Here is a 72,089-nt window from a genome sequence, read left to right on the forward strand (position 1 = left end):
AGACGCTGCATTATGATGCACATCCATGCACCGCTGAACTGGCTGGATGCTCCCATTGTCTAGAGTTGCCTCAGTTGGGACAGAGGTCTTTAATTAAGGAAGCTGCATCCGCTGACTGCAAGCTGGTATAAGCTTCCTCTTTGGCTTCCTGGCAGGGTGTTTTGCAAAGTAATCTCTGCAAGATTTACCGTCCCACCAGAAGGTGCTTCGGATGTTTGTGCTAACCATTTTGATCAACTAGATGAAACAGAGGAAAAACCATCATTCCTCTGATTAAAAAATAAATAATAAAATCAAAACAAGACTCCAAGTGGAGAATTAGCTAGTAGAGCCTTGACACCTCCACCTCAGCTGCTGCCCCCCTCTCTCCCTCTCCCTCCATCCCTCCCCCCATCTCTGAATATCTTTGGTTTCCAAAACTAACAGTGCAATCCTTTGCATGCTTATGGGGACACAGGTGGTGCTGTGGTCTAAACCACTGAGCCTCTTAGGCTTGCTGATCAGAAGGTCAGCTGTTCGAATCCCCGCAATGGGGTGAGCTCCCGTTGCTCTGTCCCAGCTCCTGCCAACCTAGCAGTTCGAAAGCATGCTAATGCAAGTAGATAAATAGGTACCACTGCAGCGGAAAGGTAAATGGTGTTTTTGTGCGCTCTGGCACTTGTCATGGTCCTCCATGCACCAGAAGTGGTTTAGTCATGCTGGCCACATGACCTGGAAAGCTGTCTGTGGACAAACGCCGGCTCCCTTGGCCTAAAAGCGAGATGAATCGCCTTTGACTGGACTTAACCATCCAGGGGTCCTTTACCTTTACCTTTTTACATTATATGACAAGGTCTTCTCCATTCACTTCTCCATGCAATGCTTTGCATGCTTATATTTGCAAGCAAGCTCCACTGTGTTTATTGGGACTTACTCCCAGTTAAATATGCATGGGATTACAGAATAAGCTTGGGGACTCTCTGGCCACATCTGCAGCATATATTTAAAGCACTATTATACCTCTTTTGCAATCATGGCCTTCCTGCAAAGAATTCTGGGAACTGTAGTTTGTTAAGGATGCAGAGAGTTGGTAGAGAACGCTATTCCCCTCACAGAGCTACAATTCCCAGGGTGGTTTAATGATCAAGCCCTCCTACCAGGGAACTGTAGCTCTGTGATCTACTAAAAACTCTCAGGACCCTCAGCCAACGATCGTTCCCAGGATTCTTTGGGGGAAACCATGGCTGCTTAAAATGGTATAATAGTGCTTTAGACATGTGGTGAGAATTTGGCCTCTATGCGTTTCCCACTCAGAGCAACGTGGAAGGCATCCCTTCCAAAATTTCTACTTAAGTCTGGCATTGCGAGAGCTGCAAACATAAGCACTGGCTGCCATATATTGCCTTTTTGCTTTAATAGCCTTTTAACCAACTTTCTTAATGGACTGAATACAATTTAGATATGGAACTTGGCTAAAACGTAGCTTCAATTGGCTATTAAAATTTAAGAGCCAACTAAGACAGCTAATTACAAAAAAAAAATAAGAGAGAGAAAGAAAAAGAGCTCCGGTGATAATGCTAAGCAGAATTAGTAATAGCAAATGACAGTCTGTCTAGTCTTATTCCCAAAGGGAAGCGGAATTCTTAACTGAGAAGTCAAGCAGACAATGTAAACCCCCCTCCCCACTACCACCACCACCAAAAAAACCCCAACCCTTAATTATATTACTGGTGTTATGGCATCCCAAATCTGGCAGCTTTTGGGGGCAAACCATGTTAGCATATCGGCAGGGGTGGGCTGCCAAAGCTATTCAATTCTGGGCTGTCAGATTCTTAAGAGATTATATATACACACACTCATTCAAGAATTATTACTGGGGGAATGGGAGCAAAGAGAGAGAGAAAATGAAACCATCAAACCAGCAGAGTATTTTGGGGGTGGGGGTGTTTTTTTAAGAGAGAGAGAGGGAAAGGACAGAACCCAACTCCTTATGCCTATAATTAAATCAAAGTCTCCCCTCCAGATATTTTAGATTAGAGAGGGAGGGGACCAAAGTACACAAGGATCTGCCTGCTGAATGTTTTGGCACCACGAAGTGTTGTACGATTCATTATCAATACCCTCATTACACCATCAGCTGAAGTGCATACTAGTTCTCCTGTGAAGATTTATCATGTATGGTGGCTACTTTGAAAGGGGTGGGGGAGAGAAGATGGGGGAGGGGGAACCCCACGTAGGTAGTGGAGTCTTTAACATTCCCGACTCAAGTGTCTCCCTGCTGTGCCTGTAAATGTCAGTCCGGTTTTTTCACGGCTGTGCGCACAGATTAGAAACAGCAGGAGAGCTCGGGAGTATGACTACAATACCGGTAAGGACTCTTGTCTTCATGGCAGTGCTCAAGTGATTCTTGGAATGCAGGACCCTGCTGTTTTCTAATATTTACACACAACTGGAGTCATCAAGAGCAGTAAATGCAGTCTATAAGGAAGCTTGCTTCCTTTGTGTAAGGGACTTTACATTCAAATCAGGACGCCCCAAGTGCTGCCACCCTCCTTCTGCTCCCTCCCACCCTACAGACAACAGGATAGGGCAATACTTTTTAACCATGTCGTCATAGCAATGCGCTTCCTATCTTCTCCCTGGTTCTTTAAAACACCAGGCAGCAGTTCCTAAGGAACGCCTCTCCTTAACGCCGTGGGGTTTTCGTTGGGCAAACAAACTTCTTGCTTTCCAACACCCCCCCCCCCCCCAATTGTCTTATCTCCCTCCATCTCTCCACTCTTGGATCTGAGGACATTTTTGGAAACTTGGTCAGTTCTGCCATCCTCAAGTCACTCCAAGCCCTGCTCCCGAATGTCAGTCCTCACTCTCTTGCTGCCCCTTTGGCCTGGAACTGCTTCCCAGAGACACTTTCATGCAAACAAGCTCCATTAATTCCTTCAGCTCCGTTCCTGGACTTCGGCCTTTCCAGGGACACATAGGAAGAACCAATACCAAAATGGACCAAACTAAAGTGCCTGGGATTAAAATGACTGCATATCCTTCCTGTTCATTCTGGCCTTGGTCTGCTCCCCACCCCACAAACTTCTTCTGTGGCTTAAACTGTAAACTCCTTCAGCACAGATTTGTCAAACCTGCTGCTAGTATAGCCCTAGCCATGTAAGTATGTACATCAGGCACAGGGAACCTTTCTGAGACTGTGCGCTGCATTCCCACCTGAGTATCTTCCAGGGGCCACATGCCAGTGTTGTGCAGGGCCAGAGGCAAAAATGGCAGAAGAGCTGAGAATTTTTTCTTTGCCCAGTAGGCTTGTTTAGACACACACACAGGAAATCCCGAGGCACCAACGGAGATCAAGGGCACATTCCAGCCAGGAGAAAACACCCAAGGAGAATAAGAGCTGGGGAAGGGTTAAAATCAGAGGGCCAGAATCAGAGTTCCCTTGCAAGAGGGATTGACTCCTAAACCACCTTGAGAACTGTTTCTCTGTGAGGGGAATAGGGGTCTGCTAACCACTCTCAGCCCCCATAACTGCAGTGTCCAGCGTCTTGTAGTGGCAGCCATAACCACTAAATGTGGTATGATACTGCTTTAAATGTATGGTGCAGATGGGGCCTTAGTGGGACGCTGTTGTTGTTGTTGTTGTTGTTGTTGTTGTTGTTGTTGTTGTACCACCCTTCATCAGAGGAACATGGGGCAGTTTACAATATAAAAACCACAAAACATAACAAGCCAAACAATAACTCCTCCTCCAAAAATAAATTTATCAGTTCTTCCAATTTATTTATTTTTTAGTTTGTTTTGGTTTTTTACCGTGCGTGGGAGGTGCTAGTTGGTGCTTCTGTTTGTTTTACGGGTTGCAGTTTTGACCTCTGTATTTTTGTTCTTGTTTTCTGTGAACAGCAGCACATAAGTTACCCTAAATAAATGCATATTGCCAGTCTTTTCTTGAGCCAGCAATTGCAATCGCACCCCAGTCGGAAGCACATTTATCTTGCATGTACAGCACCGGGATCCCAACACAGCTTGCACCCGAACACACTTCCACTTCAGCCTCAGGTTTCATTTAAACAGAGACCAGAATTGGGACTTTATTTTTATTCAAGTTTGACATAAACTAAACAGTTAAATGAGCAGGTGCAAAAACAGCCATTCAAGATTTTTGAAAACTTCTGTACTAGTATTAAAACTGTACATAAAAAACTTAAAATACCCCTTTTCCAGTTTCAGCTACATAATGCAGTGCCGCATTGTGACTGCCTATAGGCTAAACACATACAGAAAAAGGGAAAAGCCCATGATTACTGGAAAAAGAATAGTAACTAGTAAAAAGCAGCACGCACTCATCATTTAGACTTTCCTATTTCTGGGTCCTCTTCCTGGGGGTCAAGGTTTTCTTGGCTTTGGGAGCGGTCTTCAGTGCCTTGGGTTTCGTGGCTCCTGCCTCTACAGTTGTTAAAAACAAAAACAATTTAGAGGTTAGCAATAACGACTACGGTAAGGTGGTCAGGATACAATCAGAACGTTCCTTAACAAAGGAAAATCCACGTGAATTTGCTACTCATTTAGACCAGACATTTAAAAAAGAAAAAAGGAAAGGAAACCCAACCTGCTCACATCAGCTTTAGGACACTCTTGAACCCCACAAAATTAATTTATAGCAGTAAAAATCGTATAAGTAGTTTATAGTATTTTGAGCTATACAAACTAACTAGTCTGAAATGGCAGCCTATGGGCAGTACCTAGTCTTCTATGCGATTTCATCTGGCCCCTGTTAAGATTCCTGGATAGTGATCCCTGTGTGTCTACACTGCCAAAGGAGAGGACTATGTGAAGGCAGCTCTTAGGCACACAACGGGTCCTTTCCTCTATTCCTGAGTCCAGTGTTTGGGGAGCATTCACTTCCTACAGTCCTGACACCAAGAGCATTTCCCCAAGCATCCACAGGAGCTGCCAAGGCCCAGGGGTTAGGGAGGGGAAGGATAAAAAGGTGGGAAAGAAATATATTCCGGCTTCAAGTGAGGAGGGAGGTGCCTCAGGTTAGCCCCCTATCTTTGCATGAACCCCACCTCTAAAATGAATACTTTCCATGTATGCTCCTGCACTGTAATATTGGTGATAACACTGTAAATGCATGTAGAATGGTCTCACAGCAGATCCACAGCCACGGACCTGCAGCTGTATAGATAGGTGTTCACACACAGAGTTCTTTATTTGCTGTTGTTACAGCACCCCTTCCCTCCCAGCCGCTCGTCTTATGTCTTCAGAGATCAATAAAAATACCCCACGACTGTTTAGAAAACTGAGTTGCAGGTAGGGCAGGGAGAAAAGAGGTGTTTGGCTAACGACAATGAATCCTCAATATATATTTGCAAGCATGTAAGTCCCTCTCCTTGAGAAATTGATGCTCCAGTGCGGGAAATACATTTTGGGTAAAGCAAGGGCTGTTTTGGATAGTGGTGCCTTAGCAGGTAAAGAAGGAGCAGAGGTGATTCTTGCATTGGTTGTTTTCGCTGATATTCCATTGTCTAAATCACTTTGAAAACACAGAGATCTCTCACCTTGCCTGCTGTCAGATCTGATCTGTGTATTCCAAGACTTTTCAGGGCACAAATATGACTGCAAATGAGATCCATGTGCCAGTTAAGTAGAGTGCAGTCAGTTCTCCCTTCTGCTACTCCTATCATCCTCATATCCAAACTTGCTCGAAAATGAGCAAATCAGCTTCACATCCAACAGTGAAACTTAAACAAGGGAAATGAATTGGGGAGATTTTATATTTCTAAGGAGGACACAGAAGGCAAGGTCCAGAAACAACTAATGTTTCTCAGTACAAAAAAAAAAAGATAAAAGAAGCATACAAACACTCATGCAGCTTTAACTAGGGAGCAGTAGGCAAACATCTCTAGTATCTAGTAAGAGCTGGAACGGTCTGCCTCAGAAAGTTGTGGACTCTTCTTCCTTGGAGTTTTTTAAGCAAAGGTTGGACGGCCATCTGTCATGGATGCTTTAGCTGAGATTCTTGCATTGCAGGGGGTTGGATTAGATGACCCTTGGAATCTCTTCTAACTCTACAATTCTACAATCTCAGCTATTTATTATGTTTTTATATGTGTTGTAAGCCACCCAGAGTGGCTGGGGAAACTGAGCTAGATGGGTGGGGTATAAATAATAAAACTACAATGGTACCTCTGGTTACGAATGCTTCTGGTTGCATATGTCTCGGGTTATGAGCTCCGCTAACCTGGAAGTAGCTGCTCCTGGTTGCGACCTTTGCCCCAGGATGCAAGTGGAAATTGTGCGCCAGAGGCGAGCATGCAGCGGGACGCCCCATTGCTGAAAGCACGCCTCAGGTTAAGAACAGTTTCCGGTTACGAACGGACGTCCAGAACGGATTTAGTTCGTAACCGGAGGTGTTGTTGTTGTTGTTTAGTCGTTTAGTCATGTCCGACTCTTCGTGACCCCATGGACCACAGCACACCAGGCACTTCTGTCTTCCACTGCCTCCCGCAATTTGGTCAAACTCATGTTGGTAGCTTCGAGAACACTGTCCGACCATCTCGTCCTCTGTCGTCCCCTTCTCCTTGTGCCCTCCATCTTTCCCAACATCAGGGTCTTTTCCAGGGAGTCTTCTCTTCTCATGAGGTGGCCAAAGTATTGGAGCCTCAGCTTCAGGATCTGTCCTTCCAGTGAGCACTCAGGGCTGATTTCCTTCAGAATGGATAGGTTTGATCTTCTTGCAGTCCATGGGACTCTCAAGAGTCTCCTCCAGCACCATAATTCAAAAGCATCAATTATTTGGCCTTCTTTATGGTCCAAACCGGAGATACGACTGTATTATTATTATTATTACTATTATTATTATTATTTATTGACACATAAAACGTGCACTATGAAAAGTCAAAATCTTATACTTCCCACTAACAATTGCCTCCACCTCAATTGAAGGCCAAGCTCACATATATTAACAGCAAACTCCTTATCCTGATGATGGATCCTCATGTCGCCAAAAGGACACCATCCACACAAAATTACGAGACATCGGCAGGCTTGGAGTAACTCCAAGGTGTTCAGAAGTACAAAAAATAATAATAATCTGGGAGATCTCAAATGCAGTAGCCCAGTGATGACTGACTTTGCTTGGTAGACAAGGAATGCCAATTGGCTCTTGGGAGGGAGGGAATGGAAATTGAGGGGAAAGCGAAATGGAACACAGCATCCTGGAATAAGGATAGCTGGACCTGAGAAGGAGCACCACACACTTTTATGTTGAAATTCCCACTGCAACCTCAGACATCTGAAAAGGATACATGGGAGAAATGCCAGCCATATTTCAAGAAATTTAAAACAGGAGATGGGGTACCAAGACCAATTCTCAACACCACATGATTGGTTTGTTACTGGGAACAGAAAATAAAGAAATTGCAGCTGTGCAAAGTTGTATTGCTGGAGAAACACCATGGAAAATATACATCATACGGCTGGGAAATCCTACACTGAGAGATTAGCCAACAGCTTAACAGGAAAAAACAGACCAGATAGTGTGTGGGGTCTCTAACTGAAAAAGACTCATAATGGATTAGAGGCCCTGGACACTGAGGGCCCAATTCAGGCTTGAAAAGCGGAATGGTGCTGAAAGAACGTGCGCTCAGGGGCATAAAAATGGAACACTTGCAAGTTAAGACTTCAGTGCTGGGCAAACTGGATACAAGCCGCTGCATGTATGGATGAGCAGTATATGCGAACAAACAGGCTGCATCCGTTATGTAGAGAAGCAAGTTTCACATAGTTTCAAGTACTGTACATCGTGTGGACAAGGGTAATCTAGTGGAAGACATACTTGGAAATTCCCTCCCCATCTAAATTCTCCTCTCCCCTGCCCCATTACCACCACTCCAAAGTAGTAAAAGGAGGACGCCAGTCACTTTGAGAGACATCTTTACATTTACCAGCTCAAGAGGGCCATATCACTACACTAACCATGCAAAAGCATTTTTCTTTCACAAAGGTTTTCTGTGCGTTAGACCCCTTTTCTCTGCAACCTAGACCTTGTACTGTCTCTACCTTCTACACTGCTAAAGAACCTCTCTAAACCCCTCTCTGTTAATTCTCTCTCTACCCCAGAGCATACATATTCTTCTTTCTGCATGTCACCTCTCTGTTTCTCCTTTTTCCTCATTAATTCTCTTCCTTCTTGCTTACTTCTTGCAGGGTCCAGAGGCACAAGCTCATGAATCTTTCGCTCTGCTAGCAATTCACACACTTGCGGAACTTCAAGGCCAAGACATTGTTATTAATAGATTTATTTATACACCGCTTAATTGCAAAGGTGGAAAATGCTGAAGCCACACATTCTTCACACTGATTTCCCATAAAGCAGGACAAGTGGGGTGGCTGTTTAAAGCACAGCAGGAGCAGGGTGGAGAGGAATGTCAAATCCTTCCCTTGCCTATGTTTCACACCCTAAACAACTTCACTTCACACACTTGATGGCGCCCTCCCATCAGATGTCAAGGAAATAAACAACTACCTGACTTTTAGAAGGCATCTGAAGGCAGCCCTGTTTAGGGAAGTTTTTAATGTCTGATGTTTCATTGTGTTTTTAATATTCTGTTGGGAGCCGCCCAGAGTGGCTGAGGAAACCCTGCCAGATGGGCAGGCTATAAATAATATGATTTATTATTGTTGTTGTTGTTGTTGTTGTTGTTGTTGTTATTCCACCAACAGGGATCCATTGCAGAAAAGGCCCGTTCTCATGTTGCCACCCTCTGGACCTCTCATGGAGGAGGCACACGAGAAAGGACCTCAGACGACCATCACAGAGTCTGGGTCAGTTTATATGGGGATTGAGGAATTCCATTCCTCTGAAGTACCTCCGCCACCCCAAAAATAACCAAGCAGAAAGTTTTTGAAAGCTTTTTTTTAAAAAAAAAAAAAATCCACTTCTCTGACCCACCCACCCCCACCCCTAAATTAAGCTAAACAATCAACAACTTAATTATAACAGTTTCATGTTTAACAGAAGGTGACAGATTCATTTTAAAGCTGGGTTTTCCTCTTAACACGTTTCCACGTGTTAATAAAAGCTCAAAATAAATAAAAAGTTCCAAACAATTTTTTAAAAAACCAAACACACACAAAAACCAAGCAATGGATTTCATCCGTCCCAGAGCAGGCGATACCAGGCTGGATAAGAGTAACAGACTGGGTGGAAGTCGAGTCCATTGAGTTATGCATACACCATGCATCTTCACTTGGAAATAGTACCACCTGCACCGATGCCTGTCTCTTAGGGATAGGCTCAGTAGCGGAAGGTGTGTGGGCTCCAAAATCTAACCTCTGGCATTTCCTGCTAAAAAGATCTTGGTTGACAGGGCTGGCAAGTCTTGCTTTCAAAAGTTCTGCTGCTGCACATAGCCTGGGTCGTAAGCTACCAATTATGCCAAAGCAGCACCAAGGTTCTTTTTCAGTCTATCTGGATAACTCCCTTTTCTTAAAGTAGCTCCACTCACTGTTGAATACGGCGGCGGCTGCGGCGGCTGCTGCTAGCCTCTGGCTGTAACCTGCTGTGATGAATTGGTCCTGGGGAGCGAGCACTTCCTGACAGTGAATTGGACAAGATAGGGGAGGATGAAAATGAGAACAGAGAGGAAAATAAAAGGTGGGGAAAGGGGCTGGGGACTACAACCAACCACAACCATCCGTTTTATATGCTGGGCCAAAAGCATATTTCGCGTTTGCTGCAGATAGACAACTGACAACCTTACATTCCCCAGGTTGCCCAGTATAAAAGAGCGACATTTATTGCAAAACTTAATGCTTTTTTATTTTCAGCAAAATGAAAGATCTATGACAAATACCAATGGGGTACTTACTAGAGGTAGCACGTCTTCTTCTTTTGATGTTTTTCGCATCTTCTACAGCTGTTTCGTCGTTGTCTTCATCAGCAGAGGCTGGCCCTGATGCAGCAGCTGCTTTTCTTTTCGTCTGTCCCCGAACAAAACAAAACAAGAAACAAAGCCACACTTTATACAAAGCAGAAAAGTGCATGCAGACAAGTTAAATCACAAAATGATGGTGCACTGTAGTAAACTGTTTGGCATGTTTCTCCATCTTTGCCCTTGTGTGAGTAACCAGATCAAAAGCCCATAAGAGGGATAGTATTTTGTCATAATTAACACACCATGGTTTTCATTCCCTCATTTTGAAAGTTTTTGGGGTTTTTTAAATGAGGTTCCTATGCAAACCCATAGTCTGTTGGAGAACAAGGTTGTAGTCGCAATCATGAGGTATAATACATCAAATGCTATATCATTAAAATGCATGTGGATTGCATTCAGAGACAAAGGTATTCCGCCAGCCACAGACTAGAAAATGAACTTTGTGGAATTCCTGAGTAACTGAGCTCAAATGTTTATTTTAAAGTTTCTTGTCTTTGAGATCACAGGGGACAAACTACACAATTTTTACAATATGTGGACAGCATCAGCTAGGAATGCACAAGAACTCTGATTTTTGCAAACTGCTATACAAAATGAGCACCTCTTGGACCAATACAGTATGTGCATTGGAACTTTGCTATGCACCTGATTTCACATTTCTCCAAATGGCACGACACAGTTCTCAGCTAATTCAAAGTATGTGTTATGAACACGTTTTGAGAGAAAATGCATACATTTAATATTTGTAAGGATTTCTTTCTTTCTTTTCTTTTTAAATGCAAATTAATGCAGAAAGAGAACTTAATCGTGTGGGGAACATGTTCAAGTGACATGGATCAGAAAGAGACAGATTCCTTCCTTCCTCATCATGGGAACTGAGCCTGAAAAAATGTCTCTCCTTTATCTCTCCCCACCCCCTTGCCACATCACCCTATGGGAAGACCTGGTTCTCAACCAAAGATACATCAGGTTAGACATATTCTAAAAACAACAGAGCATGCAAAATACTTTAAAATAAAGCGGGTGTCTCTCTTTTCCCATCACCTCCTCCCCCCCCCCTTTTTGCAATGAATGTCGACAAGCCAGTACGTTTTGCCAGACACACAAACACATCTTCACCCATAAGCATAAAAATAACTGCGAAAGTTCAGCCTGCTTTTGGGGGGTAAGTTTGACAAACGTGTAGCTTTACTGAAATAGCTGCTGAAGTGGTTGCAACCTCACATAGCTGATGAGAGAAGGGGAGAGTGCATTACATCTTTCCAAAGTGTTGCTTCATGATTACCATCTAAACCCTGCTGGGCTGAACAGATTGGTTCGATAATTACATACAATAACTGCAGTGGGCAGGTAACCCTCAGCTGGCACAGGGCAGCTCCCCTGTGAGAACTTCCATATGCAAACTGCACTGATGGAGTGCATTAGGTACATCTTTCCTGCCGGTGCACAGGCCTGATTAACGCCAACCAAGACTCCAAGGTTAGCATGTCAGCAGATTTGTGATGCATTAGGCAGGAATAAACACAGACACTTTTGTTCGTTCTGACCAAAATTAAGGAGGAATATTTCACCACTGTATTGCTTTTATATTCAGGATATAAACGCATTCCTCCTGGTTGCACCGAGGAGAGATTTTTAAAAGGCTCATTGTGAAAACAGATATCCAATACTTCCCACACAAAAAGCAAAAGGACATTTATCTTGTTTCCAAGCTTATTTAATAAAAAAAGGGATTTCTTAATCTTGATGCAGGTGAGTTACATGGCAAGAGAAGTCAGGCATCATTCTCTGACAGAGGCAACACCCATGTTTGATGCAGAGTGCAAGGCAAACTATGAATCACTAATTCATATTTATTTCACTTCAAATGTTTCCTAACAGTTATCGAGTGCCATCAATGGGCCCATCACCGAGCATAAGACATGCCCCACGGCTTGAGTAGTTTACAGGAACAATAATGGATGCTTTCACTGCACCACAATGAGGATAACTTCTCTTTCAGCAGGAGCTAACGGAACCCATGCAAATATTAAAGTAACATCATCCATTACATATGAAAGTGAATTAGATTCAAGCCAAGTTGGAAACAATGGCTCATTAATAAATCGCAGAACTAGAATCATTTTAAAATTTATAGTAGAGGGAAAAATGTAGATCTCTTAGCGCGAAAGAATTTCAATTAAGGTAGGCAGCAGATGTTGCCGCTGTTTCACAATACTGGCCATTCTGATATGTCATATATACCCTAGCACAAACTGGATTAAAGTTCACCCAACAGTTTAACATTTGAGAAGCCTACCATGCTATATGCATACTTACTCAAGATGCATGTCCCACTGTGATCAGTGGAGCTTACTCCCTAATAAGTGTGTTTAGGATGCAAATTATGAAATAGCAGAAGAGGAGTCTACACATTTAAATATAGTTCTCAACTGAATTTCATTTTTAGGAAGGGATAACAACAGCTCATCTTAGAGTTGTCTGAGGTCCGATTAATATGCAAGACTGTCTCATCTTCTAACCAAAGTTAGATTGAAAGTGCTTATTAACTTCACACACTCCTCCCTCTTTCAATCTAGCAATAGGTCCAACTTTGGGTTTGGAGCCAACCATGCTTAGCATAAAATAGTGCCATGCAAGGAAGCCCGAGGTGATACTTTTAGAAGCCACTTTGACACTCAGGACTTGCATGCAATTCGACACCATGCTGAGGAGGCATACAAAGTACCATCTGGTCCAACTGAATTGGATCAATTTCAATTACTACAGCCCACGAATATCCTTGCAGGAGAGTCTGAGTGACCACACATGGCTCATCAGGGGGATTGATGGGACAAGAGGGATTAACATCAAGACTTTGGAAACTTAGCGTTATGCGATGTTAGCTGCTTCCAACACTTTCTCCTCTATTCCAAAAATAGTCATGCATTACCAAAGATTCCTGCATTGCAGGGGGTTGAACTAGTTGACTCTCAGGGTCCCTTCCAACTCTATAATTCTTCGATTGCTTTTTTTAAAAAGTGCTGTTAGATTTATCAATCCTTCCTTCCCCTGACGCGCATAACAGTCTGTCTCTTCTGAAAAGTAGTCTTATAACAATAAGCAAAGTGTATTTTTCCACCTATAAATGCTGTTTGACTTGATAATGACAAGTGTTTACTGGAAGTACTTCATAATTCAGAATACCATGATCATTTCTTCAGATTAACTAAAAGTTATTTTTTACCAGTCAGAAACAGGACAATTTTTCTTCTAGGAATTTTTCTTCTAGGAAACTAAGCTTCTGAGAGAGAGTTTATCCATGCTTATCTTTTGCCCTGCTCTTTCCAGCCACACTTCCGCACTTTAAAGCTCCCTGTCCGAGCACCCTTTTTCTTTGCTCTGGATCTTCCCCCATGAAAACACAGTATTTAAAGCTGAATTGGAACAAACGTTAATTTGGGTTTTTGTGGGGAGGGCTCCGGAGCAAAAAAAAAAAGTGGGGATGCTCAGACATGAAGCTATAAAATGCAGACTGTGCCTGGAAAGAGCAGAGCAAAGGTGTGTGTGGATAGACCCCATAATGGGAAGTGTAAAAATCAGTGCTGAGCTAGGAACAAAATCCAGATCAAGCTGCACTTTGAAATCCAGTCGAGACAACTGCTAAACGCTGAAAGTCCCTTCGTACACTGTCCTTTACAAGGATCATGTCGAACTCACACGCCAATCATAAGTAAACTAATAAATCAATTATGAAATGGCTAACACAGCCTGCAGGCATAATAGTGTGCTCATGTGATCAGCAGGCTCTTTGAGAATATGAGTTTTCACTCAGAAAAAGAGGTTCTAGTTCTTAGGATGGCAAGGCTGCGTGCCAAGATGTTGATCCTATAAATTCTCAAAAAGGAGAGCAAGGAAAGAAAAGGTGCAAAGCAAACTATGTTAATAACCAACTTTTTATTTATAGCTACGAGTCTTAGTTTTGTAATAAAGTTGGCAGCCTGGCAAAGCGTGAATGGAAAGTATTTTTTGCCTAACTTGTTACATCCTGTTGGTTCTTGACCTCTGAAATGGCATTCTTCTGGATAAGCTATCTGAGTTTGGGACAAGTTTATGGAGATGTAAGGCTAATAGTCATGATGGCTGTGTTCTACCTCCAGCACTATTAACTGGGACTGAGAGCTGTGATCACATTACAACTGTACTTTGCCAGCTACACAGTGGTGTCTTCCTGTTTTAGTTTTAATGTCATATGACCTTTCCGTAAGCCATCTTGGGAATTTGATGATCAGCACGGTACAAATCTCTAAAAGTGAATAAATATTCATCAGCTCTTCAAGAGATTATCTCTATTTTTTAACCCAGTGCTGCTGTGAAGCATGGCACATCTATTCTAAAAAGAGTTAGGAAGAAAAAAAAGTTTTGGATTTGTGTATATATTTATATTCATTCATTCATTACATTTAGATCCTGCATTATCTCCGTGAGTTTTTCCTCCTCCCCTCTTTTTCATCTTCACAACAATCTTGTGAGGTGGGTTAGGCTGGAAGACAGTCACTGGCAAGTGGGGATTTGAACCCTGATCGTCAAGATCCTAGTTCAAAACTAACCATTATACTTTGAACGGTCCTAGTCCAAAACTAACAGCTAGACTATGAATCCATTCAACTACATTATGTGCAATTCTCCCACCCACTTACGGATACGTTACCATACCAAACAAGTGAATGCTGATTGGATTCACGATTCCCACCAAGCTAAATGCCAAGATAAACCAATTGAACAATTCTAGAGAGAGTAGGGTTGAGTGCATTAATATATTAATTGGTTCAATTAACTAAAGTGTGGCTTTTTTACCTGAATTGTAAATCAGAGCACTTCCCTTTCAAAGATCCTCAGCACAGAGAACGCTTTTTAAATCTATATACAGCTCTCGATTCAGGCAAGGCATTTGAAGATTACAGAATACAATTTCCCAGTTTGGGGAAAGGAAAAGGAAACTTACAAATAGCATACAACCATCACCTGTATTTAAAGTCAACTTAGAGGGAAAGATCAACAACATGATCCCAAAGATATTTACTTGGAAGCAAGACCAATTATTTCAGTGCAACTTATAGCTTCAATTAACTAAACATCAATAGGCTAACAACCTGAATCATAGACAAAAATCAATTGCCAGGGTGGGGGTTGAGGGGGATGAGAAGAGAGTCACCAGCTAAGATTAATTCTTGTTTGATTGAGGCTTTATTCTCCAACTGCCTGTTTCAATGCAAGAGCAATCACATCAATTTACACTGAAGGAGACTCAAAAAGTGATGGGTCCCAGATATTTATTTAGGTAGATTTATATCCCACCCTTCTGTTGCAGGAAATTGGTAGTATCAGATGAAAAGGGTCTTACAGCACTGCTACATGATGGGCTATGCACAACTGCTGCACTAGTGCAGCAAAACATCCAGTGCAGTTAAGTCAGGCCCACGCAAATCCAAATGCAGTATTTGCTTTCAACATTTTAATGCATTTCATAGAGATGTGCTAGTGTATAGCTTCTGCTATTGTTTGGCTCAGGCAACAGAAGCCAATTGATTGCCTGTCCTTAGCAATATTCCCTTGAAGTCTCTGGAATAATGATTTCTTGTTCCGGAACATACGTTATGTGAACGGAATGGAAAGATAACAGCTTCTTCTCTAAACTATCCATTTTTTAGTCCACTTCAAATTTCACTCCTCTTCGTTAAAATATGGTTCAACTGAAAGATTAAGAAACTCTAGCTTTTAAACATATAGGCTACACCAGTCAACATGTCAAACACGATCTATTAATTTCAAGTATGCTAATGAACATTGTAGACAGTGCTTCCTGGTGACAGGACTTCACTATACAATACTGTTAATTCCACAATTACTGCTATGACTATTCCTATATATATTTCAGGCTGTACTAGCCGACAAATCAATATTGTTTTGCAGTAAACCCCTGGATGGTTTAGTCCAGTCAAACCTGGCTATGGGGTGTGGTGCTCATCTCGCTTCAGGCTGAGGGAGCCAGCGTTTGTCCACAGACAGCTTTCTGGGTCATGTGGCCAGCATGACTAAACTGCTTCTGGCACAACGGGACACTGTGATGGAAACCAGAGCGCACAGAAACACCATTTACCTTCCCACCGCAGCGGTACCTATTTATCTACTTGCGCTGGTATGCTTTCGAACTGCTAGGTTGGCAGAAGCTGGCAGGGTGTATGGGGTGTTAGAGGAGGAGGAGTACTTCTGGTAGCAGACACGTCATGCTCCTTCTGTTGTAGGTTGTTGACTTTTGGTCCCTACCCTGCACTCAGCTCCCACAGTAGCTGTCAGCTCATGACAGCAGCCACACCCTGAGAAATGGCACACCCGAACCATCATCCTATTGGTTGAAGCATTCCAGTGCTCAGTCTAGTACTATCACTTCATCCTTCTCTTCAGTCGGTAGCTCTGAGCGCAGCCATTTGGTGCCAATGCTTTCCTTCTTATCCAACTTCCTTTTACAGCTCTTGCTTTCTGGGTCATCAGCATTAGCTGAAAAACCTTCCTCAGTCTCAACTATCAGTACATCATCATCTTGAGCTGTGGGTGCTGATTCCTGTATATACACAGCAGCCTTCAAATAAATCTTACACTTGAATCATAAATAATGTCATTTCATGACATCTCTGTCAATACATATATTCGCTGAAGGTTTTTCCTGTTTATGAATAACAAAGCAGTCAAATATGCTTTTGCAAAGAGATGGACTCTAAAGAGGAAAAGAAGGAACTGACCTCTCTTTCTTTCTCTGCCTCTGCCTCTGCCTCTCTCTCTCTCTCTCTCACACACACACACACTTGTAGATAAGAGTTCTGTTCAGAACTACAGGCATTAAAATCAGCATTTATACAGAGTTCATATGAAAAATATTGAAATACACACATTTGGTGCATCAATGTTTTACCCATGGGATACAACCAAGTAAATATCCATCACAGAAATGTATCACTACGACAAACCCAAAATCCCACTTCTAATCTTTTTAATTACTGTTCATGAACAGCATTATGCTAGTACTCAGTAATTATATTCTGATCAAATAGCCTGGTGTCCAATACCAAGCTTATGGATAAAATTCTGGTAAGTAAAATATTGGATATTATATAGAAGTACAGTGGTACCTCGGGTTACATACGCTTCAGGTTACAGACTCCGCTAACCCAGAAGTAGTACCTTGGGTTAAGAATTTTGCTTCAGGATGAGAACAGAAATCGTGCGGCGGCAGCGGGAGGCCCCATTAGCTAAAGTGCTGCTTCAGATTAAGAACAGTTTCAGGTTAAGAACGGACCTCCAGAACGAATTAAGTTCTTAACCCGAGGTACCACTGTAGACTGAATGCTTGGTTTACATGGCATTACAGGAGTAACACATCTGGTGGTTTATCTGTAGAACAGTCTCTCTCGCTGTTCAGCTATCACATCAATTAAAGATTTGATAGCCTACAGCAGGGATGGGGAATTTGTAGCCCTCTGGATGCCCCAAACAGTACAGTCAACATTCAGAGATAGTGAGAGCTGTAGTCAGCATTATCTGCGGGACCACAGGTTCTCCATACCTGAGCCACACAAGGACTTCCTGCGTGAAAACTGTATCTACCATGTTGAAATGCACAAAAAAAGAAAACCTTCTGGGTAGACACCAGCCAAGATCCAAAGAGCTTTTTCCTAGCTTTCACATGAGTTCCAAGGAGACTTGGGTGGATGTGTGTTTTTTCCACTTCAGCCCCTTACACTGTGTGAAGTGGCATTTCAACAGCAGTTTGTGATGTGGCACAGAGGTCTCCATAAAAGAGAAGGGAAAAAACCTCCCAGTGGCGCACGTGTAAGCTCTTGGGCAAGGCTAAAGTAGCTCTTTGGACTCAGGCCAGTGACAATAAGATGGAACAAGCCTTTTGCTCATGAAATATAGTCAAGTCTCAAGTGTGCATTTGTTCCCTTTCGTCTTCCAGTCTGGATTTCACCTACGTGACACCCATTTCCAACAGCACTCACTCGCTTTCCAGCTGAAAAGAAGAGGCATTAAATACTGATCTGAATTAAAAAATAAAGACCTTAAGTGCAGGCTTTGCTGGAATGTCTCCATTCTCTGAAACATCCAAGTCCAGTATACCATCATCCTTCTGACCAATGTCCTTGAGACCCCGAAGAAGTATTTCCCGTAGCTGCTCGTATGGTGGTTTCTCAGCATAAGTCAGAGACATCACCATTTCCATGTATTTGGCTATTTCATCTGAAATAAACAATAAGTGTCTATCTAAGGAGATTGATACAAAGACATTCTAAAGTGATTCACCTAGAAAATTCACACAATTCTATGCTACCGCTCAGCCATGGCTATTGTGCAGAATCTGATTTCAAGGGTTTACTCGGAGTAGGACTTACGCTGAATATCACCCTTCGTCATGAAAAAGCCATCCTAGCATTTCAGTAAGAAGGCACTACAAACAACCCTGCAATTTTACTTTGGAAGGAGGCGTTTACAAAATACACTAGTCTTGCTCAGGAGTGTTTATTTCAATGAAAATAGACTTGAGCCCAATGACTTACACTTTCTAAGTTCAATTCATTCAGGAGTTTTTAAACTTCCCGGAAATTATATCACATTTTCCAGTATTTTAGACATAAAGTGCTTGTTTTGTCTGCAGGCACAAATACACACATCTCTCCAGCAAGCAAAAATTGTCATGATCTGAAAGCCAGACATGTTTCATGTGTGTTGCATGCTATGACTGAAGAATCTGCATGCTTCTGGCATCCCAAATCCCACTGGTGGTCTATATGTGAACGCTAAATGATCTTAATAGCTGTGAATTTTGCCCCCCTGCATTTAAAAGAAAAAATATTTCCTTGCAAGCCAATCCTTTCATCCTGCAATTTCATGACAACCTCAACTATATTTCCAAAATGCAAAATGTACAAATATGTAGCAAGTTGTTCAAGGGGTCGTTTTAACTTTGTTTGGAAAATGAGCACCAGAAGCTCTCCAAAAACAAGCAGATCCTGGACACTTTTTGTTTCAACAAAACCACTTTGAATTCTTTTTTATAATTCTTGTAAAAAATTTTTTACAAAAGTTTCATTATGGGTTAATATGAAAATTGAATCTTCTTACCTGGTTTATCTTTTTTAGAGAAACACTCACTCATCAAGTCGGCAATATTATCTGTATACCTGACAGGGGGGTGGGGGGAAGCAGACAAGTTATGTTTAAGAGATCAGCAGCTAGTATTTTTGGTGAATTTTCTCCCTTAGGTAAATAAGTGTGTATCAACACAATGATGAGAGTAAAAATGGGGCAAATGCCTTAAATTTTAAAATTGTACTTCAGTACTGAATAAAATATCTCATTTTCTAATATAGTACAACGTCATTTAGTAACATTTGCTCAAAATATACAGGCAATCAAAACTGTGGATGAATGAAAAGATTATTGCATTATATTTTTGATGGATGTGTTACTATATCATGAAATTCCCAGAGAATCATGCATGTATATCAAACAGGAAAGCCGGGGCCTTTAATTAGACCAACCTGTGTTGGGAAAGCAGAGAAAGTCAGAACTTTCAAGCAGAAATAATAGGCAAATTGAAATTACACTGACGTAAGAGGCTGGAAGCATTTTCAGAGCTGAGGGCCACATTTCCCCAGCGGAATGCTGTGAAGAGGCCCCACACCAGCAGATCTACTTGCAGAGGATGGACTTGCAACCACACACTTTGCACAACAGCTAAGCCCCTTTCCCTCCCCACAGATGGTTGAGACAGGACCCAGAGAGCTAGATGAAATCTGGCTGTGGGTTGCAGCCAACCCACAGGTTCCCCATTACAGCTATGCAGAGCAGGGAGGGGTAATTACCCTGTAATTCACAAAAGCTAGGGCTAAGCTGCTGCTAGCAAATGAGGAACACTGTGGTCATGATTTAGCATCTAGGTTATTTCAGGGCAGCTTGTTCAAAAACAGATCTGAGCCCAACGTTAATAAAACTATGGTCATGCTAATCACATCAGGAATCTGTTGCAAACTAAGAGAGATGTGGGATGAGTAGGTAGTATGTACTCATTGCCTAGAAATTTTCAGCAGTAGCAGATTATACTACTATGCCCTTGTTTGCAGTTTCTGGCTACCAAGGCCCCATCAGACTATTGCAAAAAAGAAAACAAAAAAACAGCAGTGCACAGGTGGGTGCATTTAATGAGATTCCTAAGTTTGGATGATATGTGCAATGAGAATGATGAAAAGTGGATGGTGAGCTACTTGTCCAACAGCTACACTTTCCATTTGCTGCATGTTCAGTATGTTCACCTGTCAGGGTTGGCCCGCCCATAAGGCGGATGCCTCAGGGCGGCAGGCTCCTGTGGGTGGCGGTGCCGCTGTGTACCTGCTGCTCACTGCTGCCAGATGCTCGGCACCTCCTCCTGCTCCTTTGCCACGTGCCACTGCCTTGGCCACGCCCCTGCAGCCTGCCTGCTGCTGCACCTCCTTGACCACCACCCAGGGAAGCCTCAGTGCGCTGGCAGAAGCGAGGGGCTGTGGAAGAGGAGGGGGGTAGGGAGTAGACAGGAGGGGTTGCCTCAAGTGGCAAAATGTCCTGGGCCAGCCCTGTCATCTGTTTTCTTTTATGTAAAATGAGGAATACCCATAATCAATGTGAATACCTTATCGTATTATTTAAAGAAGGGCTTTTCATTCAGTTAGGTGAGTATTGCAATCTCATTCCTTTTGGGTAGTCAAGCCCCAACCATACATCTGACTAAAATTTTGAATTTGGGGGCCTCGCTATCAGCCGAGCTGAAAGATTACTATTTTGAATAAGACAAAATTGTTTTTGAAAATTAAAAATGAAAGTTTTACCTAATTTTTGAGTCTTTGACATAATTGGGGTCTTTCAGATTGTCTTCCCAAGGGAGTTTACCACAAAGCCAACAGATCATACAATAACCCAGAATTTCCAAGTCACCACGCCTTGATGGAGCTGCAAACAAAACAGAGCATTAACTTCACAGTTATGTTTTATAGTCAATTTAAAGATATACAGATGATTTATAGATCAAGTTTGGGAACTATAAAATATTTTCTTAAGAATCGAAAAGGAGCCATCAATGTACTGTCACAGGGTCTTTCAAAACTGATGGATGGGATCTCTTTGGAATGTGTGGAACATCGGCAAAGATTTGGCATGGTACTATTGGTCACAGGCCTACAAGCGCTTATAGTTCAGGGTCTTCTAAGGGTGGATCATTATTCCAATGTCATCAGTGAATAGAGAGGTGAGGTATGGAGAGTCCCCAGCTGCGGTTCTGCCTGGTTGGAGATTAAATGGTGCAGGGAGAAGAGGTGTGTAATTGATGAGGTTTCTAAGTGGTGTCAGAGATTACTATGGCTGGGATCCAAACAGCTACTTTAGTGGTACCCAAGGATTTGCACCTGTCCAGTGGGGTTTCTTTTAGAACAGAAAATCCCATGCTGTCTCACAAATTGCTTTTGAGACTATCCTCAGCAGCATGACAAGAATGGGGAGCCACTCATTGCATTAGCACAAGTCCAAAACCTCTTTGGGTTCAACATTTTCAAGATCCTGAACCTAGTAAACTTAGAAGACATGTACTTTGAGGCACAGTGACCCATGCCACACCTCCTGATGGGACCCTTTTTAGTTTTAATTATTTTTTTTTTTACCATTGATCTCTGACTGTGGACAGCACGAGAATGACACCAACCCCCGGAATTGTACTTTTAAAACTTCTGTCTTACGAGAAGAAATGCAACAATGTGCCATTGCTCTCACCACTGTAACGTACCAATGCAACTCATAATCTGAAAATCAATCAAGATTGCTTTAAAAAGCCTGGATCCAAAGAACATATATGCATGCATGGAATAATGGAAAGCAATGCCTCAAGGGCAGTTTTTCACCATATGCACCTTCCCAGACACTGAGATCATCCTCGTGTGCCTGCTCCACGAGAAGTCTGGAAGGTGGCAACACGAGAACAGGCATTTTCTGCAAGGGCTCCTCAGTTGTGCTCTCCCCAGGGAGGTTCGGCTGGCACCTTCCTTACACACCTTTAGGCGCCAGGTGAAAACATGCCTCTTTAACCAGGCTTTTGGCTGAGTGACATCCAATTCCCCTTTAAATGTGTTGTGGAAAGGGAGGGGAATTATTGGTTTGTTTTCGTTCTTACTTTTATTAAGGATTTTGTATATTGTGATTTTATGTTGTGAACCGCCCTGAGGTCTACAGGTATAGGAAGGCATACACACTGTAATAATAATAATACTAAGCAAGAGCTTTGCTTTTATCCATTGTTTTCAGCAGCAGTACCCACCTGAAGCCGAAAGCTTGTGAATTTAAAAACAGCTAACCTCTTCTGTACTTAGAAATCCTGCTTAGAAAAAAAGGAGCCCCCCGGCTATGTGAAAGTAGCTGGGTTCAGAATGTGCTTCGCATGCAGAAAGTCCTGGGTTCAAATCCTACCGTTTCCAGGCAGGGTTGGAAAAAGACTCCTGCATGAAACCCTGGGAATGTCCTGTCAGTCATTATAGCCAACAATAAGCTAGATGGACCAACAGTCTGAATCAGCATAAGGCTGCTTCCTCTCTCATCTCTGAATGTACATTCATCCATTCTTTACCATCTAAGATCTAAACATATTTTTTAAGAGCTAATATGTAAAAAAAAAAAAAAGTAGTCTTGTTTTATATACTTGGCAATATGATAAAATATATTAATATTTGACTGGCCAAGTAAGAGAATCTGTACAAAGATTTCAGCACGCAGATGTCCCGTTTGCAGACAATGTTGGTACAGTGGTACCTCCGGTTGTGGACAGGATCCGTTCCGGAGCTCCGGTCGAATCCCGAGGTTTCCGCAACCAGAGGGGCCGCTTCTGTGCATGCATGCGTGGCTAAACACTTCTGGGTTTGCCACTTTCGCAACCCGAAGTTTACATTACCCGAGGGTAACGTAAGCCGAAGTGCTACTGTATTATTATTCTCCAACACTACTACAATCTGGCTTGTAACATCGTTTCAAGTTATTCTGCTAATTATTCACAGCTTTGTTCCTACTGTGGGATTTTAAATTAATTTTTGATATGTAAGTGGGCTACTTTAGACCAGTATTTCAACATGGCCACATTTTCAAGCTCGTTACCTTGCATGCACAGCAACCACAAGAAACGTTATGCAAAAAGCAAAGCAAAACTACTTACCCACCCCCTTGTGAGCATCAATACTAGTAAATTCAAGAGTTCCATCATGACACCTCTTGGGATTCTCTTTATAATCTTTGTGGTTACCTTCCGGACAGTATCGATAGGCAAGGCCATAATCCACCAAGTACACCTATTAAAATTCCAATGCACCAAGACAAGCGTCATCCAAGAATTTATAAGGATGCTTTTACAATACTTTCAAAAATTCTCTTATCCTTCAGACTTCAAATGCTTAGGTTATACTTGAACAAACATCTACAAACTATTCATTTTTACTTATTGCTTTATTAAAGTCATTTATATACTGTCATTTATATATTTATATACTGTCATTTACATATTTCTAAGTAATCCACATAAACATAAACCACGCAGAATATAAAATAATAAAAAATCATCATAAAACGGAACACTAGCTTCTACTGCCCTGCATGTAAAGTTCAGCAAGGAGGTGCCTGTCTAATCTCAGTTGGGAGGAGAGCTCCATAGGTTTGGGCCCACAGCTCTGAACACATGGCTTCTAGCAGTTATGAGCCATGCCACCTGAGCTACAGGGGATCGCCAACAGAGATGTCACAAAAGATCTCAGTGATAGAAGGGATCAAATGGTCCTTTGGATACTCTGGACCCATGTTGTTAAAGGCCTTGTAAATTAATACAAGAACCTTGAACCTGGCTGGGTAACATATGGGCAGCCGGTGCAAGTTTTTAAGCACCAGGGTTATGTGCAGGTTGCAATGGAACCACTGTAAATCAGTGCCCCCAATACCTATCCCAGAAAGCCACCCTTGTCTATCAAAAGTTGCAGGTGGTTTGAGAAGCAGGAGCAAAAGATGCACCCCGCCGTCCCTCTATCAATCCAGGTCATCTATCAGGGTGACCAAGGTTGGTTCAGTCAAAAATCCTAACCTGAACCCAGAATGAAATTGATCTAGCTAGTCCACATCTTCCAGGAATTTCTCCAATTGCTCTCTCCACTACCTTGCCTATGGAAGGGGCATTCATGACTGGATGTGACTAATCATTGATTCCACGTACTCCAATATAACACAATCCCATAGTGAGATACTTGCTTTTTGTTGTTGTTTAAATAAAGGAAGAAACCAAGTTAAAGCAAGTCTACCTGTATGCTGTGTTTCTATCTAGAGCAGGGATGGGAAGACCAATGGATTAAAACAACCTTGCAAATAAACCCACAAAAGTTACTAGCCTGCAACAATTTTTTGCTATCCTGCTGGGGACTGGCACAGGAAACTGTCTCTGCTGCAGCAGCCCGCTGTATTTCTATGATGGGCATGGAAGAGGGTTTTTTTCTCTTCTGGCAGCCTGCTTGGTTTCTACGGACACAAGGCAGGGAAGGAGCACTCCATCTGCCCTCCAACAGCCTGTTTGCTCACCTGTATGCAATTCTTTGTCACTTATGGCTACCAGGCTACTGCTTAAATGCAAGGCTGGGATTCAACTCCCATCATCTCTGGCCGTGCTGGCTGGGACTGATAGGAGTTAAAGTCCAACAACAATGGGAAGGCCACAGATTCCTGGTCTCTGATCTAGAGCAATCCAATACAAGCTTTAAAACAACAGTGGGGGGGGGGATATTTTAAACTATATAGGTAAATACTATATTGTCTTATAATCCTTGAAAAAGAAACATTTGGTTGGCTGCATGGATCTGACCAAATTGCCCCAGGTGAGCTGGTGGAGACCCGAAGGCTCCGATTTGCGTCAAGTCACCAAGATAAGTTTGATCTATAATTTCTTTTTTAAACCTATCACGAATGATCAGTAAGATGGTAAGTGCTTTCACTAAGTTACAGAAGACTCCTGCTCATTTTTTAACAAACAGACACTACCCACTCAGATGGCAGAGGATGGTTTGCATCTGTTTGAGACTCACTAATTGGCACAGTGACTCCAGTCAGTATCAGTGCCATCTTCTTCCCTATATCTTAAATGGAGAATGCTCTCCCTTCCTCCAATAGGACCAAGAGTTTTCTACCCACTGGTTGAATACTTAATTTGATATTAAAGGATTTAACAAATTATTCAACCGTTTTTAATAATTATATTTTCATCCTACCTTTCGGACAAAAATATTGTCTCCCAAAGCAGCTCACATCAATGAAAAATTCAATACAGTCCTGGTGGGAGGCACTGTACATAAATTAAAATGAGACACAGGCCTTGACCTCAGGCTGGCAGACTAAAAAACACAAGACATCCAAGGGAAGGAAAGGGAGGGAATAGGTAGAGGGTGGAGATCAGTTCAGCAATGCCAGAACAGCAGTGAACTTTAAATGGGCATCTTTATTAGATGAGGGCAGGAGCTGATCTTTCCTTGCTGGCACTCTTTCTTGGGTATATATAAAAAAAAATGCAATTGCCCAGTGACATTTAGACCTCTGGCCAGTTTAGTCCATATACATGTGGGTAGCAGACTAGTAAAGCTTTTTTTTCTTTTCTTTTCTTTTTTGTAGACTAGTAAGTGTCACAAATTCATTTGCAAGGCTAGTTGGGCCACTTTAAAAAAAGTATAACACTCACTTATTCACTCCAAGATAAGCACTCAAACAAGGGGAAATTATGGACTTTGTATGTGCATTTGCCAAACACTAAAGATGTAAAATAATAATAATAATAAAATTAGACAGCTACAGATATTTCTGTAAACCAATTGATTTGAACAATCAACATGTTAAAAATCAGGTTTTCCAAGTAACAGAACACTTATGCTTGATGGATTCTTCAAACAAAGGAAATAAAAAATTGACAAAGCAGACAGGCAAATGTAATTCACCGGTGTACTATATAATTTTAAACTTCCACCCCCAAATAGCTATTTGAAATTCATTTTGTATCGCAAGCATTCTCCTGAATATTATTCAGGGCAGAATAGCCAATTTGATCAACTGCCAGCAAAGTGAATAAAAAATGTACATTAACTAGATATAAATGTCAAGCAGAAATATTAATGCTGTACACATTCATAAAGGCAAGATTTCTGCTGAGGTTCACAGCAGCTCCATTAAAAAAAAAACAATAGGTTAAACAATGAAGAAAGAAAAAACCTGGAAGTTACCTGATGTGGAGCCTTGTAGCCCAGGAGAAGATTTGAGGCCTTGATGTCTCCATGCACATATTCATGTTCATGAATGTATTCTAAAACATCAAGCTAATAAAGACATAACAGAACAATTTCAGCATATATAAACCACACACAGCAGAGGGCAACTACTCTTTACAGGTTAACTTTAAAGCAAAGAAACTACATTAGATAGCATTAATAATATTTAATTTTCAACTTACTATTCTCAAGCCCAACAGTAATACTGTTTTGCGGGTAAAGTGCTTTCCTCTCTCTTCAAAAATCTTCTGGAGATCTTTCCCAAATCTGTCCATTACCATAAATCTGTAGCTGGTTTCAGAAAAAGAAAACATAGCCTTTAAGAAAATCCATACGAGATACCTTAATATATATATACCTTTTTAGTGCAAGTATTTTAAATTTTAGGTTGCTTTCCAGCAAAGAAAAAAAAAAAGCCCCAAAGCAAAGTACAAAATGAATAAACATGCACATTTAACAACAGAAATTTAATATCTACTGTAGATACGTTAAATGTATTTATTTAAATTATGTAGCAACAAAAGATACACACAATAAGCCACTGAGAAGTCTAAACAGGAGAACAAATGGAACAGTGAAGGACTGTCAGAATAAGAAGAGCTAAGCGAGTTTCCTAAGGATGAACAGGGACAAGACTAGAGTGTTCCAGGGTCTGGTCTCCTGTCCCATGATAGCGGGTGAAAGAGATGCTGGTGGGGCAGAGGTCTGGGCCTCACCAAAATATCTTAGGAGGCAGGAATGATTGTGTGGAAGCAGATCGTCCATAAATACTATGATCTCAAACTGAAAATGTAATTCTTTCAAGCAGTGGAGGTTTATCTGTTACAGCCAGTGGGGCACTGCCCCACCAAACTCAATAAGATTCAATTGCAGAAACAGGAAGCTGTTGACTAAATGGGAAGGATCCTGCTCTGTGTCAAATGACAAGGCTGGGTCAGGCTGCTTCTCTCTCCTCTTCTACTTTTTTATTTAATAATTTGATGAATGGCTATTTCATAATTTCCATTTCTACGTACCATTCCTTCTACATTTTCGAATTGCTCACTTAAAAAACAAAAAACTGAAGGAGTTGAAAAAGCAAATCATGGTGGTGTCGAGCTGCTTTTCCAAAAAATGCCCTATAATGCTTGTGAATATTCCACGCTCTGAGCAAAAGCTGGCTGTACAGGAAGCAATACATAACTGACTCATTTTTATTTTGCTTTGGGTCTGGCTGGTGCTAATGCCATGCAACGAGGTCAGAATGCCCTGATCCCACCGAGGACTCTATCTGGTTCACAGCCATCGAAAATGCACTTGTAACAGATTGCTTTAGTTCTCATTGCTTCTGAGCAGCAGGATACGGCATGTCAACGTTTTATTAAAAATGAAAACACCACTACGGAACCCACAGCACCCACCCACCCTTTCAGGGTAGTACTCATAACAAGCTGCTGCTGAAAGCTGCAGAACATTCAAGCAACTATTCCAAGGAAAGGAGTTCTGGTCAGAAACCAGAAAGCAAAATTATGGAAAGCGTGGAGTGCACATGGGAGGGCTTTTGTGACTCACACAGAAATAGAAGCTGTATTAGTTGACTGTGAAAAGTTGCTCCTAGAATCATAGAGATGGAAGGGACCACGAGGGTAATCTAGTCCAACCCCCTGCAATGCGGGAATCTTACCGAATGTGGGGCTCAAACAACATGACCCTGAGATTAAGAGTATCATGCTCTAACGACTGAGCTGTATGTAAGGGTGTACCTCCAGAAGCCCTTGGGTTGTTTTTTTTTTTAAAAAAAGAGCCACAAAAGATAGAGGGTTATAGACAAATTCAGTCCCTCCCCAAACAGAAGGGCTCTTTGATCATGTAGAATCTTCTGTGAGCTGTCTGGGTGGGTGGTTTTTTTAAAAAAATGCCCCCTTTCTCCTGCAGCCTCTTGTGCTACTTCCCCAACCCTCTGGAGAAGACTTTGGGAGGTGCAGGAGGTTCTAGAAGAGAAGGGAGAATCAGATAAAATTGTATTTCCAGTAGTGACATAAGCTTCTACTCAGCGCCTTTTTTCTTTAAAAAGAAATGTTTAAGGGTACTCTCATTTTCCTACTCATATTGGCCTCAATGAGGCCAAACTTAGATTCACAAAAGGTTTAGGGGTATACATAGCCCTGCAACCCCCCAGAAAAAAAACACTGCTGCTACTACATTCAAGAGTTTCCCATCAAGTAGAGGGACACAACCGGATACAATTCAGGGGAAAAGTTCTAAAATTCATCTAACAATGCCTTTTGCATGCATCTGTCCGTACATATTTCCAGTAACATTGATCTGTTCATCAGTAACATTAATGTAACTGTTAGTACAGGTTTAATTCTCTATATAGAATTTTTTCTCACATGGCAATTCCTCTGATATTTTCACATTGATCAACTTTTAAGTCTGAATGCTGACACAACACCAAAGGCCATCAGTTACTGAGATGTGCTAAGAATGTGAGAAACTCACACAGGGGGAGTAGTGGCTATGAAAAATCCTATAAACTCAAAAATAAGAAATGGTTTGTACCTTTTGCCGTTCTTTTGATGCAAGCCAGAACCCCAGTACTTGGGTACACCTAAGTATTTCAGTTTGTGAGAAGAAATCCATTTCTTAACTGAAACAAGAAAAAAGTTTCCAAATATGCATTGTTACAGCTTTCTGCAAAGCAATTATTGCCATATTTGTGTAAGGATGTGATTAGTGAAATCAGACCGAAGGCAAAATGATGGACGCCTATGGATAAGTACTAAACATTTACTACTAACTCACTAAGGGGGCAATCTTATGGCAAGATCTGCCAGGTTGAAAAGATTAAGACGCAGCGGATCTCTGGCTCAACCAGTGCTAAGGATATGCTCATATAACTTGCTCATCCCAGCTCGGCTGGCAGAGCCAAGGTCAGTGTACCCAAAAAAGTAGCATTCTGGGGGCTGTACCAGAATGGGGGGTGAGGGACTTAGGAGGGCTCCTAAGCCCAATCAGTTTGGTCATGTGACCTGGTGACCCATAACAGAACACCTTTTTTGAGGCCTGTTTTCCATCTGCCAGGCTTAGGCAAAGCAGCAGCCCTGCCGCTGAATGGAGCTTGGATCTGGTATAACTTTAACTTGCACCAGCTTGCCTTATGCCAACCTTTTTGTGCATAGGATTGCTCCCTTAGTTACTAAGCATGTGATCTAATCAACACTAAGCATTTTAAGGCTCAACAGAATCAAAGAGTTGGAAGGGTGACTGGGAGCGGCCGCTGAGACCACATAACACCAGTCTTGAAAGACTTACATTGGCTCCCAGTATGTTACCGAGAACAATTCAAAGTGTTGGTGCTGACCTTTAAAGCCCTAAACGGCCTTGGTCCAGTATACCTGAAGGAGCGTCTCCACCCCCATCGTTCTGCCCGGACACTGAGGTCCAGTGCCGAGGACCTTCTGGCGGTTCCCTCGCTGCAAGAAGCCAAGTTACAGGGAACCAGGCAGAGTAGTGGCACGCGCCCTGTGGAATGCCCTCCCATCAGATGTCAAAGAGAAAAACAACTACCAGACTTTTAGAAGACATCTGAAGGTAGCCCTGTTTAGGGAAGCTTTTAATGTTTGACAGACTATTGTATTTTAATATTTTGTTGGAAGCCGCCCAGAGTGGCTGGGGAAACCCAGCCAGATGGGCGGGGTATAAATAATAAATTATTATTATTATTATTATTATTATTAACCACAAGGATCATCTAGTCCAACCCGCTGCAATGCAGAAGTCTTTTACGCAACGTGGGCCTCGTTCCCATACCCTGAGATTAAAAGTCTCATGCTCTAACAAACTGAGTTAGGCATGTGCTTAGGTCTCTCTCACTGAAATTAGTGGGATTTAAAAGGGCTCAACTTAGGAACTGCATTGTGCCTTTTCTATCATTTATGCGTTCCACGAGTTTCTTTCTGCCTTCTTGGCAATTTTAATATAGCAAACATCTCGTCTCCTAGCAAATCCAAGCATATTATTTAATTAAAATTGCTTATGCTTTCTCCCCCCTTTGAACAGCCACCTTGCGCTACGAAAATTCCACTTTCCCCTTGGAAATTAGTGGCTGCAGCCTCAATGGGCTGTGACCTTCGAGCATAAAAAAGGACAAGAGAAAGTGTTCCAGTTCAGTAGGCCCTGTTTATAAACAATTACCTTCAATAACTACCCAACACTGCACCATTATGAAGAAACATCCAGTTGTAATTAGGTATGCCCTTAAAGTTACCATTCAGAGTCCTCCGAGAACTATGGTTTTCGTTGCCCATGAATCATTAAATATATTATTACACCTCTCATATTATTACATTAGGATATTCAAAAAGGTTTAAAGAAATTGTTTTGTTGATTCAAACACCAGTAGATTACTTACTTAGGTCAGGTTTAGCTGTCCGCATGTAGAAACTCAGTTCTGTAAAGAGTGGTCCATTGTCACTGGGTTCCTTTAAAAAACACATTTTTTTAAATTTAAAAAAAAGTGAAAGCTTTCAAATCTGTTGGGTACTCTCCTCTCTCTAGTAAATACTTTTTAACAGATAAAGCTTTCTTCCCCTGTCCTATGCAGAATTCTAACAAACCAGTGTAAATTCTCTTTCTTTTTCTTTATCTTCTTAATGACTGTTACATAATGCAAAAAAGCATTCAATTAAAAAAGGAACATTTTTGTAGATTTCAATGCTGGGAGCAGGGATTAACTTAATATGGTGACTGAAAACTTAAGTGATCTGCATTTCAGTAATATTGTGGTATGCAGAAACAGCAAATTACTAATATATACATTTTTGCTTGACCCCCTCTTAGAGCAAATATGTGTTTGTAACAATGGAATATACCCTCTAACAGGTCAGATCACTGGTCCATCTAGCCCCAAACTGTCTATTCTAACAGTCCACAGCTCCCAAAGATCTCAAGCAGAGATCTTACCCATCACCTGTTCCCTGATATTTTTGGTTGAGGACACCAGGAATAGAACCTGGGTCTATATGCATGCAAAGCATGGGCTCTGTTACTGAGCTATGGTCCCTCTAATATGTACAAGGGATACTTTTTAATAATAGAACCATAGAGTTGGAAGGGACCCAGAGGATCATCTAGTTCAACCCCCTGCAATGCTGGAATATGCAACTGTCCCAAAGGGGGATCAAACCTGCAACCTTGGCGTCATCAGCACCATGCTCTAACCAACTGAGCTATATTGAATCAGTTCCTATGACAACAAAGGCTCAGATACTAAAGAGCACAGATCATTTACCACTAATGGCAGTGAATGAGCTTATGCACACCAAAGCCGAGTAGGCATGGGTGATTAATGTTGGTCAGAAATGTTCATGTTAGTTCAGCCACGTCCTGCTGAGATCTGAAGCAAGTTGAATGTTATGGTAGGCTTTCCCTTGCCAAGAAACCCATCTCAACATTGTTTTCTTCTCTCCAAAGTACAAACTTTGCCCATGTCATATACCACATTATTTTGTCCACATGAAGTTGACTTAAGCAACTCAATCTTGATCCAGGGTAAACTCAAACGTACACAAGTACTTCACAAATCTACATCTGGGGTCATACATCCCCATCTCTAAAAGACATTTATGTTTTCAAGCTGTCTATTCTACGTAGTCAGAGGCATTCATTTATTAACACAATTTGTCTCCATTATGGTTACACACTAAAGCAAGCTACAAAGTACTGATACTCTGTATAAATAAAATGTTTATATCAGCATCCTCTTAAAACCACACATACATCACCGGCATGAACTACGCATTAATGCTTTTCAATACATTTAGTAGTCAGGGGCATGATGTATAGACTATTTTTACAAACATAAACTTAATCGATTCATAGTGTCTATAACTCTATAAATAACAGGCAGCCCGATACAGGCAAATTCATGGCACTAGGTTACTGCTACCAGGCAATAATACTTGCAACTATGCTAAATGGAAACTTAACAATTTGGCTTAAATAAATAAATAAACAGGCTTCCCTCTTCCTGTCAAAATGGGCAATAGTCTCAAGATAGGTAAATACCAAGCAGGGTTTCAGCAAATAGGGCCAAATCCTATTTGCTTCAAGGGGTGCCATCTCCCCTGCCCTCCAACTTTCCAGGCATGCCTTCTCAAGTGGTGGAGAGACTGTGGAAGAGGGAACTGAGAGGCAGCAGAAAGGAAGTGGCTGCATAAAGCTTGCACTCTGTCCTCTGTGACACGTTCACTTTTTATGGGGAAACGGGCGGTATCAGAAGCAACGCACGACTCTCTTTCCTACTGTTGCTGGTCTGGCTGGTGTATGGAGTCAGAATGCCCCAATATAGCAGGGGGCTCTGAAACAAGTGCCAACTTCAAGTGCCCAGTTGTCTCCCAGCCACATCTATATCGACAGCCTTGTTTTGTGAACCGCCCTGAGACCGCCAAGTATAGGGCAGTATATAAATTCAATTAATAACAATAACAATGTCAGGCAATAAGATGATGAGTGGTACAGTTGGACAGCAGGGACCAGACGGGGGAAAAAATGATCTGGCCCTCCACTGTGTAAAATGGCTTGTAGCCAGAATGAGTTGCCAAATAAGGAATTATAGCTAAGTACCTCTAATACCATAAGGACATATACCAAAAGTTATAAACCTGTACTCCAGCTCCAATCTGTCACAGCATTAGTAACTGTCCATTTCTTATGCGATTGATAAATATTTCAGGGAATCTTAAAGCAGAAAAACAATCCCAGCAGATGAATGCAGTAGTGTAACCGTGCAGTTATAGGAATGTAGGTCAGTATGTGTTCAGTTATTTTAGCAACAGGACAATGTTTGCATTTTTTAAATGTATTATGTATTTATTTATTTCCATTTATGAATGTTCATATGAAGTGGTTTAGCAATGCATAAGGAATGCTAATGGCAGAACAGAATAAAAAGATTTTAAAGTAAGGCTTCAACTTATCTAAACTTATTTCAACCTACTTGTAATTCATGGGACATTGGGTGCCTAAGGATTTTCTCTCCACAAAATTCCACATACCTACTGAAAGAGTCTTTCTAGTTTTCCTAGGATGTTCTGTGCATGCATCTGAAAATGGACTACTTCAAATATATACTTACCACTTTTATAACATAGGGTGCATCACTGGTGACTGATTTTGAAGAATTAACATCAGCTGTTAAAATATGAACAGTTTCTTATCAGCATGGTGAAAGAACTATTTGCTTAATATACAGTTAGTAATAATAAATAAGTATGTGGAACGCTTAAAGTTAAGTGTTCAACTTGTTTCATAACCAGTGGTTTGATGCTGTCTTGTTTTGTAACTGACCAGATTTTGTGACAAATCACAGTTCCTGGTTTTCACACAATGACAAGGCAGGATTAGAGGAAACTGAAAATAAATGCTGATGAAGTTCTCCTCCTGGCAGAAGGAGATGGCAGCACATAAGACTGATGTTTTGTTCAGGCTCATTGCAGCTCCTGGACACAGCACCAAACCATGGTTTAGTGTGGCATGCGGACATGGCCTGTGTACATTGTATAAAAATACTGGTGAAATCCTTCTCCCATTAACACTGAAGGAGGAAAGAATAGGCGACTTCGATGAGTCTCATTCCAGCTCATACACATTGCGCTAAACCATAGTGATAAACATGTGCTTGTTACACTTAACATTTTAATTTTCCGTGCACATGTTAAATTGTACCATGAAGTGCCTCTCCGGGAATTGCTTGTCACTTCCAGCAGGCACTTAGCTTCTGCAAGTGACGAAGATAGTGACATTAGCCTGTCTAACTCTTGCAAGCCAGAAAGGGACGGTGCCCTCTGCATTCCAATTATTGCTAGTCCAAACAGAGCAAGATCAGTACAGACAGCACAGTAACGGTACCACTGAAGAGCCACAATTGCATCAATTGCTGAAACTAGAAACTATACTGTCTTTGAGGTACTTCTTGTTGCTGGTCTTGTATCAAAACTCTGATCACCGTAGAAGGGAGTTACCATCAAATGTGCTCTTATAACACAGAAAGGCTACTTTTTATATTAAGACTCTGCTCATTTATATTTCAGCTCATAAAGGAATCCTGCGGCTGAGATACTTAGCAGAAGTTTAGAAAAAGCAAAATATACAGTAGTACCTCGGGTTACAGATGCTTCAGGTTACAGACGCTTCGGGTTACAGACTCCGCTAACCCAGAAATATTACCTCAGGTTAAGTACTTTGCTTCAGGATGAGAACAGAAATCGTGCTGCAGCGGCGTGGCAGCAGGAGGAGGCCCCATTAGCTAAAGTGGTGCTTCAGGTTAAGAACAGTTTCAGGTTAAGAACGGACCTCCAGAACAAATTAAGTTCTTAACCTGAGGTACCACTGTATATGCAGGGATTAGAAAGTAAGAGCCTCTGGCTTCAACCTGGCAGGAAACAAGTCTTGAGACAGAAACCCCTCCCTCTTCTTTACACTATGGCCATCCATTTCAGCTTTCTGTTCCGAAGCCAGATTACATATTTATATACACACACACAAAGAAGAAAACTCATTAGGCAGTGATGGGTAGGTTTTACATCATAAGAAATCTGAGACACAAACTCCAGGTATTACTCTGGAAATCTCTAGCTGAAATGCATTATTCATTTTTACAAGCCATGCCCAGCCAACAGCCGTGTCCAAACTTCCACATAACAAAGGACATAAGAACTGCCTTGCTTAATCAGACTAGGGTCTGTCAAGTCCGGCATCCTCTTTCCAAACAGCAGCCAGCCAGGTGCGTCTGGGAAGCTTCCAAGCAGGGCATGGAAGGTGATGAATAAAATCTGGATCAGCAGCAGAAACTTAGTAAGCTAAGCAAATGAATAATCTAAACAATGCAGAATGTTAAGTGTGTCTTTGGGCTCATCAGGTGATTATTTTGAAGGAAAGGAGGGAAATCAAGCTGCCATTCTCTAGCCAAATTGTGCCCATGATAAATTGATTTCACTGTTCCCATGTTTTCGGATTATATATTCCCCACACCACCACCCCTGGCCTAAAGAAAGGAATGCAGTGCTCCAACTTTAACAGGCTTCTTTCTCAGTCTTACCAAGATAGAGGCAGCCAAAACCACCTTTGCCTATAACCGGACCAAGCTTCCAATCTTTCTTTGTTAGGTCAGTAAAAACTTCTCCTGGAGGAAATTCTTCTGCAAGTTTCCGTTTTGCAGGGCCTCTTTTCCCAGCCGCTTTCTTAGGCATATTCTAAACTAAAACAAACAAAAAACAAAAATCAACACACCTGTTAAGAGGTAGGTTATTCCACACTGTCACTTGCTTTTAGTTATTTAATATACCAGTTCTCTTTCTTCGACATATGCTGCCTCCAACAAAACCCAAGTACTAAAATAAGAACCAAACAAATTCTCACTCCAGAATGAAGATACTTGAAGTGCTGTTTTCTCCCCCTTTTGGGACAAAATTGCCTTCTCCTAATTGAATCTTAAAACCATATTTCCACATGAACAACAATAAGAATTCTTTAGTTTGTAAATGGTATATGTATCAGCGACCAAGCTCTCAAACACTCATTATGACCATACAGGTTATTTTAAAACACTTTTACCCTGCTCTTGAGCTGAAAAGACTTCCAGATCCATTTAAAATAGCACACACACACACACACACACACACACACGACAATCCCTGCCCCCAGGCTTACAACATAAAAGCCTCAACACGAAAGGAAAAGGGGACGAGAAAGTGGAAAAAAGCAAACTCAGGTATTGTTATCATTTTAAATTACAGTTTTTATAATGAAGAGCTGGGATGAAAATTGCTCAGGTACCCTGATGGAATGGGAGATAAGGGAGAGCCAAAGGCAGCTGATCTCTCAGTACAGCCAGTTGAAGATCCATACTTCCTTTCTTCCTTTCTGCTTCAACTTGATGGCTACTGCTAGGTGACAGCTGAGGGACAGCCAAAGGCAGCTGGTCTTAAAAAGGGGATTGGACAAATTCATGGAAGATAAGGCTATCAATGGCTACTAGTCATGCTGACTATGTTCTGTGTCTACTGCTGGAGGCCGTATGCCTCTGAATGCCAGTTTCTGGGAATGGCAAATGGGGAGAGGGTTGTTGCACTCAAATCCGGTTTGCAGGTTTCCTGGAGGCATCTATCTCTTGCCCTGCTGTGAGAACAGGATGCTGGACTAGATGGGCTTTTGGCCTGAATTTAATCAGCAGTTCTCAATCCTTCATAAAGACTGAGTACATCTGAACAACCAGTTTCCACACTTCTACGTGAGCAAAGTTCTTTATGCTTCCCTGTTATAGACATTAATTGTCTTGTGCTGTAAAATGTTTCTTAATTATCTATCCTAACCATAACACAGAGACATCACCTTGCCAACAAAGGTCCGTATAGTTAAAGCTATGGTTTTCCCAGTAGTGATGTATGGAAGTGAAAGCTGGACTATAAAGAGGGCTGATCGCCGAAGAATTGATGCTTTTGAATTATGGTGCTGGAGGAGACTCTTGAGAGTCCCATGGACTGCAAGAAGATCAAACCTCTCCATTCTGAAGGAAATCAGCCCTGAGTGCTCACTGGAAGGACAGGTCCTGAAGCCAAGGCTCCAATACTTTGGCCACCTCATGAGAAGAGAAGACTCCCTGGAAAAGACCCTGATGTTGGAAAAGATGGAGGGCACAAGGAGAAGGGGACAACAGAGGATGAGATGGTTGGATAGTGCTCTCGAAGCTACCAGCATGAGTTTGACCAAACTGCAGGAGGCAGTGGAAGACAGGTGTGCCTGGCGTGCTCTGGTCCATGGGGTCATGAAGAGTCAGACACGACTAAACGACTAAACAACAACAACAACCATAACTATGACCTCACTATCCAGTACTACAGATGGAAATGGCAAGCAATGGGAGATGTTGAACCAGGGGGGAGGAGAGGGCTGTGGGATGGCCAAACAACAGTTACAATTGTATCCAGAGTTTCTGCACCTCATCCTCATGAGTGCAGGGAGAAATAACCTACAAGTCACAGCAGCAGCCAGGCAAGCCTCGATGGCAAGCCTACTTTACATGTGGCAACATATTATATTGCCTTGTTTCACAAACATGGGCAGAAGGAGCAAGGTAACCTGGCTGGAAGGGTGGTATACAATTACTTGTAATAAATAAATGTTCTTGTACAACGTATTCTCAATTGGAAGGGAAGCGCTACACAGTTATAAATGCTTACTTGCAATGCACATGAAGGGAGACTCCTTAACTATGAAAACTAAAAGCAAGACTCTTTCTAGGAATCCTACTGTTATGCTAACTGCACAGGCTCCATTTCCTGGCCGAGAATGCCCACATCCATCTGCTTATGATGGCACTGTGCCTATTTGCAAGGTGGCCAAACTATTACTAGGGCATTGATGCCAAGCAATGAGTCTGAATGGGCAGAACACAAATTTCACAGTATTCATTCACTTCCAGACAACCTGCTCTTTGTGGAGATATCAAATCTTGCACAACCCTACTTATGACCACCCCTACAGCTCAAATTTAACTCACTGCAAACATCCTTTAACCTGCCCCCAGACTCAGGAAAAGGTACTTCTGTCCATTGGGATTTAAGATACAACAGAGGCAATTTTGTGCAGGTATCTATGCACATGTTTCCATCCTATTTTGCTACTGAAAAGTCAGGTTAGATATCTAAATAAATATGTATATGCATGAATGACTTGGGGATGTTAGCATGTGCAGTTTCACGGATGGCATACTGACAACAGTGAGCAGCAGACTGTCAGATAACACAAATAGCAGCAACTAGTTTTATTTTTCAAATGGCTTAACTACCATGTGAATTAGAAATACAGGAAGCAGCCTTAAGCTGGGTCAGACTATTTGTCCATCAAGCCGAGCAAACACTATCCCCATTGGAAGCAGCTCTCCAGGGCCTCAGGTCTTTACCATCAGCTGCTTTCTAAGTAAAGATGCCCAGGGATTGAACCAGGCACCTTCTGCATGCAATGGATGTGCTCTGCCACTGAACTACACCACCTCAGAAATGCGCTGGCTGAAAAGGTATAGCTGATACAGTCAGCTATTGGCTATTATATTTGACAAGACTTCACAAACAGGGTTCTCCTCTTTTTGCCCCTTGAAAATAAACTGTTCTGTTCATTAACAAACTATCACCCCTTGCTTTTAGAAATGTGCATATATATATATATATATATATACACACACACACACACACACACATATATATATATATATATATATATATACACATATATACATACACACACACACAGTGGTACCTCGGGTTACATATGCTTCAGGTTACATACGCTTCAGGTTACAGACTCCGCTAACCCAGAAATAGTACCTCAGGTTAAGAACTTTGCTTCAGGATGAGAACAGAAATCGTGCTCCGGCGGCGCGGTGGCAGCAGGAGGTCCCATTAGCTAAAGTGGTGCTTCAGGTTAAGAACAGTTTCAGGTTAAGAACAGACCTCCGGAACGAATTAAGTTCTTAATCTGAGGTACCACTATATATATATATATATATATATATATATATAGTGGTCTGCAAGGTGCAAAAGTTTAGGAAAATGATAGTTTTTATCCCCACTTTTGTACACTGCCCAGGCATCTTCTGATGAAAGGTGATTAACAAATGAATAAATAACATGGAGAAGGGAGGCAGTGGAACTGTGCTGGTGGTCCTGACAACCTACAATACCAGTACTAGAATAGGCTCATTATGAAAGCATAAGAACCACAATTCTAATTATTTTATTTGTTTATAAAAATATCCTTGTCTTTCCATAAAATGCACCCGGCAGTTTACAATGACAAAATCAAAACAAACTAATGTTAAATAGAAACATAAAAGAAAAAGCAGTAACCGCAGTCATAAATAAATTACATAGGCCACTTTAAAGCATTACAATTTCTTCTGAGAAACTACATTTTGGCCACAGAACAAAAGTTCAGCATTATGAAAAGGGCCCATCATTTGTTCCCATCCACCATACTCCATATGGTGAAAGAAAGATCACCAGGAGAGCCTCAGTTATCAAAGTTCAAGGTCACTTGGGGTAAGATCTCATAGTGAGAAAAAATAAAAGAGAAGGGAGTCCAAGATGGATGGGAGTTTCTTAAAGCACCCCCTTGGTAGGTGTAGGTCACAAGGCTTCTGACTTGCTTTCTAGCCGACCTGACACTTGCATGGAGTTTGTATTCTGAAAGCAGCCTTGCTTCTTAATCTTATTTAAGTGAAGGGGTCAGGGAAGAGAGGCAAGTTAAGTAGTCCTCGTGATTTTGTGAGAAGAGTCTGAAGATGCGTGAGCTACAGAGGAACTAGGTCATGACTTTGTTGCCCAGGGTCTGTAACTTTGCGAACTAAAATAGATTCTTCTCTAGTGAAAAAACAAATTCTGAACACAGAAAAAGTATGCAAACTACGGTAATTTATGATATATTCTACCCTGAAAATGGAGGGAAGGAATGGCATAGAAACTAGACTTTAAGAATGCTGGTTTCAAAAAGCTTAAGGAACTACTGGGTGAAATCCCATGGTCAGAAATACTCAAAGAGAAAGGAGTCCAAGACGGATGGGAGTTTCTTAAAGGTGAAATACTAAGGTAGACAATTCCAACAAAAAAGAAAAGTGGGAGGCACCTAAATAAACCAGTGTGACTGCATAAGGAGCTTACAGATGAACTGAGATGTAAGGAGAGAAGGTATAAGAAATAGAAAGGAGAAATCACAAAGTAAAAGTATATATGAGTAGCCAAGAGTTGCAAGGAGAAGGTCAGGTGGGCCAAAGCTCAGAATGAACTCAGGCTTGCAAGAGAGGTTTAAAATAATAATAAATCTTTCTTTGGCTATGTTTGAAGCAAGAAGAACAAGCAAATAGTATGGGCAAGTATTATAGCTGAAATAATGTTCAGGTGGCGCACTTGGAACACCTCTCACTAGGCAACAGTCATTTTTGCTCCATTATATTCCTCAACAGTGTGTTACAATGATCTAACTTAGACATAACTAGGGCATGAATGACTGTTCAGTGTCATTGCATCTGCCATTAATTTTTCTCCCCCCTCCCTCCCTGCACACTTCGTTTCTTAGCAGCCATTTCCTATTATATGTTTCCATCCCTGCTGAACAGAACTAAAATGAACATGTCTCTAATTTATTTTGAACACAAAGTTTCTGCTGTGTGGGAACACAGAATGATTCAACAGCTGATGTCCTTCCTCATTTGGTGGTGCTCTAATCCACCACAAACTGCTGTTTATTTCAGCAAGGTTGCTTCCTTTTAGTGATCAGGCAGTGCCACTAAGTTTGTAAGTACTGCATAGATGAAATTTTCTAAGAAAACCCAAGGAACAGGGGACATACAACACCCACGTCCAACCTCAAAAATAAAGAAATTAGATTCTCCTCTTATTTAAATGAGGGGGCACTGTTTATCAAATAGGAGAAAGGGAAAAAAATGAGTATGCATACTTTAGTAATTTACAAATGGCTGGAACCAAAAAAGGATGAGTACTTTGCCCAGGCAGCAAGGCTTCCTGCCTCTTTCCTGCTTAAGACATGTGTACCCAGAAGCTCTTATAAAGTGCCAGGGACAGCAGGCAATGGATGTGACATGAAGGCTGCGAACATCAACCCTGCTATGTTGCAATCCCTTGCAGACTACCACAGAGCCTGGAGACAGGCAGGCAGGTCATGTATCCAGCAGTGACCAGAGGAGGAATGACCACTGGAAGGAGTGCAGAGAAGAAACGCCATAGCGCATCTGCAGCAGCACAACCGGATGCCTTCTGCCCCAGCTACAACAAAACACGTCTCTCCCACATCAGTCTCTACAGCCACAGCCAGCGCTGCAACTTTCCAACCGTTTGACTTCACCCCCAAAGGAGCACTCCTCCAATGACAGATGGATGCCAACCAGAGTTGAAACAGATAGTTTCCAAAGCAATTAACATCTATTATTTATTAAATTTATATACCGCCCTTCATCATAAGATCTCAGGGTGGTACACAGAATAAAATTCTTCTCAGGCCTTTAGTGCACTTTTTTTTTTTAGTGAGTGACCAGAAGATGACATGTAATGTCAGGTTCTGTGGGTTTATATGCCACAAACCCCATAATAATATATGATAAATCCTTATTTAGAACTCATTAACAAAACTCCCATTAAGCTATTTCACCTCCTCTTTATTAAAAACAGGTAAATGGAAGTACAAAACAAAGTCCACACACATTTTTACATGGGACAAATTGCTTTTGAGATTCTCTTAGGCATTTTATGTGAATGTGCAAAAGCAAAATAATAATAATGCAGAAATACAAAAGAAATGCATGCAGAAGGTCCCAGGTTCAAGTCCTGACATTTCCAGTTTCAAAGAATATCAGGCAGCAGAAAAAGAGTCCTGCCAGTCAGAGTAGACAGTCCTCTGGGCTTGAGATGCATCAGTGGTGTGACAACACTAATCATTCAGAGCACTAGAACTACCAAGTGAAACCTATACAGGATATTGACTTCTAAAAATAGCTTCCACCTGGTTATAGTAAGACACTTTATTATATGAATGCATATAAATAATACATAATTTAATTCTGCTTTTCCACAGCTACGGCATACTGGGTTGACCTTTTCACATTCAAGTATCTACAACTCCTAAAATCTCCTTCCTTGTCAGTCACTCGTCAGTGCAGATCCCATAAGCATATATTCTCAAATTGTTTATATTTAACTTAATTTATTCAGTTACACGACTACACTGTTGCTATTCTAGCCTCACAGCAAGTCTGCAAGGTAGGTTAGCAGGAAGACAGCAATTTATTAGAAGAGCCCTCTGTACTTCATGGATAGAACTGTGAACCTGGATTTCCAAGACCCAAGAATATAGGACAGTTTACAATTTTTTAAAATGGCTTGCAAGATAAGAGGCACAATATAAATCAATTATGGCATAATAAGCTGTTGTGGACTACAGTTCACCTCATCAGATCAACACTAGCCCACAAAATACTGCCCTGTAATAAACATGAACCTTTAAGATGCCAAACATTGCTTGTGTGGCAAAAGACGAACATAGATCCCACTCCGGAAGAGATTAAGCTACAATCCTAAACAGTCTCACCAGAGAGTAAGACCTTCTGAACACTACAGAACTTCCTTGTGAGAGCACTGTACTGTCCATCATGATGGCTAAATGGAGCATCGAAATTCAGGGGCAGTGTACCTTCCAAATAGCTGATACCAAGGGCAAACAATGGGACAAATTACAAGATGACATCTCACTGCCCACTGTGAAAAGCAGAGTGTCAAAGTGTGTGCATCTTTTTGGACAGATTCAGCATGGCTCTCTTGCATTTCTGTTGAAACATGACAGCTCTAAAAACTCTGCCACTACGATGCCTTTGTTTTGTATTAAAACTTGTTGATCTGGAGTATCCTGAGCTGTGTGTGTGAAAATAAACCAGGAATACAACCCGCCACATTTACACCAAAGGGAATTCCCTTTGGAATGGGCTTCAATACAAAGCGAGATAATGAAAAGGCCTCCAGCAGGAGAAGGTTGTGTGTGAGATAAAGTGTGCAAGAGCACACAACCCCCTTCCCCCATCTCCAAAGCCAGCACGGTGCAGTGGCTGGTGCAGTTTTGGCTGATTGTCACCTGCAGCCTTCAAGATGTGTCGGATTGCCACTCCCATCTGTTCAATGCCGTGGTCAGCGGTGATGGGAACCGTAGTCCATAAACATCTGGAGGGCCAGAGGCTCCCCATCCCCAGGTGAACATCCCCACTTGCAGTGCAGCCCTAACCACATCTATTTAGTTGCAAAGTTGCTTTGGGTTTCCCTGGGCAAGACAAAATGACAAGAAATGTAATAGATAATAAGAAATCTTACTGAATTCCACAGGGGTTATACCCAGGCCAAGTGGGGTTAGGGTTGCACCCAGCCACACACTGAGCGGCCCTGAGCCCTGTTTAGGGAAGTTTTTAATGTCTGATGTTTTATTGTATTTTTTATTTTTTTGTTGGAAGCCGCCCTAGAGTGGCTGGGGAAACCCAGCCAGAAGGGCAGGGTATAAATAATAAATTATTATTATTATTATTACTCCCTGCCTCTCTCCTGAACAGGCCTCCCTCCCAATGGTTCCCTTGAGGACGAAATGGGCGGCAGAGAGACACAGCCACCTAAGCTGCCTCCAGCACCTCCAAGGATAATGAGCGCAGCTATGATTTTAAGGAATCTCAATAATGGGGAGGAGGGCAAGGAATGGAATGAGATGCAGACGCACTTTCTTCTCCCCGTTTGTATCTGATAAAAGTGACTCTAGCCCACTCTCTATTAATAATAATTAGTAATAATAATGTGCCACCAAACTCCCTACTTTCTTCTGCAAACACCCCTCGGGAAATCCTCACAGAAAAGTCCCCTCCCGAGTGGCTCCGCCTACCCCGCAACCTGCCAGCCCACGTGTAGAACCAGGAGGGGCACCCCAAGGGTCATCTAGTCCAACCCCGCCTCACTACGCCTCAGCAGCGTTGCCCTCCCAGCCCTACCCTGGAGGCTGCTGTTATTATTATTATTATCGTCATCGTTATTTACACTGTGCAGCTGGGACTGCTGAGGGGGGCGCGAAGAGAGGAGCCAGCAGCCTGGGCCCGCGGCGGCCTAAGCTCGCCTCGCCCCCCTCACAGGCGCCTGCCTCCCCTCAGGCTGCAGCAACGGCCTTTCCTTACTTTTGTTTTTACTTCTGTAATATACCTCCCTGCTTCCCTCCTCTGCTCGCTCGCTTCCTTCCGCCCGCTCTGAAATTCCCGCCGCGAGTCTCTCGCTCTCTCCGCTTCCCTGTCAAAGTCCAGCGCTCGGCTTCCTCTCTTTCCCGCCCCCGCGCGACGCGGCACCTCATTGGTTAATTAATCCACGCGCCCTCCCGCCCGAAAGCGACGAGGCTTCTTTTATTGTAACGTTTGCCCCTCCTCGGCCGCCGTCGCAAGGTAAACGGCCTCCTTTCTCTCTCTCTCTCTCCCCGACGCCACCCGCGTGCTGCGATGCATTCTGGGAAGTGTAGTTTTATTTCCCGCCTAGGAACGGCGCGCCGCCGTTTCTCGCTTCTTCCCACCCCACCAACTCCTCCTCTCGCGCATGCGCCTTTGAAGAGGGGAGCCGGTGCTGAGTTTGAATGTACAATACTGTATTCTAACCTACAGTACATGCACTGGTAGATGTTATATATGTTGAATTGTGGTTGTTGTTGTTTTAACGATTCCCCCTGATTTAATGATGTCTTAGTGGGTCTTTTCCCCCCCTGTAAGCCGCCTTGAGTCCCCTCAGAAGAAAAGGTGGGGTATTATTATTCTTATATAATATAATTATATAAGAATAATACTCAGTAGGCCAGTACCCCAGTTCTGGGTGACTTATTATGCAAATCATGTGATGGGTTGAGAAAGGGCTAGGCAATCCGCTTGTTTAGGATTAGCTGCCGTTTGCATTTTTTCAAAATAAAAAAAATGCAATAGTAGGTTGGCGAGAGCTTCATGCAAAATAAGTAGAATGCATATTCATGGAATGAGCTTGTTCATATTTTCTAGGTAGGCAGAACTGTGTGCGCAAACTCATTTCAGTCAGTGCAGAAATGGGAGAAAGTGGTCAGCGAACAGCAAATCTGTTAGAACAAGAACTTATAGTGCAACCCTAAGGAATATACTACTGCAGCATTTGGGACTTTGGTTTAGAGAAAAGGTGAGTAACATGGTAGAAGTTTTTGAAAATTATGCATGACATGGAGAAACGGATAGAGGAGAAATGTTGTCCCTCTCTCGTAACACTTGAACTCATGGATATCCTATGAAGCTGAACTTTGAAGATTCAGGATGGAGAAAAGAAAAGACTGCTTCACACAGCACACAGTTAAACCATGAATCTCACTCCCCCACTTAGATGGCTTTAAAAGAGGATATGGTACAAATTCATAGAGGAGAGTGTGGTCAAGGTCTACTAGCCATGATGGCTATGCTCAATGCTTCCGAATACTAGTTGCTGGAACCACAGAGTGCTCTTGTGCTTAGGTTCTGCTTGCTGGTTTCTCTCATGCATCTGGTTGGCCACTGTGAGAAGAGGATGCTGGACTAAATGGGCCACTGGCCTGATCCAGCAAACTCTCCTTCCATTCTTAGTTCAATGTTAAGCATATATAACAAAATAGTATTGTGGCACTTTAAAGTCTATCAAATTTATTCTGGCATAACTTTTCCAGAGGTCAAGCTCGCTTTGTCAGATGCATGAAGTGTTGGTGCTGACCTTTAAAGCCCTAAACAGCCTCAGTCCAGTAATCTGAAGGAGCATCTCCACCCCCATCGTTGTACCCGGACACTGAGGTCCAGCGCCGAGGGCCTTCTGGCGGTTCCCTCACTGCGAGAAGCCAAGTTACAGGGAACCAGGCAGAGAGCCTTCTCAGTGGAACCCGCCCTGTGGAACGCCCTCCCACCAGATGTCAAAGAGAACAACAACTACCAGACTTTTAGAAGACATCTGAAGGCAGCCCTGTTTAGGGAAGTTTTTAATATCTACGGACTACTGTATTTTAATATTTTGTTGGAAGCCACCCAGAGTGGCTGGGGAGGCCCAGCCAGATGGGCGGGGTATAAATAACAAATTATTATTATTATATTAAATGAAATATTAGTTGGCATGTATATGAAGCAGAAAATTATGAGATGCAAAAATTACAATTATATATAAGAGGCACACCTTAACCTTTTACAGCAGCAGACTGTTGATCATTTACTGAGCATTGCTGACACCATTGTATAATTAACAGCTTATATTTTGGGAATGATTCCAGTTCTTATGTAGCTGCGTTGTTTCATACTTTCTTGATGTCCCATGATCATATTATAAAGTAGTTGTGTTCTATGTTGCAGTTCAAGGACTGCTAGGAGTTGTTTCTTTTTGTTTTCCAATGTATTTCTTATCGATAAAAAAAAATTCAGTGTGGCACGAGAAAAGTTTTATTCTGAAAGTGCATATCTTCTGCCGTTTCTCTGATGAAGACAGGGACGTCCTACCATACCCTCCAACATTTCTCCATTGAAAATGGGGACATCCTGGGAGAAAGTGGGACATTTGGGGATCAAATCAGAAACCGGGACGGCTTCTGTAAATCCAGGACTGTCCTTGGAAGATAGGAAGACTTGGAGGGTCTGAAAGTGTGGCCCAGGGAAAAGAGTTTGAGAACCACTGTGTCTCCTACGTCAGTGGACAACCCTTCTATTTATCTCTGCACTGTTCGTAAGGTGCTCTGGGATTACTGTGAGCAGTTAGAGTGGCGACTGCCTGGCAATCACTGGAGGAGTTCCAGGAAAGAGGACCCCATGTGTCAGAAGCAGAGGGCCTTCAGCAGGTGCCCAAGGGTGCTGGCTGCTGATGTGAGCCCTCTCCAAGAGGGCTTTATATATATTCCCACTTTCTGGTTTCAATACAGTCATACCTCGGGTTACAGATGCTTCAGGTTGCGAGGTTTCAGGATATGGACACACCGAAATCCGGAAGTACAGGAATGGGTTACTTCCGGGTTTTGGCGCATGCGCAGAAGCACTAAATTGTGCTATGCGCAGAAGCGCCGAATCGCAACTCGCACATGCGCAGACGCAGCGCTACTGGCTGCAAACGTGCCTTTATAACCTTTTCACACATCTGTATCCCTGGAAGTGCAGAATCATTTGTGGGAGAGAGGGTTGAAAATATTCATTGTGGTTGCAAAAAGTTATACGGGAAGCAGGCCAACAATATTTTTCCGGGTGATATCAGGAGGCGGATGAACGATTCACTTCAGTAAGTTCAACTTGGGAGTCTCTTAAAGTGTGCCAAGCCTGGGAAATTATTTTGTTGTTGCTGAATGACATCAATCCAAATTAAAGGATTCTGGTGACTTTCAAAGTGGTTATGCTTATTTATTTTATCGCCCCAATTTTTTTGTTGATGAGAGTGCTTTTTACCCTCTTACCTGGCCCATCATTAGGCCTTCCTTCTAATCACCTTCTGGAATATAGCATGTGATGCCACCCATCATATACCTAATAGAGGCCCCCACAAACGGTACAGTCTTGCTATGGCTGTACAAAGGACTTCTGTTTATCATCAAACATTTCATGAATCCCATTACGTGTGAAAGAATTATTATCTATCCCGCTGCAGCAAAAACACTTTTCCCTATAATGGAATTTTTACTCTGGAAATTTATTTTAGTATTAAAAGGTTCCACTTTATACTGTCTACAGTTCAATCAGTGATCTAAAAGGCACTTACATGCTTTGAACGAGATACATAAAAAGCTTTTATTGCAAAAGCTTTGCAGTATCTACCAATTTTGCCATTGATCTGTTTCCATGTAAGGCAATCCTGGAAGGTGCCCAGGCTGTATAAAACCACATGGTGGGTTTTGATCTCCAGCCGGTGATTAAAGCACATTATGGAGGTTTGAAAATTTTCTTGTGGCTATTAGCATACCTCGAAACATCACTGTATTAAATGCTAGCGGTGTTCTTAATACATGCTATTTAAAAACAAGAACCCCAGAATCTATAAACTCCTTATTTATTACTCTGTTGCCGGGAGGACGTAAAGCTCTTGAATGAAGTGAGTTTGGCCTTTAGTGATAGAAGCTTTGCTGATCAAAGAGTGATTTCCTGAGGTAATTAGGAACAGGCACAATGCAGTGAGGTGGAAGGTATATGTATTTTTAAATCCTCATTTGCTACTAATACTACTAATAGGCACAACCTCAGCCACTGCGGGGCTGAAAGGCTAGAGTGAATTCCTATTAGGGATGAGGAAGAAACTTGATAACGCTCAACTTAAAGGTTGAGCGTACCTAATTTGCAATTTCCAAAAATAGGCAAACCCAACGACAGCTGTCCTTCAAAATATGAAATGCTCCTAATTTTGCCACTCCGTTCTCCAGCTGAATTTGAATATATTGGGTTAAAGTGTGCATAAGAATGTATATGTTACTGAAAATAACACACACACGCACAAATGCATTATATTGTGGGATTGCTTTGTTAAATGTGTGCATTAGGCAAATTTGCATTAAAAATGTGTATATTGGGGGTGAGTTTTCATGAGGACACACACATACATACACACACACACACACACACACACACACACACACATATAGTGGTACCTCAGGTTAAGAACTTAATTCGTTCTGGAGGTCCGTTCTTAACCTGAAACTGTTCTTAAGATGAGGTACCACTTTAGCTAATGGGGCCTCACACTGCCGCCGCTCAATTTCTGTTCTTATCCTGAAGCAAAGTTCTTAACCCGAGGTACTATTTCTGGGTTAGCGGAATCTGTAACCTGAAGCGTCTGTAACCCGAGGTACCACTATATATGCTAAGTGATGTGGAAAAGTGGGTGATCAAGTTGAAGATTGAAAAAATAAACAGAGAAAGCAAAACTGGCAGATTTGCCCATCCTTAGTTCCTACCAGCAAGTTGGGTTAGGTCTGCTGAGTTTATGACCCAGCAGCCATGTAAGGTGCTACATCTGGGGCTTGCTCAATATCCTAATTTTGTTGCATCTGGAACTTTGGAAATAGGAGAAGAATACTGAGCAGTCTGTCAGGGCTGGAAGATAGGAAGCAACATTGTACCGGGTCAGTTCAATGGTAAAGAAACACCAGAGACGGAAGTAGTTGGCATTTAAATTGCGCAGCAACGGCTGCCGCACAGGCCAGTATTTTTATTTAAATTAGAGTGATTATTTCTAAATTTGCACCTGTTCATCATATTCCAGTTTTAACCCAATCTGTATCTTCTTTTGCTTTCTTTTTTGGTGATATATATATAAGTGGTCACCCCATGCCACCAGACCATGACCATGCTGGTGGAAGGATGCAACCCTGGCCAGTGTGTATGGAGGTCCTGGGCTGCCCAGACAACAAGAACCCCCCCCCCTCAGCCTCGCTGATGTGGTCCAAAAGAAAGGAAAGCAATACATTTGGCTGCAGGAGTTGCTGGAAGGAGGAGTACAAGTCACCACCCAACCATCTTAGAGACACCACTCTGGATTTATGTAGGGTTACTCCTTAGCGTTTTCTTTTCCTGAAGATGTCCTGCAAGGCAGCGGAGGTTTAGGATAAGAGTTTTCCTTCTCCTAGATGGGCTACCTCCCCAAGTTTTTATATGTACACAAACATTTTAAAACAAACGATCAGACAATAATCAACCCCAGTGCTTTTTTTTCAGGGTACGCAGTACTGGCACCTCTTTTTTCATTGTTGAAAAGTGTGGCACTTACTTACACACATTTTTCTAGAAAAAAAGCACTGAGCAACTCCATTAAAAACAGCACTGAAAACACTTAAAGCCATTTACACATCCACCCTCAGAAGACCCTGTCAGAACAAAATACTCTGCCTATCAGAAAAAGGAAAGCAGAGAGGGGTTTAGCCTAACCTCTGGTGGAAGGGAGTTCCACAGTCTAGGAGCAGACGCCAAGAAGTCCCAGGATATCCTGAAAAGTACATTGTGTCAGGAGCAATAGCAACAAGTAGAGGATGCAAGGAACTTCGTACTAGGATATTTGCCTGGTAGTTTACATGGCATATAAAGAAGGAATTTTGATTTTTTATTCATTGATTCCCTGATTACCAATCTCCTTTCCTGGCTGCTTCTTTTTTATATTAAAAGGAAAAAGTAAACAAAAGACACCCAACCTCCGAAAAACTCATCATCAGATGTCCCGTTGGTTCTCCTGCACAGGCAACGCAAGCTCTAAAAGTTAACGCACTGAGAGTTAACAAAAATACTGTTAATCACCACTGACATTCTCTCATTCTTTAGACAGGCACGCTAAGAGTTTAATCACATGCATTATTGTAATCAACCTGCCAATCACGTATTGAAGTGTTTCATTTTTTTTGACAGAATTATAATACTATTTCCCGCTCCCCATCCTACTCCCACCCCAACCTAAAGCATGGAGATGGCAAGATTGATACTGTACCACAAAAATAAAGGGAGGGGGAACGGGTGCTTCTCGGTAGAAATTTTAAAAAAGACTGAGAACTGCTAATACTTTTGCCCCACAAATCGGTTGCCCTGCAGAGGCTGTCAAGAACTTGGTTTATTACAATAGGAAGGTGTCTTATACGCAATCAGACCATTGCTCTGTCTAGTCTACACTGCACAGACTGGCATTGACTCTCCAGGGTTTCAGACAGGGACTCTTTCTCCAAGCCCTCCCTTGAGATGCTGGAAATTGAACTTCTGCATGCAAAACAGCTGCTCTGTCATTGAGCTACAGCCCTGTCCAAACCCAAGGTGGCTTACATATTAGGCATCTAAATCTTTTAAACATTTTGAATAATAATTATTGCATTGCACGAACCCTGATGTGTTTGCTTCCCTTCTTTTTTTTTTTTATGATATTTATTAAGAATTTTTAGAATTACAAAAAAGAAACAAAAAAGAAAGAGAAAGAGAAAAAACAAAGGAAAAACAAGCCACAATCAAACAATACAAATTAATAAAAATCAGAATAAAAAAAAACATCACGATCAAAAGACAAAAATGTGCCACAAACATTTAAAAACAAATCCAATATTCTCAAATCCTTAACTGTCATTACCTTCTTTCTTTGACCTCCTCACCCCTCCCTTTTTTTGTATCCTAATTATTGTCACAGCAGATCCTTTCCATATTTCATAATATTCTGTCATTACATTACCTTAATCTATTTTAATCTTATCTTACTATAAAACAACCTTAAAATTTTAAACTTAGATCTTATTTATACCAATTTCTCATAACCATAATATTCTTACATAATTCTTTAAGCATTTTTGCTAAAGCCAAATAATTTCGTTCCAACATTTTTCTAACGTTCATCAATTTTATAAAACAATCCTAATAATAATAAAAAATTTTCCTTCCAATCTTCATCCAGCGTCTCTTCCTCCTGGTCCCGGGTTTTGTCAGTCCTTTCTATCTCATCAATCTAGCGCATTAACCTGGTAATCTTATGTCCGAGGCCCTCAAGTCCCTTCCATGTCCCTTCCGCGGCTCTTCTTCATATTTATACCTGTACTTTACTTTGTCTCCTGCTCCTTTCACTTGTGGGAACTCCAACTTAACAATGTTTTTGACCCTTCTCGACAAATCAGCCCCTTTTCCATAGTCCACACTAAACTCCATGTGGTATTTAAAAACATGTTTCAAAGTCCCTCCAAAATTAAGAGCCCCCACAACCCCAAACATCTCACGGCCCATTGCCAGACTTGAAAAGTCCAAACATCTCTGCATAGGGGGGTCTATCCAACCCCCCATTTCCAAACCAAACCAAACTTTATCTTTCCAAATCTGGCTTTTTCCAAGTTCATTTGTCAAATCCAAGAACTCATGTTCCTGCTGGGCCACAGCTCCCTCCGTCTCTGGCACCCAAGGTTCAGCAACATCCTCTCTCATCTGTTCTGTCAGAGCACACTCCTGATTTGAATCCTGGGTGGGCTCTATATAATTTCCCACTGCCTGTCCAAAATTTCTGATCGCATCAGTCATCAAGTCCGTCTTCTCATGTAGCTGTTCCAGTAGGGCACTTGTTTTACAGAAAGCACGCAGCAGAGTTTCTGAATACATTGTTCTGCAAGGTCAGAAGGCTATTCCCACGATCGTAATCTGTAGCAGCTGCAAGCTCCCCGATTCAGAATTTGAAACTGTTTCACAGGCTCCCTCTAGGGGAAGAACTTCTTTTTGTTCTTTTCTTTTAAAGGCAGATCTGACAACAAAGTTTCCTTTTTCAGATATTTTGTCAATATTTGTTCCTTTAAAATGCGAAAAGGAACAGTGGAACCACTATGTTTCTCTTCTTTTAACTATCTGTCAAAAACATTTGTCTCTGGTCAATGAGCTTCCCAAAGAACGTCAGTCCTGACACCCCGCTCCAGGATCAAGACGGTGGAAAGTTACTTTGCTTTACACTCTCTTCTGCAGGTTTAAACAGTCCGGAAAAAATCCCCCCTCTTCTCCTGCTTCCGAAGGGGGTTCAACAGTTTTAAATGATGGAAGTTAATCCTTTACAAGCGATTTTCTGAACTCTAGTTTGCCATGTCTTTGCTTTGATCTATCTACAAAGAAACGGAAAGCTGACTTCCTGTTTAGACCTTCCCGTTTCAGTGCCAAATTAAAGTAAATTTTTAAGTCCAACTTTCCTTTCTACGCACAAATCATTATTTAGAGTCCAATTTTCCGAGATTTAAGTACTCACGGGTGATTATTTTAAAAGCCAAATTGTCCCAGGAAAAAGGCAGTGCTCTCCGGCAACGGCTGTGCGGCTTCACTCCACGGAAGAAGCAGTTGACTCTCAGCACCGCGCCACTTCCCCCTCTTCGCTCCGGAGCCCGTTAGTGGGTTCCTTTGCGGGTTGGGGGGGCGCTAAAGGTGCCCGCCGAGTCCCATGGTCACAGGCTTCATCCGCCTGTGATTTTTGAAAGTGTCCCCGATTCGCCGTAGCGGGAAAGAGCCGTTTCCCGTGGAGCTGGTCCCTCCAGATCAGAGGGAGTCCGCCATTACCGATGGCGCCACCCCGGAAATCTGATTATGTGTTTGCTTCCCTAGGCTCCTTTGAGAGGAAGAGTGTGATACAAATATATTCAAGCAATAAATCTTGAATTCAAATGCAGCTTCCCATCCAAGTAGGCTGAGGTCCACTTAGCTTCAGCAATGTGCTGACCTTTATGCCCTAAACAGCCTCAACCCAGTATACTTGAAGAAGTGTCTCCAACCCCAGCGTTCAGCCTCAGACTTTGAGGTCCAGCTCTGAAGGCCTTCTGGCAGTCCCCTCACCGTAAGAAGTGAAGTTACAGGGAACCACGCAGAGGGCCTTCTTGGTTGTGGTGCCCGCCCTGTGGAACGCCCTTCCATCAGATGTCAAGGAAATAAACAACTATGTGACTTTTAGAAGACATCTGAAGGCAGCCCTGTATCAGGAAGCTTTTAATGTTCAATGTTCTACTGTGGTTTTATAATAGTTGGAAGCCATCAAGAGTGCCTGGGGCAACCCAGTCAGAGGGGTGGCATATACAGGCAAATAATAATAATTTATTATTTATATCCCGCCCATCTGGCTGGGCTTCCTCAGCCACTCAGGGCGGCTTCCAACAAAATATTAAAATACAGTAATGCATCAAACATTAAAAGCTTCCCTAAACAGGGCTGCCTTCAGTTGTCTTCTAAAAGTCTGGTAGTTGTTGTTCTCTTTGACATCTGATGGGAGGTCATTCCACAGGGCGGGTGTCACTACCGAGAAGGCCCTCTGCCTGGTTCCCTGTAACTTGGCTTCTCACAGTGAGGGAACCACCAGAAGGCCCTCGGCGCTGGACCGCAGTGTCTGGGTAGAACGATAGGGGTGGAGATGCTCCTTCAGATATACTGGACCGAGGCCGCTTAGGGCTTTAAAGGTCAGCACCAACACTTTATTAGTGTCCGTGTCCAGAGGACACTGTTATCTTTCTCCTCTCTGAAGAGGACAAAATGGTACATGCATATGATGCAGACAGCATGCTCACATTGTAGGGTAACACTACCTTTCCTTGACTGCTTAGCCATTGTTGGTGTCAACACCTCTGTGGCTAGACTTGATTATATCTACCTACGCACACATGTTGGTTTGATCTCAGCAGACCTCTTTTGCTTTAAACATAACTGCAGAAGCATGGACAAAGGCCGCTCGCATAGTAAGAATTGTAGTCAAGATATCAAACACAGCTTTCTTCAAAGGGGTTTAATTTCCAAGGATGTTCTGTAGTAACCAAGAAGTCATGGGACGTGTATACTCCGGTTGTTGGGGTGGGGTGGAGGAGCAGCCTCCCTGGGTTTCCAACTACATCTAATTATTTCTCGGGAATGTCTTCATCTTTAGCTATTACAAGGCATGAAAGGTATCAAACAATGGCTCCTGAAATACAGTGAGGTGGTTTTTGTATCGGTGTTTCTTTTTAGCACGGTGTAGGACAACCTAGACAGCATCTTAAAAAGCAGAGACATCACCTTGCCAACAAAGGTCTGTATAGTTAAAGCTATGGTTTTCCCAGTAGTGATGTATGGAAGTGAGAGCTGGACCATCAAGAAGGCTGATCGCCGAAGAATTGATGCTTTTGAATTATGGTGCTGGAGGAGACTCTTGAGAGTCCCATGGACTGCAAGAAGATCAAACGTATCCATTCTGAAGGAAATCAGCCCTGAGTGCTCACTGGAAGGACAGGTCCTGAAGCCGAGGCTCCAATACTTTGGCCACCTCATGAGAAGAGAAGACTCCCTGGAAAAGACCTTGATGTTGGAAAAGATGGAGGGCACAAGGAGAAGGGGACGACAGAGGACGAGATGGTTGGACAGTGTTCTCAAAGCTACCAGCATGAGTTTGACCAAACTGCGGGAGGCAGTGGAAGACAGGAGTGCCTGGCGTGCCTGGTCCATGGGGTCATGAAGAGTCGGACAAGACTAAACAACAACAACAAGACAACCTTGTTTTCATGATACCTCAGGAGGAAGTCCTCCTGTGTTCCAAGGGCCTTAGAATTGGAAAGGACCTGGAGGATTATCTAGTCCAACCCCATGCAGTGCAGGAATGTGCAGCTGCCCCATACGGGGATCGAACCTGCAACCTTGGCACGACCAGCAATACACTCTAACCAACTGAGCCATCCATTACTCCATGGCAAGTGTGCACAGGATATTGCAAAGGCCTTGGCTGTGCCTCTTGCTCCTACCAAGGTTATTTGAAATCCTTTTAAAAACTAATATTAATTGCAAAATTGCAAATACATCTATAGTACTATTTGCATTTGTTTGCTGTATTTAACAAGGTTTATATACTGCTTAATGATAATAAAAACCCTGAGCAGTTTACATAAACTAACATAAAATACTCATTCAAAGGTATGGATAAAATCAAACTTTATTTTTTAAAAGTAGCTATAATACGAACAATCAAGTTATGGATGAAACCAACAGTTTTAAAAGCGAATATAAGTAAGATTACATGTCTGGAGAGGTTTGCCCAAACAAAGAAGTTTTTAGCAGGTGTGGAAAAGAGGACAGTAATGTCACCTGCCTGCTATTTATATGCAGTTCCAAGGAATAGGCGCTGCCACCACACTAAAGGATCAATTTCTTGCAAGAGCAGAACAAACATGCTTTGGCATTTGCAAAAGTGGCAGTTCCGCAAATTGAAGCGGTCAAATGGGCACATATGCGATAAGGCGATCCGTCAAGCAAACTGGTCCCGAGCTGTGGAGGGCTTTATATGCTAGTAGCAACACCATGAAATTGGTCTGGTAACAAAGCAGCCGCAAGCAGAGGTCTTCGAACAGGGGTGTAATATGCTGACAGGGTCTCACTCCTGTCAGCAATTGTGCCGCAGCATTCTGTACTAACTACAGCTTCCAGATCAAGTGCAAAAGATGTCCTGCATATACACACATATATCTATCTACAGTGGTACCTCAGGTTACAGATGCTTCAGGTTACAAACTCAGCTAACCCAGAAATAGTACCTCGAGTTAAGAACTTTGCTTCAGGGTGAGAACAAAAATTGTGCGACAGCGACGCAGCAGCAGAGGGAGGCCCCATTAGCTAAAGTGGTACCTCAGGTTAAGAACAGTTTCAGGTTAAGAACAGACCTCCAGAACAAATTAAGTTCTTAACCTGAGGTACCACTCTATCTATCTATCTATCTATCTATCTATCTATCTATCATCTATCTATCAACTATCTATCATCTATCTATCAATCATCTATCATCTATCTATCATCTATCTAAATACTGATAAAACCTTGTGTCTACTAATGCTCAGATATATAATTTATGTGTGTGAGAACAGTGCTATATCATTTCACTGTTTTCAATGTTTGTTGGGGGACAGTTAGTGTGGTTGAGAACTTTTAACTAAGAGATGGGGGGGGGTCAAACTATTTTAATAAATAAATATGCCCTTCCCTATCAAACCTGAAGTGCCCTCTGGAATAAGAATTTATTGGTTCAGGGTGGCTACTGTTAATAGCTTCTGAAAGGACTTCCAGAATCCACGATCATGAAAGCAAATCAGTACCACAGAATTCACATCCAGAGCATGAACAAATGCAGAGGGTTTTTTTTGGTGTGTGTGTATGTGTGCGTTAATGGTGGAATTTATGGTATAGCATCTTTTTATGCATTTACTCATGGCTGTACTTCATAATAGATGAAAAACATAGAGAAGCAAGATACTGTTGACAGCTATCCATCTGTCAGTGAAGAGAAAGCTTTTCCTGTTCGTGAAAAATAACTTTGCTATGACAACTTTATAGAGGACAGAACTTTCTCTACGCTGTAACAGGGCAATGGGTCACATCAGAACTAAGCCAATAATAGGAAGGACTTATTATATTGCTATCAGATGACCACCTCCGTGGCCTGCAGGATATAATTTTGTCATCCCACTCCAGATTTCTCTGTAGACAGATGTCCCCTCTCACATAAACAACTGTCACAATTGGCATCAGTGTGCTTGTTGGCAGCCCCAACACCAGTCCCCACAAAGCAGCCTGGGTACTGAATGGATTGGAGAAGATCAACTTACATCCCACGCCTCTTATTCACGAGGGTCGGCATTTGCTGTGCCAGTAGCTGGGGCAAAACCTATAGAGGATCTGCAGAGTCATAGACCCTTCCGAGACTGTCACAATTTCCCCCCACTTTCATTTCTGTGTTTTAATGATCTTATAGGATTGAAAAGGCAATTAATAAATCCAAGACAAAGATGAGATTTGATTGTTTGAAAATATTTCCAGATGTTTTGAATGGCTTTTCTTCTTCTTCTTTGTATCATTTTGTTGTCTGCTGCCCTGGGCTTGCTTTGGGAAGAAGGGCAGCATAGAAATTTAATAATTAAAATAAATGTCCACAGGTTTGCAGTTAAATCTTGGGGTGGCCAGCAGTCCTACACATCGCAGAGAGGCAACCAGAGTTTGGCATTGGCTACACTCAACTGGAGGGCATCTGCCCGTCATCAGAGTGACCCTCATGGTATATGGGTTGGCCACATTCAAACTTTGCATGCTCAGATGTGCAGATTTCTTAGATATGAACCAAATCGCTTAATCCCAGTGGCTCATAATGCTTGCTTCAGATATGAGGCAAGCACAGTGGCCTGATAATCAGCCCAGAACATTTTGCCGCTTATGGAGGACCAACATTTCCCACCTGGCTGCAACTCCCGCTGCCTCGGCATCTTCCACTAACACCCACACACCCACCACTAGTGGACTTACAGTCCCTGATGCTCACTCTTCCCAGCCTGGATGGTGCAGCCGCCTCACATGCAAACGAGATTGCCTTGGAGAACCCCTTGCACCCCCAATTTCTCTCTTGGATAGGGGCTATGCAGGCAGTCTACAGCAATAGGGCCTGCAAGGAGCAGGGGCAGGAGGAGATTAGCTGCTGTGGGCAGCCAACGGAAGCAGCACCGGAGTGGATGCAATTTGCAACTCCTCTTGACCCACCTGAGCCAACCCAGAGGCTCTTCTTGGCTTGGCTAGCCCTGATAAATCTCAGCTGAAGTAGAAGCAAAGCCTTTCCTCTCATCTACCCCCTTCTTTCCTTTGCTGCTTCCCACTGCCAGTGGCAGGGAGAAAAATAAGGAAGACTCCCTTCTTTTCTCTTTGGCATTTGCAAGCCTGGCAACTTGGATGCTCTGACAAGCGCCGAAGGGATTGATGGAGGGGTGGGTTCCCATCTGGCTCCCACTGACATCAACCAGGGTCTGATGAGGTCCAACCTGATCAATATGATACGATATAATTTTTATTGTCATTTTCCCATACAGAACAACGAAATTGAAAAAAATCTACATCAGACATTCAAAAACCAACAAGCCTGCTATCCTATCTATCCCAGCCAAGATCGCATTTGGATAGAAACTGTTTCTCAGGCGGCTAGTCCTAGTCTTTATAACCCTGTACCTTCCCTGCTCCTGCCAACCTAGCAGTTCGAAAGCACATCAAAGTGCAAGTAGATAAATAGGTACCGCTCCAGCGGGAAGGTAAACGGCGTTTCCGTGTGCTGCTCTGGTTTGCCAGAAGCGGCTTAGTCATGCTGGCCACATGACCCAGAAGCTGTACGCCGGCTCCCTCAGCCAATAAAGCAAAATGAGCGCCGCAACCTCAGAGTTGGCCACGACTGGACCTAACGGTCAGGGGTCCCTTTCCCTTTCTTCAAGAAGGCAGAAGATGAAAGAGATCATTTCCGGGGTGCGCACTATCCTGCACTATATCTGCAGCTTTCTTATGACACCTGGAAGCATAGATTTGATCCAAGGTTGAACCTGGAATAAACTGAGCTATTGACTGATTTGGGGGAGGCACCAGTGGGTGGAGGGGGGGCTATGGGGTAGGTGGGTCCACAACACTGAACCGATTCCCTGGGTGCATTTAGAGACTGGAGGGCCGCTGGTGCAAGCACTCTTCATACAGGCTGCGCTTGTAATAGGCTGTTTGGGCTAAGGAGATTTCCTTTGGTGGCAGAGATGCTGGGTGGTTTTGCAGCACATTAGCTGGCATGTACCGCTGGAGTTAATGTTCCCCTTAATGGACCAGGGAACACGCCTACTGCAATCTTTTTGTAACCATTTCTACTGCATCCTTGACATGGGATAAATAAACAGAACTGGCAATATTGCTAAAACCGTCCACTAAACATTTTTTCCTCATCTCCCTCCCCACCCCATGCAATATCAACACATGCTGAAATTTAAATATCACTTCCATCTGCGCTCTTTTCTCTGTTAATAATCAAATTGCAGCCATCAAGTCTTCATTTGGAAAAAGGGGGGAGGGGGGAACCCTCAACTTGCTCTGGAAAGTAAGCACAGCCATTTGAAACCTTTTTCTGTGTGTGTGATTTTGGATGGCATGTCAATTCTTAAAAGTGCTGAATTTGTATCGCCGCTGCCTCATCAACATATCATAATGTATATTGGCCTCTTTTATCAAACAGCAAAAATAATAATGTACTTTTAAAAAGAGAGGGAAATGTTTCTTCTGAGATATAAAGCAGGGAAGATGAAGTAATATGTGAATATGGCACTTCAGTCCTGACTTAATGGAGGCCCCCAAATACTATATCACTTGAACCAATGACGAAATGGGCAAGACTGCATTGACTGTGAGGGTTATGAGCATTTCTTAATATGCCCCATGCTTCCCTCCCCCATCCCTTATCCTGGAGTTCTTACAAGAAGAAAACCTCACTTTTTTCTATGTCCCCATTCGACTTGTTAGGTATGGATGAATATGCCAATTTTGGGTTCCCTCAGTTGGTAATTTTATCAATGTTAAGTTCAGTTGTCCCCATTTCCTCAACAGCTTGCAAATGTTTTAATTTATACATATTCCCATGTTCAATTCACCAAATATACATACAGTGGTACCTCTGGTTACAAACTTAGTTCGTGCCGGAGGTCCGTTAATAACCTGAAACCATCCTGAACCTGAGGTACCACTTTAGCTAATGGGGCCTCCCGCTGCTGCACAATTTCTGTTCCCATCCTGGGGCAAAGTTCTTAACCCAAGGTACTGCTTCCGGGTTAGCGAAGTCTGTAACCCAAAGTGTTTGTAACCCGAGGTGTTTGCAACCTGAGGTACCACTGTATTTTTGCACATAATTTTGTCTAATGCATGCATTTTTGCAAGCAAATTTCCCTGACCTAATGCTTTTTCCTACATTATTTTCACTAACAAGTAGGGTTGTGCAAGGCCTCCCAAGCACATGTTTATCAGGGGTTAAGCCCTAAATAAACATGTGGCTGGCAGCAAGGAGAGGGGGAAGAAAGAGGCAAGGCATTGCTCATTAAAATTATCAGGTGGCAGGAGAAGGAAACGACTTCTGCTTGAGGCCGGGAAAGCTCCTGCTGTTCAGAACAGGCAACCTTGGACTAGATGGAAAAATAGCCCAACCTGCTCTAAAGCACCTCCCCATGTCCCTCTGTTTTTTCTGCAGATCTGTGCTCGTGATAACTTATTCCTTGAAAACGTTGGATAAGATCTTTCAAAAGCAAACTTCAGCTTTGAACTTAGGTATGTTGAAGAGATGCAATAGCAATTAAAGAGGGGATGGCAGGAGGGAATTAGCAGCAGAGGAGCAGAGCTCCATGCGTGCACCCTAACTGGGGGTGGTATTTGCATGCACGACCCCCCCCTCCCCAGGATGGCACGCACAAAGCAATGTTTGTGAAAGGGCCCCACTGATCAGCTGTTCTGGAGTAGGGCGAGTGGAGGGCTGCATCTGCTCACCCTCGTTCTCTCTTTCCTGACAAACAGTTGACCAGTACAGTGGTACCTCGGGTTAAGTACTTAATTCGTTCCGGAGGTCCGTACTTAACCTGAAACTGTTCTTAACCTGAAGCACCACTTTAGCTAATGGGGCCTCCTGCTGCTGCTGCGCCCCGGGAGCACAATTTCTGTTCTCATCCTGAAGCAAAGTTCTTAACCTGAAGCACTATTTCTGGGTTAGTGGAGTCATAGAATCATAGAATCATAGAATCATAGAGTTGGAAGAGACCACAAGGGCCATCGAGTCCAAACCCCTGCCAAGCAGGAAACACCATCAGAGCACTCCTGACATATGGTTGTCAAGCCTCTGCTTAAAGACCTCCAAAGAAGGAGACTCCACCACACTCCTTGGCAGCAAATTCCACTGTCGAACAGCTCTTACTGTCAGGAAGTTCTTCCTAATGTTTAGGTGGAATCTTCTTTCTTGTAGTTTGGATCCATTGCTCCGTGTCCGCTTCTCTGGAGCAGCAGAAAACAACCTTTCTCCCTCCTCTATGTGACATCCTTTTATATATTTGAACATGGCTATCATATCACCCCTTAACCTCCTCTTCTCCAGGCTAAACATGCCCAGCTCCCTTAGCCGTTCCTCATAAGGCATCGTTTCCAGGCCTTTGACCATTTTGGTTGCCCTCCTCTGGACACGTTCCAGTTTGTCAGTGTCCTTCTTGAACTGTGGTGCCCAGAACTGGACACAGTACTCCAGGTGAGGTCTGACCAGAGCAGAATACAGTGGCACTATTACTTCCCTTGATCTAGATGCTATACTCCTATTGATGCAGCCCAGAATTGCATTGGCTTTTTTAGCTGCCGCGTCACACTGTTGGCTCATGTCAAGTTTGTGGTCAACCAAGACTCCTAGAGTCTGTAACCTGAAGCGTATGTAACCTGAAGCATATGTAACCCGAGGTACCACTGTACATTCCCACCTTCCTTACTTCCTTAAATAGCTGTGGCTTTTCTGTGCACAGTTTCTGGGATGATAGTCTCTCAATATATCTCCTGTTACAACTTCAAATCACACACCTACCAAGTGCCCCAGGAAAAAACCAGGACCTCCTGGTTTTTTTGTGCTAGATTGCCACAGCCATTTTGGGTCCCTCTCACTCTCACTTGCACCACACTCTCACGAACCCCCCCCCCAACTGTTGATGGGGGGCGAGAGCAAGATGTGGGTTGTGTGATTCACCTGGAAGCGTATCCCGGAAGACCAGCATCCCGGTTTTGGGTCTCCCCAAGTTGGATGGTATGTAATCAGGGCCAACCCCTACTATTAGACAAGAGTGAGGTAGGTGCCTCAGATGCTGGAGGATGGAGACTGATGCTAAGGAGCTGGAAGGCTGAACTGTGTATGCCAGGCGTCTTACCTCTGAACTACCATCACAAGGGATGATTTCACCAATGCTGGAGATTCAACACCAGCCAGCTTCAAATATGTGGGGAGTCAATGAGATGGGATGCCATCTTGCTGTTTGCCGTAGGCAGTCAGACTCTGCTTGCACTGTTGTTTACTCCAGAAGTCTTGAGAGCAGAGCTTCTGAAACTTCAGGAGCACTCTGCCTCATTAAGGATACTTAAGGTTGCTTTGGCTGCTATCAGAACACAGACAGAGAGGAGGATAACTGTTATGTACTGAGTTGAATAGGATCCAAAATGCAGCAGTCTGATTGGTCCTAGAACAATAGGATTCAGAATGCAGCAGTCTGATTGGTCCACAGGAGCCACCCAATCCAGCTCCAGGTGGAAGTGAATCCGCAACCTGATTGGCCTACAGGAGAATCCCGGAATTAGCCAATCACGTGGGGCCCATTGTGTAAATAATGTATATAAATCAGACATTCTGGGGGAACTTCTATTCCTCCTCACCACTGTGAGCTGAATAAAGAGCATGAAATCCACTCTCGACTCTGAGTATATTTCAATAACCTAATCTGTTGCAGCTGGGAGTTCCCCCCGGGGTGGGACCACCACAGAGAAAGCTCTCTTGAACTTTACCACCAAAATGGTTCAGAAGTCTGCAAATCTAATAATAATAATAATAATAATAATAATAATAATAATAATATATTATTTATACCCTGCCCATCTGGCTGCGTTTCCCCAGTCACTCTGGGCGGCTTCCAACAAAATATTAAAATAAAATAGTCCATCAAACATTAAAAGCTTCCTTAAACAGGGCTGCCTTCAGGTGTCTTCTAAAAGTCTGGTAGTTGTTTTTTCTCTTTGACATCTGGTGGGAGAGCGTTCCACAGGGTGGGTGCCACTACCAAACCAAATTAGCTGGGAACTGTGACCTATTGCCAGTTTACTAAGCAAAAACATAAAACGAATTTCAAGCTGTGGCTTACGGTCCCGGATAGTAAGCTGACATTAAACCATACTTCCCCATTTTGGAGGACATGGTGAACCAGTTTAATTAAATAATACATTATTTATTTATTTGATAAATAAATAAATAATAAATGTTATTAGCACTGAGCAGAGGAGGGGGAAGGTCAAGGCGGGAGCTCACAGTTCCCTTATTCATTCCTAGCTGCTCAACTACAGCTGGGAACTAAGCACCCTATAAGTCATCTTGCATTTTTTTTATCTTCTAAAAACCTTTCCACTTTTAAAAGAGCTTCTGACCTGAAGCAAGAGGGGTGGGAGAGCAAGGAAAAAAACTGGTCCCACCTGTGGTGATATATCTCTTGAATATTCTATTAAATCAAAAGTTTTAGCGTAGGGAAGACGCAACTGAAATAGAAAGAAAGAAATGTATTTAAAGATTGGACAGCGATTGAATTAAGCAGTCGTTAAAGAAAATGAATGAAAGAAACAGAGGCTAACAGTATTGGTTAGAGCCAGATTTCGTTCAGATCAGCAAGACAGACTACTAGCACAAAAGTGGAACATCTCAGGGGACACGCCTACAGACCGTCTGTTCCTACCTCTTAATTTTAACTTCCAGTTCCCAAATTTAATTTGATCTATGCTTCAATAAAAATTTGCCCATTACAGTAGTTTTGGCCAATGCCTGTCTCCAGGGACACACCCCAAACGGGGGGGGGGGGGGGGAATCACTGTTGGAGGCAACAACGCTTCTGAATAGCAGTTGCTGGAAGCCACAGGAAGGGAGAGCGCTCTTGTGATCCCATCCTATTTGTGGATTTCCCACAGGCATCTGATTGGCCACAGTGAGAAAAGGTTGCTAGACTAGGTGGGCCATTGGTCTGATCCAGCAAGCTCATCTTGTAGGCTTATTTTCTTCCACTACTATCTTTTTGCTTGGTCTGCCACATTTTGCAAATGAGAAAGAGCCATCCACACATCATATACAGTGGGTACCTCTAGATATGAACGGGATGCATTCCAGAGGCCCGTTCGCATCTAGAAGCAAACGTAACTAGTGATGGCACGTTTGCACACGTGTGCGTCGCTTTTTGCCACTTCTACGCATGATGTCATTTTGAGTGTCTGCGCATGCACAAGTGGCGAAACCCGGAAGCAACACACTCTGTTACTTCTGGGTTGCTGCAGAGCGCAACTCAAACGCGCTCAACTTGAAGCATATTCAACCCGAGGTATGACTGTACAGTCATACCTTGGATCCTGAAAGCCCTGAAACTCAGACATTTTGACTCCCGAATGCCACAAATCCAGAAGTGATTGTTCCGGTTTGCAAATGTTCTTTTGGAACCTGAACATCCGACGGGGCTTCTGTGACTTCTGATTGGCTGCAGGAGCTTGCTGCAGCCAATCAGAAGCTGCAATTTGGTTTTCGAACATTTTGGAAGTCGAACGTACTTCCGGAATGGATTCCAAAAGTGTATGTTTATTTTGGCATGTATTCTGTGCTTTTATGTTGCATTTTTTATGTTGTGCACTGTCCTGAGATACTTGACCTTGCTATGGCTACTGTTGGTGGCTGTATTCAGGGCCAGGAAGGAATTTGCCCAGGGGACTTATAGGCACTGTCCTTTGGTTATGCCAACCTCATAGCAATTGTCATAACATTGGGTAAACACTGGGTAAACCTTAGTTTTGGGTAGAGAGGAGGTTGTAGCCTCTGCCTGCCCCTCCAAAGCACAGGGTACCCCGGTCATAGGCGCCATCTTCAGGGGGTCCTGGGTGCCTGGGTACCCACATAATTTTCACCATGGGTACCCAGGTGGGCAACCCAACACGTTGTGCACTGCAGTGGGGTGCTCCGTTGGGCCCTCCCACTGCAGCAACGACATGTGATATCACATGCTGCACGTGACATCACACACGTGCCGGGCACCCACAATGCTGGGTGGAACCTGAAGCACCTGATCCAGACAAAGGGATCCAGGAGGAGCTGCTTCTCTCTGGAAGACCAGGCAGGGGCCATAGCACTGCTCAAGCTGGCCACTCTGTGGGTGGTACCTACTTGATGTGTGTCATCAGACCCCCTTTGACTCGGGTTGACCCCAAATTGTTGCCAGGGATTTGACTCAAAGGGGTGATGTCAGAGCTGTGGGCGTCTCTCCTCACCACAGAAGCCACGAGAGCCTCTTGACGTTTTTATGATCTTTGTTTACAGGGTTTTCAATGGGTCATTAGCACATGATTCATCCATCAGAGTCACTTAGTTCAGATCTCTGCTGAGGCCTGCGTTTGGCCCTCCAACAGCTCATAAAATGGCGGTCTCTCGCCCCTGTATTCAGCCCTTCTCTTAATCACACACCTCTTGAGGGCGGTCGTAAATTTTCCCACCCCCGATTCTGAGCCTGAGCTTAACCCCTGTGTCCCCTGTGAACCTTCTGTCTCCCCAGCCCTTTCTGAGCTTATTCTAACTGCTCTCTCCTCATTGCCTCCCCCTCCCTTGGGCACCTCATCCACATCTTCTGTTCCCAGGCTTCCCCCTCCCTCTGGGGAACTTGAGACCTCTGGTTCAATCCTGACAGGTGAGATGGAGGAGGAATGGTGAAGATCACTCCCCTTCTCTTGACGCTGCAGGAGAAGAATGCAGCATTGATTTACAGCAGGGTTTTGAGGAAGGTCACAGCTCAGAGAGAGAGAGACAAACAGAAGAGTTGGGAAGTGGAAGGGGAAGCAGAGCAGCCAGCTGACATGTTGTCACTGGAGAGCATTTCTGAACCCCCTTCTCCCAGAACTTGGCTCTCGTTAAGAGTGCAGGAACAAAGGACTCAAAGACAATTGACCATGATCAGCCACCATAAGGGGAAATGCTGTCGCTAGGAAGGAGGGAGGAGCTCAGTTGGAGCAACGCATTTATCAGGGCATACAGTGGTACCTCGGGTTACAGACGCTTCAGGTTACAGGCACTTCAGGTTACAGACTCTGCTAACCCAGAAATAGTACCTCGGGTTAAGAACTTTGCTTCAGGATGAGAACAGAAATTGCACAGTGGCAGCGCGGGAGCAGCGGGAGGCCCCATTAGCTAAAGTGGTACCTCAGGTTAAGAACATTTTCAGGTTAAGAAAAGACCTCCAGAACGAATTAAGTTCTTAACCTGAGGTACCACTGTACTGCATTATTTTGCCTCTCACTGTTATGAATGAATAAACTCATTAATAAGGACTCTACTTTGTTCTCTCTGCTTCTTGCTGCCACCGGGGAAGGAATAAAATTCCCAAAGCCTTGACAATGGTAGACCTCAGCAAGCAGGCAGGTGCTCAAAATGGTTTTCCAATGCCTTGCCAAATCATCTGTAATCAATAAGAGTTGTAGCCTTATTTGACCCAAGCTACATGTCCCACGTAATCAATGTGGGCTGTCCTGGGGTGAGTGGGGACCCCTGGCTCACACAATTAATTACTGCTAGTTACACAAGCATCAACACCGCCCTGTTTAAGCAAAACATCTCTGAGAAAGTGTGTGTGCTCTAAACATTTCCATGGTATCAAGTTAGCCATATTGATTCATAACAAAACTCGCTGCAGCCAGCTGTAGGCAACCAACCATGCAATGATAACTAATAAATGGATGGAAGGAGAACCTACCCATGTGACACTGACACAACAACCTCACACATATAACATGTAAAAGAACAGAAGTTTGCTCCGACCTTATACTGAATCGCAACATCAAAGTCTCACACTGAATAGAACAGATCTGCAGAAAGGACTTTACGATCTGAAAATGGAGATGATGCGTGTACTTTAATTAAAAAAATCTTTAATTAAAAAAAAAATCCATGGTAGACTTCTCAGGAAGTTTAAACTATTTGATTGATTGATTGATTGATTTTTGTGCCATTAGGATTGTTCCTTTTCCTCCATTATTCATTCATTCATTCATTCATTCATTTGTTATTGTTGTTGTTTAGTCGCTTAGTCGTGTCTGACTCTTCGTGACCTCTTGGACCAGAGCACGCCAGGCCCTCCTGTCTTCCACTGCCTCCCGCAGTTTGGTCAAACTCATGCTGGTAGCTTTGAGAACACTGTCCAACCATCTCATCCTCTGTCGTCCCCTTCTCCTTGTGCCCTCCATCTTTCCCAACATCAGGGTCTTTTCCAGGGAGTCTTCTCTTCTCATGAGGTTGCCAAAGTCTTGGAGCCTCAGCTTCATTCATTTAGCGCAGTGGAAATATCCCAAACTAATGTTACCAAAATGCTGCTGTTGGTTTTAAAACCCAAACCTTTAAGGGTGCTAGAGAAATGTGAACTTTGAAGAGGTTTCATTCATGCTGCATATGCACTGATGGACTCAGTGTAGAAGTGCCTTGTTTCTAAGGCTGGCCTAGACTTTCTGTTTCCAATCCATGTCAGCTTCACGTGTTTTCACTCTCAATTTCATTGCATCTCCAAACTCATCTACAATTTTTTAAAAAATAAATACTCTCATAATAAGTATTTAAATGCACATTTTCACACATATCTTAATATATATGTAAATACGCATCTTCTCTCAAAATACATTTTAAAATGTATATTTTGGTACATTTAAACTGCCAGAAACTGCACTGCAGCATTTGGAGATGTGTGAAATCTGGTGGACAGCCAAGCTCTGATCCACACATTCGTCTGAGATGCACGGATCAGGTATTTTTGTATCAGGATTTGTGAGGCTGAAATTCCTCAAGCATCTCTTCTTTCTGCTGCTGCTGCTGCTTTCCCCCTCTTCTTTCCATGCAAAGTTCAGCATGTGCCCCTATTTTAACCGGGCAAAACAGGAGCAACTGCTATTAACACAGCTCCTTTAAGGCCTAAACTTGGAATTCCTAAAGCTGGGTCACAGACATGGGTTCATTAAGTCTCATTCTCATGTGATTCACCTGCCATATGAACTGAACCAGATCCTTTGATCTGTCAGGAGTTCAGCCTACACTCGAGTAGGACCCTGGCAGAGATACATGCCCGACTGGCATGTTCTCTCCCTCCTGGTCGCTCATTCGGGAGCTTCAGAAGCTTTCTTCAGCCCAAACATCACAGCAATCGATGCCAACTGACACCAGCATGCTTAGGGATCCACAGAGTCTTTGCAGCTTACGTAACAGACCTCAGCAACTCAGCATTTTGGCTAATCTACTTTATTTACATATAAACACACACGGAGCACTGCAACATGGCTCCCTCTCTCTCTAGCATCGGACAGCAAAGAGGAAAAGAACAAAGGACAATAGTCCCACTACACAGAACAGAGTAACACAAACATCCTGTCTCCGTCACTTCCCACTCTGTGGAGTCAAAACATACACCGTCATATGACAGACAACAATCCTTTGACTGCAATCACGGAGCAGGAATTCTAACATCCTCCCCCAATTCATGAACTGTGTTGCAGTCATCAGTGTAACTGCAACAACCATACAGATGTCATACACACAGTATACCCCTGTATCACCCGTTCCACCCTTGGAACTACCTGCAACTGGATTAGCCTTGGGCCTTACCATCTTGCACTTCTGACTAGTCTTGGCACCACAACCCTTCTGACTATCAGGAAGCCTCACACTTGGCTTTGTTGGGACTCGAACTCTAGCCGCGTTCCTCTCTGAGGAAACAGTGTCTACCCTTACAGCCTTTGGGCGTGGTTCCCCATCCCTTGAGGACAAACCCAGTACCCCTTTCAAGACTCAGGAATTCTAACATGATCATCCTCTGAGGCCCTTCTTCATGTGCCTCCTTCGTGAGACTCCTAGAGGGCGACAGCACGAGAATGGACCTTTTCCATGATGGCTCCCTGTTTGTGGAAAGTTTTCCCTAGGGAGGCTCACCTGGCACCTTCATTATATATCTTTAGACACCAGGCAAAAACTTTCCTCAATAACCAAGCCTTTGGCTATTTAAACAATCTCTCGCCTTTTAAAATGTGCGGAGGATTTCTGTTTTTGTTTTTTGCTATGCTGTGTGTTTTTGTGTATTTTCGTTGTTTACTGTCCTGTGAGCCTTGGATGAAGGGTGGTATAGAAATAATAATAATAATAATAATAATAATAATAATAATAATAATAATAATATAGGGCTATCCCCTGTACTCTTGATCCTGACCCTCTTCCTTTAAAAAAAAAGTCTGACATGAAAAATTAGTAGGTATGTTTTTTTCCCTACTAGTTGTCTCCATGTAAGGCAGGCATGGGGAACCCGTGACCTTGGATAAAGGGCAGTACAGTGGTGCCTGGCAAGACGAAATTAATTCGTTCCGCGAGTTTTTTCGTCTAGCGAATTTTTCGTCTTGCGAAGCACGAAATCCCATAGGAATGCATTGAAATTCAATTAATGCGTTCCTATGGTCAAAAAAAGTCGAAACAAAGCCAAATTTGGTACAACAAGAGTTTATTAAGTGCTCTTTAAAGTCACACATACTGTAAAGAGCATTTCAAAAATTGAAGGAACAATAAATTAAGTTTCTAAACATGACAGAAAAACATTTAAAAATCAACAAAGTGTACAGTACATTTTCTAAGACTCTGGGGGACAACTCGAAGAAGGTTCCTCTTCCACTCTTTGCTTCTTGCTGAAGAACCCCCTCCTGAACTGTTCCCCCAGCCACCCACCACACAGAAATTCAAATCCAGAAATTTTTTTAAAAAACAGCAGAGTGGCCCAATGGTCACAGAAAATCATAAAAATGCAGGAAAAAAACACACAAGTTTCCAGATTCCTGCAAACCCCTCCCCAACACCAAGTCCTTGAATTCCAAACACCCCAACCCAAAATCCAAAAACCCCCAAAAAATTTTGAAAGTTTAACTTACCAAATGGCTGCAAAAGAAGTTTTGGAAAAGCTTCAAAAATCACCAAAGTCTTCAAAAACCTCAAAAAAGGCTACCACACCGCGTTCTATGAGTTGCTCCTCGAAGTCAAGTCGCAACTGTATTAACGGTGTTAAGAAAAGGAAACAAACTTGCAAGACGTTTTCGTTTTTCGTCTTGCGAATCAAGCCCATAGGGAAATTCGTCTTGCGAAGCAGCTCAAAAAACGCAAAACCCTTTCGTCTAGCTAGTTTTTCGTCTTGCGAGGCATTCGTCTTGCGGGGCACCACTGTACATACATTTAATTAATTAATTAATTAATTAATTAACAATAAATGCCCAAATTCTCCAGAGTCTCACACACACAAACCAGTAGTACTTGAATACAGACACATTCCCACTGCTTGTCCAAAGCAAGCAGCAAAAGCAAAAACTATACACAAACGGAAGTTCCCAGCAAGCTGTGCTGGAGTGTAAACAGGCAAGTGACACACAACAATCATGCATGTTCCTTAAGGTGGAACGAAATATTTTAACAGCCAGTTCTGCCCCACTCAGTGGACATCAGAGGAAGGCAGGTGTGCTGGTCCCGTGGGTTTCCGTGAGGCGTGGTCCGAGTCCAGCCCGAGGTCGAGGGTGCAGACTTGAGGCCGTCCATCAAGGTTGAAGCTGGGTCCAAAGCAGGGAGTCAGGCAAGGTCAGGAGATACGGCAGAACAGGGTGCAGGCAGGAACTGGCTACCCACAACTTGGGACAAGGGCTGGCTGGCTTTTATCTGCCCCAGGGCATAGGGCGGCCCCAGTCCACAGGTGACTCGCCTCTCTTGGCCTGGAGGCGAGCACTCCTTCTGCGGGAACTTAGTTCCCTCCGCCTCTCTGCCCTGAGCCTCTGCAGCTCAGGAGAGGCTGGAGGGTTACCAGACCCAGAGGCAACCTCAGCCTCCCCTGACGGGGCTGAGAGTGGAGCACCTGCAGGCAATGGGTCCTCCATCACCTCAGGGACCGGAGCAGACTCAGCTGGTGCCTGCACCTGAGGATCCAGCACAGGTGAGGACCCTTCAGGCTCAAGCCCCAGCCCCGGCTCAGCTGGTTCTGGAGGCGGGGAATCCTGTGCAGGCTGGGATTCCTCAGGTTCAGCCTCCGAGTCCAAATCCCAGGCCATCACAGCAGGCATGCTGGAAACATAACACAGGTTGATCTGTGGATGCATCGAATTTTCAGCAGCCTTGTAACTCTGGAAGGAAATCATCACCATCATTTGTATGCCGCCTTTCCATATTTGAAACTGTGCTCAAGGTGGTTGACAACATGACAAGATTTACATAATTACAAACATAACCGAAGTCATAAACAATAAATAAAACACATCAAAAAGTACACAACCAAATGGAAACAATTTCCACGTAAATCATAAGATCTAAAACTAAAGATACAACAATAATATCAATAACAGCAACAGCTCTCTCAACAATACTCTCTAAACAATACTCCAGCCCATGAATCTGTTCAACAGCTTCAGCTTTTGTAGCTGGAGTCCATCAGCACCCCACTCTCCCAGGCCGGATGGGAAAGGGCCACCAAGGCAGGGTGCAGGTCTTCCAGGGCTCACAGCCAAGATGGTCTCATTTAAAACAACACAGATAAAAATTAAAAACTTTTTAAAAACAGCTGCAGTCCTTGTGAAGCCTGTCAAGCCCTGCCCCAAGCCAAGTGGAAAGAAGCATGGGCAGGGTCCTTCAGGCCCTCAGCAGGGAGTCCTCCTGCCGAGGAAATGATGATGGGATAGACCCAAAACAGCACTGGATTTAGGGTATTGCGGGCGGTCCCCCCCACACACACACACATAGGGCACTGAATCGAGGGGCACAATATTGAGACGATCCATTTGGGGGTGTCAAATGTTGGCCTCACACAGGGCACCATATTACAAAAGATTACCAAAGTTTGCCCCTGCCCAAAGGCTCCCGTTTGTTCACAGAAGGAGTCCTCTCCCCCCCCCCATAGCAGAGGCTTCTAGATGGGAGTGGCTTCTGCAAATCAATCTTTGCAGAAGTTCCCCCAAAGGAGTGTTCCGGGAGTGTGCATGGTGGGAGCAGAGATGGGAGAATTAGGATCCTAAACCCAAGCAGCTTGGTCACGTGACTTGGTGACCTGGTGTTGAACACTGTTTTGAAGACTTGTTTTGCCTCTGCCAGGCTTAGGTAGAGCCCCACTGCTGAATGGGGTTTGGAACTAGTGTAACTGTATA

General features: G+C 43.0%; 1 protein-coding gene across 5 annotated transcripts; it reads right to left on the reverse strand.

Moving 5' to 3' along the window:
- Positions 1–4,062: 4,062 nt before the first annotated feature.
- Positions 4,063–44,251, reverse strand: VRK1 (VRK serine/threonine kinase 1). 5 transcript variants are annotated; one of them, XM_080987862.1, is made up of 14 exons: positions 44,071–44,251; positions 35,382–35,535; positions 33,420–33,475; positions 30,696–30,765; positions 28,844–28,931; positions 26,485–26,593; positions 26,258–26,350; positions 23,176–23,308; positions 20,816–20,936; positions 19,077–19,135; positions 18,016–18,194; positions 9,855–9,966; positions 9,492–9,579; positions 4,063–4,425 (listed from the first exon to the last, which is right to left on the reverse strand). In XM_080987862.1, the coding sequence occupies exons 2-14, from the start codon at positions 35,530–35,532 to the stop codon at positions 4,326–4,328; spliced, it is 1,359 nt and encodes a 452-aa protein (XP_080843988.1). In that variant the 5' UTR covers positions 35,533–35,535; positions 44,071–44,251; the 3' UTR covers positions 4,063–4,325. The 5 variants fall into 5 exon arrangements, with proteins under 5 accessions (XP_080843988.1, XP_080843987.1, XP_080843986.1 ...); XM_080987861.1 differs by having other exon boundaries at positions 44,046–44,251; XM_080987860.1 differs by having other exon boundaries at positions 35,382–35,540; positions 44,071–44,249.
- Positions 44,252–72,089: the final 27,838 nt, after the last annotated feature.

Source organism: Podarcis pityusensis, assembly GCF_964106645.2.
Source record: "Podarcis pityusensis genome assembly, chromosome: 1".
In the NCBI taxonomy this organism is placed as follows: domain Eukaryota; kingdom Metazoa; phylum Chordata; class Lepidosauria; order Squamata; family Lacertidae; genus Podarcis; species Podarcis pityusensis.

Coding starts and splice junctions, on each gene's coding strand:
- VRK1 (XM_080987862.1), bottom strand. CDS start 35,532: ATGCCTAAGAAAGCGGCTGGGAAAAGAGGCCCTGCAAAACGGAAACTT. Junction 26,594..28,843: donor CATCAAAAGAACGGCAAAAG/GTACAAACCATT, acceptor TTCTGAAACCAG/CTACAGATTTATGGTAATGG. Junction 19,136..20,815: donor GTCAAAGACTCAAAAATTAG/GTAAAACTTTCA, acceptor CCCCCCTGTCAG/GTATACAGATAATATTGCCG.